Source organism: Camelus ferus, chromosome X (genome assembly GCF_009834535.1).
Source record: "Camelus ferus isolate YT-003-E chromosome X, BCGSAC_Cfer_1.0, whole genome shotgun sequence".
Lineage (NCBI taxonomy): Eukaryota > Metazoa > Chordata > Mammalia > Artiodactyla > Camelidae > Camelus > Camelus ferus.
In genome coordinates this window covers 83,954,311-84,026,399 of record NC_045732.1, presented here as the reverse complement: position 1 = coordinate 84,026,399, position 72,089 = coordinate 83,954,311, and positions in this window count along the sequence as shown.

Genomic DNA, 72,089 nt, shown 5'->3' with positions numbered 1-72,089 from the left:
GAGGAGTCAAAAGATTCAAGATATTTGTAAGAAATTGAGCACAGTACTGGTTGAACTGATTGTAAAATTGAGGAAGAGAGACCACAAGAGTGATTCCTTCTACTCTTTTTTTAATTAAAGTACAGTCAGTTTAAAATGTTGTGTCAATTTCTGGTGTACAGCATAATGTTCCTGTCATACATATACATATATCCATATTCATATCTTTTCATTATAGGTTAATACAGTATATTGAATATAGTTCCCTGTGCTATACAGAAGAAATTTATCCATTTTGTATATAGTAGTTAGTATCTGCAAATCTTGAACTCCCAGTTTATTCCTTCCCACCTCATTTCCCCCCAGTAACCATAAATTTGTTTACTATGTCTCTGAGTCTGTTTCTGTTTTGTAGATAAATTCATTTGTGTCTTGTTTTTCCTTTTTAAAAAATATTCCACATACGAGTAATATCATATGGTATTTTTCTTTCTCTTTCTGGCTTACTTCACTTAGAATGACAATCTTTAGGTTGTTGCTGCGTATGGGATTATTTTAGTCTTTTTTATGGCTGAGTAGTATTCCATTGTACCATATCACAGCTTCTTTATCCAGTCATCTGTCAATGGACATTTAGGTTGTTTCCATGTCTTGGCTATTGTAAATAGTGTTGCTATGAACATTGGGGTGCATATGTCTTTTTGAATTAGAGTTCCCTCTGGATATATACCCAGGAGTGGGATTGCTGGATCATATGAATTTCAGTGGCAGCTCTCTTCTTTAAGTTGGGTTTAATATTAAGAAAGGAACTTGCAGATCTGGGTTTATTAAAGGCCATGGTGATGATGGGGCCATAATATAATAGAGGCTAAGTGGCAGTGCTTACCACCAGAAGTCAAAAGACCAGATTTACCACAATGACCAGCAAGATTGGAGAGAATCTGAAAGGATTTGACTCACAGGGAGCTGTAGAGATTGTTAATAGAGCATGGTGCAACTAAGAGAAAAATAGAGGGTAGACAACTAGGGTGTTACTTAGTATCTGCAACCCAAACTAGTAAGAATGAAGGAGCAGAAGGCTGAGACAAGTCACCCCAATAAAAAGTCACAATCTCTTTGTCATTTCCCAGATTTGAACTAATTTTCAGATCTGGAATAAACTGAATAAAGGGGTTTCTGAGTCTCTAGGGGGGAAGGACTCCATAACAGCATAGCAAATATATTCCATGCAAATTCCAGTAGTCCTTGCTCCAAGGTACCTATGGCCATTTACCCAAGTGGCTGATAAAATGGTAATAACCAGATGTTTCAGGAACTTAGATACAGGATGTTAGTTCCTATTAATAACCAACAGACCCAAAGAACCACTGCAGCTCCCCTGTTAGGTAGAGCCCCATGGAGACCAAGTAGTAGCGTCTTGGCTAAAATTTGGTTCATAGTGGGCCTAGTGGTCATTTACCCAGATGTTAAGAGTATAATTAGAATGGCTATGCTTGGCATTTAGAGTAGTCCCCACAATGGGTCCCTGGCTTGGGATAAGAGATATACTAAGGAAGGCCAAGTCGGAATCACTGAAAATGCTCCCTACCCACATAAGACAATACATTAAATTTAAAAAGATACATACACATAGAGCATTGGAAATGGAGATTATGGCATTATTAAGGCCTAAAAGATGTTGGGGTTGTGGTCTATATCATATCTATAATTAATTAATTCACCAAGCTGGTCCCTGTGGAAACTTAATGGATCCTGGAGACTAACTGTAGATCACCAAAGACTTAAGCAAGTATAAGCCCTGATATAGCTGCTGTGTCATTTATAATATCGCTCTTAGAGCATAATAATGAGGCCTGAGGTACATGGCAGTGGCCAATGGCCTGGTCATGTTTGGAGGCCTGAAAGAAGACAGATGTACATAAAGCAAGGGTTTTAGTGGTGGAGGCATGTGGATAGGGATAAGGGAGTGAAGACAAAATGTGAAGATGTTTGTGTCACAAGTTGATCCCCATCAGAAGACATCTGCCCTGGAAGAAGCATTGTACGACCAAGTGGATAAAATAACTGAGCCATTTGACTTTAGTTAGCTTTCATGATTGGGTGTTCTCAAACTGGCACAATGGTCACAATGACAGAATGTCCATGGTGGTAGAAGTGAAGGCTACCTGTACGTCCAACAGGATAGGCTCCAACTTAAGGAGGGTTACTACTAGTTCTTGCTGCTTCTCAGTATCAAAATTGTCAGCAACAGAGACCAATACTGACCCCTCAGTGTAGCGGTATTCCTTGAATATACCTACTGGCCAAGTTGGCTATATTGGTCCTGCTCATCCAAGGAGGGCCTGCAGTTTATCCTCACAGTGATACTTATCCAGGCAAGAGTTTGTCTTTCCTGATTGCAAAGCCTCAGCCAGCAGCCCTATCTGTGGGCTGTGGAAATTCCTGATCCATAGGCCTGATATCTCACACAGCATAGCATCTACCCAGACTACCCCTCATAGCATCTGACCAGACCACCCCTCACAGCAAAGAAGGCACAGGAGTGGGCCAATGACCATGGGGTCTACTGGTCAAATGAAATACCATGCCAGGCAGAGGCAGCTGGTCTCAAAGAACGCTGGAACAGCCTCCCAAAGGTATGAATGAAGTGTCAGCTTGGAAGAAACACTGAAGATAGAGAACAAACCTTGAAGGCACAGTGCATTTGTTAAATCACAGACCTCTATTCAGTGCTCTACCCCAGCGTTAAGGATACATGAGTCTGGGAACCATGAGGTAGGAGGAGGAGTGGCCCCTAAGGCCTTGAGCCCCAAAGATCCACTGGGGACTCAGGCTTTCTGTCCCCTCAAGTCTGGGCTCTACAAGGTTCCCAAGGAAAGGCACATTCGTTCCCAGGGACACAGCAAGGGTCCCAGTGAACCACAAGTCAGACCTGATTCCAGGGCACGTGAGCTTCCTTGTGCCCAGGGACCAGAGTGTGAGACGAGGAGTCCTGCCTGGCAAGGGCCATGGCCCCTGGTGTTCTGGAGGAGGCAGGGCAGCTTGTACACACCACCAAGGGGTAGAGGAGGGAATTGTGGGTGAATCCCAGGTGATCCACGTGGGGCCTCCCAGTCCTCCCTTGCCCCGTTCCCACTGTGAAAGGAGAAGCACGCGGTCCCAGGCAGGGACGGTCTCACACCACTTAAGAATGAAGGTTTTGGTCCCAGCACCAGCTGAGGACCAAGACCTGCCTAGGCGACAGCTGAGGGCGAGGTGGCTGTAGGAGGCAGAGTGGAGGAGGGAGAGGACCCGCACCAGCTGTGTCCCCAAGACCAACTGCAAAGACTGGGGTTCCGGTCCATCCCACGAAGCACCTTCTTCTGAGCTTTCCCTCAGAAAGAAATGTCCAGGGGAACTACCTTCTCCACAAACTCGTGTGGAAAAGGAGATCCGCATGGCCCAAGGGCTAGAGGGTGGCGCCTATAAGAGCGCATTTCACAGACCTCCTACTACGGGGACCATAACTGGTGAAGGACCTCAGCTGCTGCACTCAGAAATCCACCCTTGTGTCAGTGCCAAGGCCACACCTCCCACTGGCCACACCCCATGAATGACTGAGTGGAAGATGTGGGACTCTTGTCCATCTATGCTTCAATTGAGGACAAGCTTGGCATAGAAGTTTGACAGCTTTATTAGATTCCTCATCTCCTCCATATTTATTTTCACATAGGCATTTCTCCTAATAAAACTCTTGCATATTTATTCAATAATAATGTCTGTATTTTTGAGAGTTACAGTAACACAATAGGTGACTAAAAGAAATTAATGTACATTATGAACTTGGGAGTGAATGGCTGAAAATGAAGTAATTGGAATTTAAGACATGAAAGGAATGAAATACCAGGTTTTGGACTGGGTCACCCAAATACGATATTAACAACTTTGTAAATAATAGAACTAGAGAGAGTAATAGAGTAAGTAATAAATGTTTCAATGAATATAAAAGAGCTGTCCTGGAGAATATCTGCAAATAACTAAATCACAGAGGCTAAAGTGTAGTATAACAAAGAAAGTGAACTCCAATGAAAATGCTTTACACAAAGAGAGAGAATATTTGGCCTGAAATTAGCAATGGGAAGTGAAAATATTGCTGACTCTTAAAGCTGCAGGACCTTGTAAAGTGAACAACCTCTGAAGAACTACATGAAATTTTCAATCACCAAGGGAGAGCCAGATATCTGTTATTATATATAAAGATAAAAGAAGCAATCTGTGTGTATAAGTGTACAAATGTGTGTATATGTACGTATATATACACATATTCATACTTTTCCATTTTAAGGAAGGGGGAACTAAGACAGCTAGAAAACACTGGAACTTCTGACTTGAAGTCCTGGGGTCATTTTCACCAGTGTACAGTCACTGAATTCACTTTGTTAAACCAGCAAGTTAAGGTTTAAAAGAAAAAAATAGAAAATAGAATGTCTGCCTGCTAATATTTCACAAATTATATGATTTTGAATGATATTGGAGCTAATTCTTTGAAAATAAGGATTGATTCATAAATATTTACATGAAATAATACATTTAAAGCCCCAAGTTTCTGCTTCTGGCAGAGGTATTTTTATCACACTAGTCCTCAAAGAGTCAATAATTATAAACAATGTAAAAATATTGCTTAAAATATTAGGATATGTTTTTATCTTATACTTTTACAGGTCAGAAGTATGAAATGGGCTTCACTGGATAAAATAAAAGTGTTATCAAGGTTGGGTTCCTTTTTGGAGACTCTAGGGAAAAATCCATTTCCTTGCATTTTTCAGCTTCTAGACGCCGCCCACATTCCTTGGCTCATGACTTCCTTCTATTTTCAAAGCCAGCAATGTTTGGTTGAGTGTTTCTAAAGATGTTATCTTTCTGATTATGACTCCTCTGCCTTCTTCTTCCACTTATAAGGACCCTTGTGGTTACACTAGGCCCACCAGGATAATCTTCCCATCTCAAGGTCAGCTGATCAACAACCTTAATTCCATATGCATCCTTAATTCTTTCCTATGTTCCAGGTTCCAGTGATTAGAATGTGGACATTTTGGGGGGGGGGGGCTATTCTTCCAACCAACCATGAAAACAACAAGAGCAGAAAGAAAATGGAGAGAGTTCAACCTTTGAATGGCAGAAACTAAAGGGAGTGAAATTTACATTCACATTGTTTTTTGTCTGAAAGCAAACCCCAGTCCAGGCTGCACAGGAAGGCCATATGTCGAACAGGAAGCTACAGTTATATTAGCCTGAGCAGACACAGGACCAAGGTTGGGGCTGCTGAAGTAGCTGTAAATTTGGGAAAATTTCAGGGGAGGGAGCCATAAAGTAGAGAGTTCCAAAATCTGCTCGTAAATTTCCCTCAAATCCCTCTAATATCTGAACTGCATTTGAGTGAGAGAGCTCACAAAGTACTAGCTGGAAGTTGGAAATAACTAATCAGAGATTTTTAGGTACTTTCCACTAGAGGGGGAGGCAGGGGAGAATTTGGAATTTACTATCTCCTAGATGAAATGCCAGTATTCTTCAAAAAAAAAAAAAAGAGGACAGAGTCAACATTTTCTACAATATACTATGTATCAACAATATCCAGTTACTAACTAAAAATTATACCACATGTGAGGAAATAGGAAAATAGTAAAGAAAAAGGTAATTATAAGCCAATACCAAGATGCCTGAGATGACAGAATTAGGATACAAGAGCTTTACATTAAACTAATATGGGTATGTCCAAAGTGTTAAATACTGCCATAATGAGTGAAGATAAAGGAAATATGAATGACAAAATTAAAACTGTAAAAAAATAAGGTAAATACCTGAAAAAAAGACATCAGAAATTAGAAACTTACTGGATGAGCTTAATAGAAAACTGGACACAGCAAAATACAGGGTCAATTACTTGAAGGTAAAATAATAGAATCTACACAATTTGCAGACTAGAGAGAAATTCATGATTGAAAAGAAGTAATCAAAGTCACAGTGACCTGTGGAAAAATGTCAAATCACAAACACATGTAATTGGAGTCTCAGAAGAAAAGGAGAGAGTGAGGTTAAAAAAAATATATATATATATATATATTAAAAATATTAAAAATATATATATATATTTATATTTGAATAAATAATGGTTGAAATTTTCTCTAATTTGTTTAAAAATATCAACTTACAAACTTAAGAAACTAAGCAAACACTAAGTGGGATAAATTTAAATAAGTTATAAAAGCAAAGAAATTAAACTGACAGCTGACTTCTCAAAAACATAGCAAGCAAGGCAACAATGTAGAAAGATTTTCAAAACTCTCAGTAAGAGGAAGTGTAACCAAGGATTTTGTATTCATTCAAGCCATCCTTCAATTATCAGGATTTTAGAAAACCATATTTACACATGCAAGAATATGAAGCTATTCTTTAACCAGAAGTCCTTCTTGAGAGTGATCATCGAGAAAACTTCAGGGAAAAGGACTGATAATATGTAACTAAAACTAAAGAGGGTAGAATACAAATTTACAAATATTATATGCTTTGACAAAGTAGCAGTCATGGACTGGCCATATACAGGCTCCACCCTACAAACTGGGAGAAGAATTAGATCCTATAGCCTTTGTGGAACATCTGAAGATTCCCAGTACTACTAGTGATCTGGGGGTTAGGGTACCTGACCTGAAGATTGGCCCATCAGAGAGTTGGGGAGCAGGACACACCCTCAGGAATCCATCTGGTCCAGACCTTTGCCTCTGGTTCACTCTTGGTATTGTACATTCTATGGGTTTAGACAAATGTATAAGGACATGTATCCATCATTATGGTATCATACAAAATAGTTTAATTGCCCCCTAAATCCTCTGTGCTCCACTTGTCCTACCTTCTCCCTAAGCCCCAGGAAAACACTGATCTTTTTGTTGTCCCTATCATTTTGCTTTTTCCAGAAGGTCATAGATGGAATCATGCAATTTGTAGCACTTTCACATTGTCATCTTTTATTTAGTAATATATATTTAAGTCTCCTCCATGTCTTTTAATGACTTGATACTCATTTTTTAACACTGAATGGATTTACCACATTTTATCTATCCATTCACCTATTAAAGGATATCTTGTTTGTCTCCAAGTTTGGCAATCATGTATGAAGCTGCTATAAACATTGTGTGCAGGTTTTTGCATGGGCATAAGTGTACAACTTTTGGGGTTAATATTAAGCAGTGTGATTGCTGGATCATATGGTAAGAGTATGTTTATTTTGTAAGAAACTACCAACCTGTCTTCCAAAGAAACTACCATTTTGCATTCCTACCAGCAGCAAATGATAATTCTTTGGCTCCATACCCTCCTCAACATTTGGTTTTGTCAGTGTTTTGGATTTGGACCATTCAAATAGTTGTACAGTAGCATCTCATTGTTGTTTTAATTTGCATTTCCCTGAGATATATGATGTGGAGCATCTTTTTATATGCCTATTCATATCTGTATTTCTTCCTTGGTGAGGTGTCTGCTCAGATTCTTCATCACTATTTAACATTGTACTAAAAGTATTAGTCAATGAAACTAGACAAGGGAGAAAAAATCAATTTGAGGCACAATAACTGGGAAAGAAGTGAAGCTATCTCTATTTTAAAATACTATAATAGCATATCTAAAAATCTCTAAAGATTCAATGATAAAACTAATTGAAACAACAAAAGCATTCAGTAAGATAGCAGGATATAAAACTAATGTACAGAAATTATTAGCTTTCATATGTAAAAACAATTGCTGGTTAGGGGAAATAATAGTAGAGAAAATATCATTTACAGTAGCATCAGAGAAAATTACTTTCTTAGAAATAAAATGAATATGAGATGTGCAAAATTTATATGAAGAACATGGTAAAACACTCTTGAAAGACACACAAATAGACCTGGACACATTGAAAGATATGCCCTGTTCTTGGATAAAAGGAATGAACACCATAAAGATGGGCAACAGGACTGTCCCCAGACCATGAGTGAATGAAGCAGAAGCCAGGTCACAGAACCATTTCCAGATCTGTAGTCAGACTCAGGTTGATGGGCTTGCCTCCAGGGGCACAGATGAATGTGTCCTGCAGGGTGCCTGGGCAGGCATGTTGGACTATAGCTGAGATTGACTAGAGTTGGGTCACAGGCTGCTTCAGGGTTCACAGCCAAGACTAAGATAGGCAGGCCTGTTACCCAAGGAAAGGACAGGAATGGCTCCTTCTGTGTCCTTTGGTGAATGGTGCCAGTGGCAGGACCCATGCCAAACAGGGCGTAGCCAAATCCATAGGGGGACAGGGTTGTTTCTGGATCTGCTGCCAGAACCATAGTTGGTGAGCCTAATACATGGGCATGGGTCCACCATCTCAAAAGGAATTCCTCAGTCTTTGGCTTCAGTGGGTTCTCACAAGTTCCTATCTGGATCCCCAAACTCCCACAGGGGCACTTTTGTCTGTGCATCACTGCCAAATTTTGTAGCTGTAGGATTATAAGTGTGAGGGATCTCCTATTTCACTGTCCTACTAATGTCAGACTCTTACAACTTCTGCTCAACATTCTGCTGGATGTCATAGCCAGTGCAGCAAGTCAAAAATAAATAGGTAAATGGATGGCTTTCAAATTAGAAAGGAAGAAATAATACCACTTTTATTCAGTGACATCATGACCATGTATATATAAAATTTCAGAAAATATATGAAAGAAGAACTACTAGAACTAATAAGTAAACTTAGCAAGGTTGAAAGATATAAGCTCAAGACACAAAAAATCAATTATATTTCGATGTATCAGCAATAGAAATTAGAAAATGAAAAATTTAAATAACCATTGATAACAGCAACAAATATGAAATACATAGGGATACATTTAACAAAATACATGAAGAATTCTACACTGAAAGTCATAAAATATTGCTGAGAAAAATTAAAGACTTACACAGAAAGCTATGTCAAATTGATGGACTGGACTCATAATTGTTGAAATGTCAATTCTCCATATTTATCTACAGATTAAATAGAATTCCAATAAAAAGAGTAATGGGATCATTTGTAGAGTTTCAGACTCTAAAATTTATATTAAAGTACAAAGGAACTAGAATAGCCAAAACAATTCTGAAAAGATGATCAAATTTGGTGGGATTTGTACTGCACTATTTCAAGATTTACTATAAAATTACAACAATAAAGACAATATGGTATAAGGTAAAGTCTACACATAGATGAATAGAGCAGAATAGAAGTCAAGAAATAGATCCATTCATATACTGCCAACTGATTACTTTTTAACAAAGATAACAAGGTCATTCACTGGGGAAAGGAGTCTTTTTCAATAACTGATGCTAGAACAAATGAATATCCAAAATGAAAAAATAAACATCAATATTTTTTAAAATCATTAACAGAAGTTAACTTTAAACAGATCATACACTGAAAAACATCAAAGATATACTATACATTTTGTAGAGAAAAACATGAGGAAATTCTTCTGAACATAGTTTAGGCCAAAGTTCCTGAGACCAAGAAACACTAACTAGAAAACAATAGTAGGTTGGGATTCATTAAGATTTAAATTTTTTCTCTTGAAAAAATACAGTTAAGTAAATGAAGAGGCAAACCACGGACTGGGGAAAAAATATTAGCAGTACTTGTATCTGAAAAAGGACATACCTAGAATATAAAGTAACTCTTACATATCAATAATAAGAAAAATCGCCCAAAGATATTGGCAAATATCTTTTATATCCTTATAAAAGGCAGTATATAATTGGTCAAAATGTCCGTAGCTTCTAATCACAATGATTTGACCATACACACCTACTAGAATCACTAAAATTAAAAAGAGTGAAAATATTGGCAAAGAGCAAGTAGAATCCTCAAAAAACTGGAGCCTTCTTACACTCTTGGTGGTGATGTAAAATTGTTTAACTACATTGAAAACAGTTTGGCACTTTCTTAAAAAGTTAAAAATATACCTATCGATTGATCCATTATTCTACCACTATGAATGTACTCAAGAAAAAAAGGAAATTTACATCCATAAAAAGCCTAGAAAATATTTGTTTATAGCAGCTTTATTCATATCAGCCAAACCTAAAAGCAATTCAAATGTCTACTAAGAGATGAATATAGAAACACAGTTTGGTTTATCTATAGAGTTGAGCACTACTAGCAAAGTTTTGATATGCACAACTATATTGACGAATCTCAAAAACATGCTCTGTGAAAGAAGCCAGACACAAGAGTGCATGCTTATGTATCATATTTATATGAAATTCTAGAAGAGACAAAACTAATCTATAGCACCATAAAGCAGTTACCTAGGGCTGGAGATGATGGAAATTGAATTCAGTGGGGCATGAGGGAACTTTCTGGGTGAAGGAAATTTTCTGTACTTTGAGAATGGTGTGATTTTATAGGTGTATACAGATAACAAAACATTGGAATATAAGGTTTTAAGTAGGCTCATTTTATTATAAGTAAATGATTTTATAAAAATTAAGACTGACATATAAGAGACATGAAAATCTGTCTCTTCATTTCATTGTTCTCCTATTACCTGAAAAAAATTTACAGCATCTGAAGGGAAGCTGTTCATCCTCTCCTCACCTATCTTTTCTAACAGCTGGTTCATTTAAAGAAGAATAAAACATTGGAACAGCCATGCCCTTAGAGAATTTTGTTTAATGTGTGGATGCTCTGTTATAATATCAAATTCGATTGCATTGAAAAATAAAACACTGCAGTCGTGTGTAACTCAAAGGCTATTTCCTAACACCAAAGGCTATTTCCTGACAGCAGAGGCAGTCTTCAATGGTCTGCTTGGTGAATTAGTTCCATGGCCCCTAATCATAATGGGAATTTTGCTTCTGTTCCACAGCTGATGAAGCTGAAAATAGGCCTTGTGCTTTGGGGGTTAGTTTCTCATTTAGACTTCATACAAGAAAGCTTATTTCACCATTTTTAAATTAAAAAAATAATTAAAAAAAACAAAGATATTCCAAGTTCTTGCTTAGCAGAATGCGCAGAACATGCCACTTTTATTTGAAACTGTCTCAGCAGACTTTTTTGATTATTTAAAGAATGCATGCTTGGAGAGACTCCTAGAAATCTTTTAGTAAGGGATGCACAATACTTATAAAGCATGTGTATTAGCACCAAGGGTAGGACCATCATACTTCTCTCTTCAGACTGACTAACAATCCCTTTTTTTTCCTTTCTGGGTATAAATATTCCAGCAAGTGAATTACAGTGAGCATGTTTGCTTTTGTTACCAGGATTCTAGCTATAAAATTATTTTCATTCTGTATAGTCTTTATTTCTCTCAATGCTGGAAGAATGACAGTGGATGTCAATCAACTTCATTCATTGCTTTCTACACGTGTCCTCCTGGTTCAGAAATTCGGAAATCTTACTGAAGGAAATAAAATAGGTGTTATATTCTAAGTAACTATAGCAGGAAAAAAAATGATGAGAATGTCTCCTGTGAATAACCTTCACAAACTAACCTTGTTTGTGTATTTGGTACCTTTCCATTTGAAGCCTCAGATTTTCCTCTAAGACTACTAGAAACCTATTATCAAAAAGCAAAGACATACTTAATGGAATATAGTACCCTTTCTACTTATTGTAAGGTTTTTTGAATCTGTTACCTAGTCGGTTCTTCTTGTGAATATGTGCATGTGTGTGTGTGCACTCAGACATGTGCATGCATATGCTGTCACAGATGTGTATTAGAGAAATAATATTCAATCTTAGTTTATTTGTTCTTTTAGAACTCTCATTACTTAGTGTACTTTGGGTTTCTGTAGTAAAAAGGTTATTGGAAATAAGGAATTTTAATCAATTTCCATTGAAATTTTGCATTTTAGTGGAACCAGCTTATCTTTGATCAGCTTATGCTGCCCAAACCATAGCAAATATGCACTTGAAAGAGTAAAAATCATGCTATGATTGAATAGGTGGTCTACAAATTTAATAACCATTTATTGGGCATCTGTTACTGTCGAGTAAAGATAAATATGACATGGTACTTGCTTTCCAAGGGCTAATTGATGAGAGATTTGTTTGGGAACATATAGAATTCAGGATTTTCTGAAAATATAATAATAGTAATAATAACAATAATAATAATTAATATAGTTTTTAGTATGTCAGATTAAATAGGGGTCTTAGAGAATATACAGGTTACTCTTCTGCAATGGCCGCAAAGTGAGTTCACACAGGCACTTCCTGAATACTTGTAGTGACTGGGAACTTGCTAACTCTTAAAATAGCTCATTCCATCATTGGCCAATTCTCTGTTAGAAAGGATTTTTCTTATATTAAATCAAAACCTATTGCTCTATGACTTCTACACACTAGTCTTAGTTATTCCCTCAGGGGCCATAGAAAATAAATCTAAGTATACTTTTCCTTTGAAAATATTATTCACTTTAAGCTTTCACTTACTGAAATGATAAGATGCTTAAACAACCTTTATTCATACAGTGACTATCACTAAGAGAAATCTTGATTTTTATGCTTAGAAAAGTATGTCATTTTCTTTCTAGATACTATGGAAGAGCTCATGTTTTGAACATTTAAAATGTCAAATATTGAGCAAATGTAGTACTTAAAGTTTATGGATTTGATTTTTATAAAAGGAAGAAAAAGAAGTCGAGGAAAATAGCATTTATTGACTATCTGTTGGATACTTGGGACTATGCTAACTACCTACACATATATGACTTAGTATTGACAAACCGCGCTGTGAGGTGATATTTTATTTCCATTTTTCTGATGAAGAAATTAAAGGTTAAATGACTGACAGTAGTTTTTGATCTATATGAGTTTCTCTTCAGGACTCTGAGATTTGCTTGGTGCTGGACTCACTTCCATTATTTGCTTTTCTTGTTTAGTCACAAATCCTGTAGTCACGAAGCCTGGCCTACAAGATTAGCTCTACCAGTTAACACGTGTCCTCCTGGCCCTTTTTCAGAGTCACTAAGGCTCCTGAACCCCAGTAGCAACGGGTGTCTGAAATTGCTTGTGTTTTCATTACCCTGGCCAACATTATAGTCACTCATATTTTCACCAAGCTGCAGCTTTCTCTGTGACCTTCATTATGCTGGAATACTTTGGAAAGCTGGGCTCCTACCTAGAATCCTATTCTGAAACTTACACTCCTTTGCTGGAGCTCTAGATGGCTCTCATCAATCTCTTTTGCCTGGGGAGCAGGCTCAATCTCCAATATTGTTTGTTGCTTTCTAGGGATCCTTCTCCAAATAGGTTGATCATCCACAGTCACAAAGGCTCTAACCTATTTGACTACATACATTTAACCATTAATTAAATGTGTGACTGAATATCTACTATGCAAGGCCTAGGTATGAAGATGTGTGTGTGTGTGTGTGTGTGTGTGTGTGTGTGTATACACACACTCAGAATCTACTGAGGTAAGATAAGTAACACCCAGTCGACTGTCTGTCTGTGGCAAAATAACCAAAGCAATGTAATTTAGTAGGTAGCTGAGAGTGGTGTCAGGGATGCTTTCCCAGATAAGGTGATACTTATAACTGAGTCTGAAGATTAAATTCAGCTTCTTTAGATAAAGAGAGGGTGTGAATGGCATTTGAGATGAGAGAAACTGTACACACACAGCCTCAAGCAGAAAATTTGGAGAATGCTTGAAGCATATAGTGTTGGGAGAGAAAATGTTAGGAATGATTGGAGAAGTAGGCAGGTGTCAAGTTATAAAGGACCTTGTTCCCATGCTCAGGAGTTTGAACTTGGCACACTGATGTGACCTGAAAATGCTTTCTTTCACACCTTATCATTGGCATAGGAAACCCTTGGACTTCAAATCTAGAATTCAGTGTCTACCATTGGGGTATTCTTTTCAGCCCCAGTTGTCACTTTTATTCTCCACCCTACTGTATTTTGAAGTCTTAGCTCTCTTCTTTTCTCCATTCATCACTATTGTTGAGTTACTGTACAACATTCAGGGCTACCTTGCCCAGAAAATAACTTGGAAGATTTGTCTATGTTCTTATAATTGTTCAATGTGCTCCACAATATCCACAGATAAGGAAAAGTTTAATTTTTAAGACATTCATATGTTCCAAAAGATAATTTTTACAAATAGCTTGACTTGCAGATTTTATAATAGTTTTCATTTTGAAGAAAAAAAAATTCCTTTAGCTCAGAGCAACTGCGCAGGATAATAAGCCCAATTTCTGTGTGTGTGTGTGTGTGTGGTTTAATTTTCCTGGACAGGAAGAAAAAAATCTAGGCTTTCTGGGTTTTAGCACAAAAAAGTTGACAACCCTTCGGTTGGAGTTGTCCAAGGAGTAGCATGATGAGAATTCCACATATTTCAGTGAGAGCTCCACATTACAGTGTATCTATGAGACTTCACTGCATTGTTACCTTAGACTGACTCCTACTAATCACTGCATTTAGGATACAGGTAAGCCTGCTATAAACTATTTGAGCCACCAACTCAGAGGAATGGTGGTGAAATAGATGTGAGTCATTTAAATGATTTGAAATACTACATAACATTTTAGTTATTCAGTTGTCATGTAATGGTTCCTTGGTGTTCTAAGCAGGAATTGCTGAAAACCTTGCATTTGAGGAACAACCTGTGAATCTATTAAGATATGCAGAGCCACGCCACTTTTAAACCCACTTTCTGCAGCAATCTTATTTACTGTGTATTGTGACATTCACAATTCACAAGAAAAGGGAAATCCAGTGCCCCTCCAAAGCAGCTCTCACCCCACCCCACTTGGTGAGATGCCTCAGCTGACATCAGTGCCCCTCAAAAATGGCTCCCACTTCGGGGTTTAGCCTTGAACACCAACATTCCTGTAGTAGTTGTGACCAGGCCTCACAGGGAGTCATGCCAGCTCCACATATCTGCATGTCTGCAGCAGTCACAGCTGGACTTCTCAGCACCTAAATACAATACCAAATAGTAACAGACATAAAGGTAGAGACTGACAGTAATACAATAATAATAGGGGACTTTAACACCTCACATACATCAATGGACAAATTATCCAGGTAGGAAACCAATAAGGAAACACTGTCCTTAAATGCCATGTTAAACTAGGTGGACTTAATAGATGTACACAAAACATTCGACCCCAAAACAACAGAACACAAGTTTTTGTCAAGTGCACATGAAACATTCTCCAGGATACCACACATGTTAAGCCAAGTCTCAATAAATTTAATAAGATTGAAATATCAAGCAACATTTCCAACCACAATGGTATGAAACTAAAAATCAATTACAAGGAAAAAAAACTGGAAAAAAACATGAATACATAGAGGCTAAACAACAGGCGTCTAAGTAACCAATGGTCAGCAAAGAAATCAAAGCAGAAATCAAAAAATACCTTGAGACAAATGAAAATGGAAATGCAACATTCCAAAAATCTGTGGGACACAGAGCAAAAGCATTTCTAAGAGAGACATTTATAGAAATGAAAGCCTACCTCAGGAAACTAGAAAAAAAGTCAAATAAACAATCTGACCTTATACCTAGGGGAATAAAGGAAAGAAGAACAAACAAAACACAAAGGTAGTAGAGAGAAAGAAATCATAAAGATCAGATCAGAAATAAATGAAATAGAGACAAAAATAGAAAAGATCAATGAAACTAAGTGCTGGTTCTTTTAAAAGATAAACAAAATTAATAAATACTTAGCCAGACACATCTGGAAAAAAAGAGAGAGAGCCTAAATAAATAAATAAGAAATGAAAGAGGAGAAGTTACAACTGACACCAGAGAAATACAATTAATTATAAAAAATACTAAGAACCAGGAATCCCGCTCCTGGGTATATATCCAGAAGGAACCCTACTTCAAAAAGACACCTGCACCCCAATGTTCATAGCAGCACTATTTACAATAGCCAAGACATGGAAACAGCCTAAATGTCCATCAATAGATGACTGGATAAAGAAGTGGTGGTATATTTATACAATGGAATACTATTCAGCCATAAAAAACAACAACATAACACCATTTGCAGCAACATGGATGCTCTTGGAGAATGTCATTCTAAGTGAAGTAAGCCAGAAAGAGAAAGAAAAATACCATATGAGGTCGCTCATATGTGGAATCTAAAACAAACAAAAATGAACATAAATACAAAACATAAACAGACTCATAGACATAGAATACAAACTTGTGGTTGCCAAGGGGGTGGGGGGTGGGAAGGGACAGAGAGGGATTTCAAAATTTGTAGATACTGACAGGCATATGTAGAATAGATAAACAAGCTTATGCTGTACAGCACAGGGAAATATATACAAGATCTTGTGGTAGCTAACAGCAGAAAAAAATGTGACAATGAATATATGTATGTTCATGAATAACTGAAAAATTGTGCTCTTCAACTGGAATTTGACACAACATTGTAAAATGACTATAACTCAATAAAAAATGTTAAAAAAAAGAATAAGTAGAAAATCTCAACAGACCAGTCACCAGTAATGAAACTGAGTAAGTAATCACTAAACTGGCAAAGCACAAAAAGACACAAAAGTCTAAGTGTCTTAACCCTTGCATTGTTCAAGGGTCATCTGTGTACAAAAAAGCTATAGCAATCAAAACAGTATGGTACTGGTAGAAAAAAGACACATAGATCAATGCAGCAGAATAGAGAGCCCAGAAATAAACCCACACATTTATGGTCAATTAATCTATAACAAAGAAGCCAAGAATATACATTGGGAAAATGACAGTCTCATTAATACATGGTGTTGGGAAAACTGGACAGCTATATGCAAAAGAATGAAACTGAACACCTTTCGTACACCATATGCAAAAATAACCTCAAGTGGATGAAAGACCTAAATATAATACCTGAATCCATAAAATGAGTAGAAGAAAACATAGGCACTATGTTCTTTGGCATCAGTCTTAGCAATATATTTTTGGATCTGTCTCCTCAAGTAAGGGCAACAAAAGCAAAAATAAACAAATGAGTCTATAACAAGCTAAAACACTTTTGCACAACAAAGGAAACCATCAACAGAACAAAAAAGAAGCCTACTGAATGGGAGAAGATATTTGCAAATGATATATCTGATTAGGGGTTAGTATCCAAAATACATAAAGAACTCACACAACTCAATATAAAAAAATAACAAACAATCATACTAAAAATTGGCAGAGGTCTTGATTATTACATTTTTCTGATGAGGACATACAGATGATCAACAGACACATGAAAAGATACTCAACATCGCTAATCATCAAGGAAATACAAATCAAAACCACAGTGAGATACATTATACATGTCAGAATGGCTATCAATAAAAAGATTACAAATATCAAAAGTTGACGAGGATGTGGAGTTAAGGGAGCCCTAATACACTGCTGGTGGGAGTGTAAATTGGTGAAGCCACTATAGAAAACAATATGGAAGGTCCTCAAAAACTTAAAAATAGAACTACTGGGTCATCCAGCAATTCTGCTTCTGTGTATATGCCCAAAGAAAACAATAACACTAATTTGAAAATACATATGCACCTCTGTGCTCATGGAAGCATTATTTACAATTGCCAAGTAATGGAAGAAACCTAAGTGTCCTTCTATAGTTGAATAGATAAAGAAAATGTGATATATATGTATATACAATGGAATATTACTTAGCCATAAAAAAGAATGAAACCTTGCCATTTACGACAGAATAGATGGACCTAGAGGGTATTATGCTAAGTAAAATATGTCAGATAGAGAAAGACTTTACACTTACTTTTTATATTTTATAATGTTTTATGCAATTAACAGTTATTACTTATATAATAATGAAAATACAGCTGATTTTTAAAAGGAAGCAAGAATCAGTGCAAATGAAAATTAGAGAAGGAAAATGAAAAATGAAGCCAGGGTGGAGGTTAATACACAATACAAATTCTACAAGTAACTATGAACTTGCATTTATGTATTTGACAGATATTTTTGTTTATCTACCACTTGTTAGAAATTGTGCTATGAACAAGGGGGTACAGAGTTAAAGAAGATAAATATTTTTCCTGTCTTCAAAGAACTTACTCTCTAATGGAAAGGCAGATATTCATCAAATAATCATACAAATAAATGAAAATGTCCATCTGTGATGAGTAATATGGAGGAATATGTAATTATGCAAACATATAATAAACATATATTTATTTTTGCTTTGGAAGTTATGCTGTTCATTGAATGACTAAATGAATACTGCACCTTGCTATCTGTGAGCCCAAATTTGCCTGTCAGCTTCCTAGTACCCAAAGCAAACCAGAAACAGATTGCTTGTATGATTTGTTACTAAGAGAAGCATAACTTCCAAACTAAACTAGGACTGAGACAAATTGCCATAAGCGGCCTTGAAAAGATGACACTCTTCAACAGCATTAATAGCATCTCTACAGTAAATATGTGTCTATTACCATTTACTAGGAATTGGGTTCTTGTCTTGTCTTCCACTGCCAGAGTTTTTGTTCCAAAATACTCAATCAAGAGTATGTAAGAAATTTGAGGCTCATTGCTCCTTCAGTTTCATTTCCACTAGTTGCATACTATCTGGATATTAGCCTATCACTTGATGCTTCCTACCTAGGTAGGTGCTTTATTTAGACCTCCTTTTGGGATTTAAGTTTTAGCATTGCAGCAGAATGTTTTCACCCTTAGAATTGCTGGCCTCTGGTTAAATACCCCTGCTGAAGCATATGCCTATCTCTCAAGCCATCTCTTATGGAAACAACAATGAAGAGGACAATAGTCATTCTCATTAATGAACACTTACTAAGCAACAGGCACTATGCTAAGCACTTTATGTACAATGTTTAATTTAATCCTACCATAACCCTATGAGATAGAAAACTATTTCCATCCTTATTTTAGGATGAGGAAACTGAGACATAGAAATGTAAAAGTAACTTGCTTATGGTCACATATCTATCACATGGTAAATCTGAGCTGTGAACCAAAGGTCATGCACTGAACCACCAAGCTCTCTCTAGTGACTGTCATTACTAGTAATCTGTGAATGTCTATTTCTGCAAGACCCCCTGGACTGGCCCAGCCCCTTGGTCATGCCATTGTTGATACACTAATTCCTTCATTCATTCAACTAACATTTATGAATGTGTCTTATGAGCAAGCAGTATGCTAACCTTTAGGGATATGATGGTGAGTAGCACAGATCCATACTTGCTGATCTAGACTCACTTAAGCATGGAATTGCAAACTGTGATAAACACTACGTAGGAAAGTCTACACAGGAGAACCCGAGATAATCTGTGAAGTTGGGGAATTGAGACCTGAAGAATGGATAGTAATTAAATTGGCCAAACTGTAGCATATCTGGAGGTGGGAGAAGTTGGAGAGTATTTTAAGCAGAAGGAATAATTTGGGAGAAAGCTTTGAGACAGTAAGGAATGTACCCAGCTAAGTAAATGAAATAAAACCAGCACAGTTGGAGTAAGGGGACAATGAAGGGAGGGGTATAACATGAGGTAGGAAAGTTTGGTAGGGGCCAAAACTCAGCTCATATAAGACTTATGAATGATAGGCTATGGTAGAAATTGTTTTTTTATCAGAAGAGTAATTGAAAGCTAAGGATAGGTTTTAAGCAGGTGGATGCCATGCAAAGACATTTTGTTCTGTTTCTAAACTAGTAAACAGTTGTCAAAAATATTACAAAAAGACAGAAGAATGGGTGGGGAACTAGTTAGGACACTACTACAGGAAGCTGAGTGACTGCCGAGACCCTTGTCCGTATTGTTTTTCTGAAATCGAAATGTAATTGGCATATAATATTGTGAAAACTTAAGGTATACAATATGTTGATTCCATACATTTATATATTGTCATATGATTACCACTGTAGCATTTGCTAACACCTATCACATCACATAATTATCATTTCCTTTTTGTGGTGAGAGCATTTAAGGTCTAGTATCAGCAACTTTGATTTAGTATCATGTTGTTGACTATAATCACTATGCTGTATATTAGATTTCCAGAATGTATTCATCTTCTAGTTGCAAGCTTATACCCTACGGCCAACATCTCTATTGTGATGCCTGGATTTTCAGGGTAATATGACAGTTGGGCAGGATCCTACTTCCAAGCATCCTATTTGAATAATCTGCTAACTTAGACACACCGTGCTAGAAAGAAATTGATAGAATTGGTCAAATCACTGGTTATTCTGGAAGCAATTTGGCTAGCAATAAATTGTATAGTCACAAACTGGGGCATGTAAAATGTAACTTACAAGTACATATGACACAACTCAGTTTGGCTTTCCAGCTCCAAATCTGCATAGAACAAATGGACAGACCTATTCCTTTCTAGTGTATTCAAAGTAATTCAGTAATTTGTAAGCCAAAATCAAGTAATGTAACCCTGCCATTGTCTATTTCATAGCTTAATCATACTGGGTAAATCCTTAGCCATTTACTTCCCTCCCTTTGTCTGCTCTTCTCCCTTCTGTGATCTAAATTGCTAAGTAGTGGTGGTAGGGGTGTTTATGCATTACTCTGGCGTTAGGGAAGTGGTGTCTGGTCATTGGCAGCTACAGACTCAGTTTTCTCATGGCTCTCAATCTCTGGGCATCAGCAGCTCCTCGAGCACAATGCCTGATGCACAGGAGGGGTTTATTAAGATTATATTGCCATAGAAAACAATCTATGGTTACCAGAGGGGAAAGTGGGTGGAGGGATAAATTGGGAGTTTGGGATTTGTTGTTTGGGAGTAGCTTGTGTAACTACTATATATAAAATAGATAAACAAGGTCCTACTGTATACCACAGGGAACTATATTCAATACCTTATAATGACCTAATAAGAAAAGAAATATATATATAAATTAATCACTATGCTGTACAGCAGAAATTAACACAACATTGTAAATTGACTATACTTCAAAAAAACCAAAAAAATAAACAAACAAAAAAAAAGAGTATATTGTTTGGTTAAATTAGAAGCAACATTTTTGAGACCTCACTTTTAAATCTAAAATTTATTCTCATGAATTTCTTACAGACTGGACAATTTCATAATCATTCTGTAGCATCTTTCTAGAATAATACCTTATAAACAATAACTATTCCACAAATATGTGATGAATAGATTCTAATTAGTTTATTCTCTGAAACTTTCATAAAGTATTATGCAGCTATTGCTTTATGTGGTAGGAAGTTAGGGGGTAGAAATTAAGGGTAGAGAGGTTTCAATCAACACATTATCTCCATGTATATTCACCAGATTTGTTTTATGTCTACAATTTGCATATCTAAGCTTCACTAGGCTGTGATATAAAATGAGGGCATACTGGTTTTCTTTTCTTATTAAATTTTAATGCTCATTTTACAAGAGCTCAATCCTCTTCTGACACCAATGTAGGAATCCCCCAAATAAAGTACACTCAATTGTTTTTGGTGAACTACAAAGAATTATCATTTGTATGTTCACAATTCATGTGCGGTGTTCTTTCTTTCCTGTTCTCACGCCTCCTAGTAGGTGGCCACTGTTCTAGGACATCACCTAAAGGAACTCACTACTGCTAGTATCAAAGTGTCTTTCTGGAGACATCATCGGTACCAAGAGTGCTTTATCCCAGAGTTCACAACAACGCTGAGTGGTGTTTGATTGTCTGCAGAGTTGGGAAGATTTGCCCTTGCCATGGATTGCTGTCTCATTTTGTCACCTGGGCCCAGAAGTGACATTGATCAAGTCCATAGTCTCAGAATACATTTTGTAAAGTATTCAGCAGAGTCCGGTGAATAGTTGTCCCTTCAACTCCTTCAAATTTATTTATCACAACAATTTATGCAACAAAACAAGAATACTTAATATTTTCATTTCCTATCTCCAACACCACGTATATTTTTGAGTAAAAACCATAAAGGACATACTTGCCATAGGCATTTGCAGAATGAATGCATACTGTCTCTAGATATATTAATGAGAAATGTGCGGGGGTTTATTTCCAGAATTCAATTTGCATTCAACCTAAGTTGAATACAGTGAATTTTGGTTAAAATTCCTTTTTCTTTTCCTTGAATGATCTACACAGCCATTTGAACTTCTCACTAAACTATTCAGAAATAGAGCATTTATATTTTTAAAAATATAATAAATTAACAAATACATCATAGCTATGTAACAATAAGAAGAACACATCACTGTATAAGTGAAAGGAGAAAATGATCCATAATTTATTTAGTGACATTTAGATTCGTTAGTGGAAACCAAATGTAAAAGAGAACAATAATGCAATTCCATTTACTACCTGCCAAGTGGAAAATAAATAGACTATTAAAGAACCTGGGGTGGTGGAACTGGGCATAATTAATGACCTTAGTAAATCTTTTTTTCTCAATTATTTTTAAGTTATAATTACTTTTTATTTTTAAAAGGCTATAGAAAAAAATAAAAAACAAAAAAACCCCAAACAAAAAATACTATAGAAAAATATTGTCACAATGTAACATATAATCTATTTCTTCATCAGAGGAATATATGTTGATTGAAATATTGAGATAGTCAAAAAAGAAACACTTTCTCTCATTAATAATTAGAACTTCTGTACAATAACATTAGACTCCTTAACTTCTAGTTTCTATATTGTGCACTTAGCTTGCCTAACCATATCCTTTCCCACTGGCATTATGTAAAATTATGCAATAATTTCTAGAGCATGGATTCTTAAACTTGGTGGCACATTGTAATCACCTGTGGATGCTTTAGAGAAATAATTGTTGCTCTGGTCTCACACTTAGAGATTCTGATTGAATTGGTACATGATGTGGTCCAGACTTTGGGAGACTTAACAACTCCTCCAGGTGATTCCAACACACAGTCAAGTTTGTGAACCTGTGTTCTACAGTTAGAGGATTTCTTAGATCATTTCGCCACCCTCATGTTCAAATTGTTAACTATGTGGAGGCAATATTTTATAAGGTTTAAGAGTACATGTTCTGAATTTTGACTGCCAAGGTTAGAGCTTTTAGTCTACCTGTCATATATATGTCACTGTCTATGAATTACTGAAACTTACTAAGCTTCAGTTTCCTCATCTACAAAACGAGGAGGGCAATGTTACCTATCTCAAATTTCTGATGAAGACCAAATTAAATACATTTTGTAAAGTATTCAGCAGAGTCTAATGCATGGAGTATACTCAGTATCTATTAACAATTTATAATTTTGATTATTATTAATAAATTAAATACTACATGTAGATCATTTATCAAAGCATCTGCCACATTGTTATGTTATTATTATCATTATTTAAGCTTTGTGGGTCATGATTGTCTTCTACGGTCATATTACCAAATTTAAGTCCTCTGTAGCAGCCAAGTTTTAAAGAACTTGAGATAAATCTATTGCTGCACTTAAAATATAGACTAGAATAAAACATCCTATCTTTTAAAAGATGAATTTGGATAACACTCCAAGTTACCCCTCTTCATTTCCAAAATACATCTCTGATAATCAAACTAAGAATTAAAGCAATTCTGAGATATTATATGCTATGTAGTTAGAAGGGTTAACTTTCTCCACTTTTAGATAAACAGACTGCCTCTTGTATTTAATGTTTTATAAGACATAAAAGGTTTTTTTTCATAGATACTTGAAAAGTGATGGACAAACAAGTGGTAGCTAAGAGAATGGAAAAGAAATAACACAGATAATGAAATGAAGGGGGGTTGTATCAAATTCTCATTTGGAAAGTACCAGTCTCTAACTGATGTGATGTTGGATCCAATGTATCTATTTTTGTATTTTTTTATTTAAAAATAATTTTAGAATCATAGAAAAAATGCAAAAATAGTACAAAGCCCCCCCCATATTCTGGTGCTTAACTCACTCTCCCCTAATGTTAACATCTTATGTAATCATAGTACATTTATCAAAACCAAGAAATTAACATTAGAACTTTGCTATTAACTAACCTACAGAATTAATTTGGATTTCATCAGCTTTTTACCTGATGTCCTTTTTCTGTTCCAGGATGCACTGAAATATACCACATTTTATTTAGTTCTCACGTCTCCTTACTCTCCTCCAATCTATGACAATCCCTAAGTCCTTCTTTGTTTTTTTTTTTACCTTAACAGTTTTGACAAGTAATTATCAGTTATTTTGTAGAATATCCTTCAATTTGGAGGTATCTGATATTTTCTTTTGATTGTGCTCATTAACTTTAATATCCATTGGTAGAACTTGCTTGCAACAATTATTAGTGTTATAATGGCAATTTTCTATTTCCTTCTTTCCTTCCACATTTATTAACTGGAATTCTTCAGTAAGAAAGATCTATTCCTTCTCTTGCATTTATTGATTTATTCAACTATTTATCTCAGTATGGACTCCACATAGATACATATTCTGCTTTAAAGATTTCAAATTATTCCTGCTTTATCCATTTGGAACCCTCTAAGGTTGGTGTCTACTCTTTTGATGATCCTCCTCCTTCTTTGAGCACTTCCTTAATTTTTGGCACTGCAAAATGTTCCACAATCATTTTCTATTTTCTCTGTCTTAGCTATAGAGTCAACCACTTTTCCAAGCAACTCTGGTTCCTTCCACTGGAGAATGGTATTTAGAAACCAATATCTGTGTACTATGTGTGCTCCTGAGTACTAGGGTATCATTACATCTAGGCCTTTTGGTGAGCAGAGCTTGGAAACATATATGTATAATAACTCATACCTACAAAGACACCTATGTTTATGTCTCTATCTCTGTCTATATCTATCTCTACATCTATAATCTACATATCTGTTAACTAAAACATGAGTTCATCCTGATACCTTGAATTCCAACCCAACACTACGCTCTTCATTATAGTATTCACCTTTTCCTTGTTTGTAGCTTCTTTTTCTGAGTGGGAACCTGTTTCTCATTTTTCTACAATATATTTACTTATTGCTTCAACTCTGGTGATGGCATACAGTACTTTCAGAATTGCTAATCCACATCCCTGTGGGCTATTGTTAACCAGTATATTCTAGTTATTAACTGGAGTTAGAGTTATTTTTGCCTTTACTTATATAGTATTTAATCAGAATATTCTTCTAAAGTAGTGTTAGCCTTAAAAATATTTATCAAATATTTGCTGATGCTTGAACATCTTTAGTAGATATTGGAGCATTTCTCTTTCCATGATCAATATGTGATTTATCAAATAACTCTATGCCTTCATTTCATTCACTAGCATATTATGAGGTAATGTGTTATCTTTAGGCAGGCCATCATATATTTGGATAGTTTTGACCATTAAACATTTCTTAAATTGAAGCCAAAACGTCTTTCTCCAGCTTCTACAGATCAGACTACATGTTTATAAATTCCATGTTTAAATGTTTCAGAATTTGACTTATAAAAGAGTCAACTAGTTATTATTTAATTCTTCATGGGTATATACTGGGACCATTACATATGTTTATTGGTACATATCAAGAATCTGGCAGAACAATTACAACAACAAAACAAGAAGAATATTATTCCATTTGCACCTGGAAGCCATAGTTAATCTCATATTACAAACATTTTTCTCAATACTAGTGAACCATGGCTTCTCAAATAATTACATACAAAAATATATAATGATATGAATACATTTATTTAGAAAAAAGGCTGTGAATATATGCTCTGTGACATCACTTTTGCAGAATAATTCTAGATGAAACGTACCTATCTTATAACACAACTTAACTTCTCTGATATTACTGGGATTTTTTTTTCCACCAAAGCAGACACTAATAAAGTGAAAGATATGTACCTTGTGTGGATAACTGAAGGCTATGACCAATAATCTGTTCAGTGTTTAAAAAGAGAGAAAACCAATCTTTTAAAATTATTTTATGAATCAGAGGGAAAAGAACATTTATCATTATTAGCACCATTGTCTTCATTGTAGATTTTCTCATCTGCATGAGAGCTAGTTTATATTTATAGATTTTGCTTTCTGCATGGTGGCATGGGGCCAAAACCGTAGGCAAATGAGGAAGAAGGCTTGCACAAAGCCAGAAATGCCTCTGATTCTGAACAAGCAGTGGTATGGTGATACACAGACTTAGGAAGGCTGCCAAAAACCTTAGGCCTTGATATTCACTGATCCCCAGTATATAGTGGGTGTGGCTTGAATTAGGGTGAGTGTTGTCTTCCTTGGTCTCTTTTATTTATTTTTTATTTCTGATTAAATTTTCTCACTCTGTTGCTTAAATCATAGTGCATGCTAAAAAGGCATTTCTTGAATGAATGAATGAATGAGTGAATGGCTTATCAGGTAGTAGCTGTTAAGAGCCATGGGAAACAGAACCACAATGTACAGCTCAACAGTAAGTGACAGGCACACTCATACTTTCACAGCTGCTATCAGGGTCAAATTTAGTAGTGACTGCGGCAGAGGTTTCTGGAGAATCTTTTATCCACACTCTGGGCAAAGGCCTCACAAGCTCAAAGAGGGTAATGAAGCTGAAACTCTTGATGGGTTTTCTTAGGATTTTGTCTTCAGTAATTGATCATTCCTTCAACCTATTGATTTTTTTTCTTCAAAGAAAAATTACTTTCTTTCTTTTTTCTAGTTACTATGAATGAACAGCAGCATTAATCATTGTGAGCAAATTCTTACTCCAATTTAATTTAACTGTCATCCATAAAATATCCCAATCTTAGGAGTGAAGTAGAATTATTGTTTGGAATCATTTCTTTATTTTTTGTCTCTTGATTTGATCAAAATCAGTATAAACTAAATGATTTCAGAGTTTCAGATGGAAAAGCTACATTCTCATATGGATAAAAACTTGCTACTTAACACTAAGTAATTTTTTGACAGCAGATGGTACTTTTTTAATTTTAATTTTGTTTATTGAAGTATACTTGATTTACAATGTTTCGGGTATACAGCAAATTGATTCAGTTATACATAAATGTATATTTATATTTTTTATATTCTTTTCCATTATAGGTTATCACAAGATACTGAATATAGTTCCCTGTGTTATAAAGAGGTCCTTGTTATTTATCCATATTATATACAGTAATTTTTATCTATTAATCCCAAACTCCTAATTATCCTTCCCCCCTTTCCTCTTTGGTAACTGTAAGTTTTTTTTTTATGTCTGTGAGATAATTTCTGTTTTGTAAATAAGTCCCTTTTTATCATTTTAAAAAGATTTTACATATAAGTGATATCATATGATATTTGTCTTCCTCTGCCTGACTTACTTCACTTAGTATGATAATCTCTAGGTCCATCTATGTTGCTACAAATGGTATTATTTCATTCTTTTTATGGCTGAGTAATATTCCATTATATATATATATATATATATATATATATATATATACATGCACATATATACATACACACATATATATATATATGCATACCATATCTTCTTTATCCATTCATCTGTCAATGGACATTTAGGTTGCTTCCATGTCTTGGCTATTGTAAATAGTGCTGCTGTGAACATTCGGGTGCATGTATCTTTTTAAATTGGCATTTTCTCTGGATATATGCCCAGGAGTAGGATTGTTGGATCATACGGTAAGTCTCCATATGAAATCTTCGTACTATTTTTCATAGTGGCTGCACCAAAGTACATTCCCACTAACAGCATAGGAGGGTTTCATTTTATCCACATCCTTTCCAGCATTTATTATTTGTAGTTTTTTGATGATAGCCATTTTTACAGGTGTGAGGTGATATCTCACTGTGGTTTTGATTTGCATTTGTGTAATAATTTGCAATGTTGAGCTTCTTTTCATGTATCTGTTGGCCGTCTGTATGTCTTCTTCAGAGAAATGTCTATTTAGGACTTCTACCCCTTTTTTGAATTAGGTTTACCACTTTGATATTGAGCAGTATGAGATGTCTGTATATTTTGGAAATTAATCCCTTATCAGTTACATGTTTTGCAGATATTTTCTCCCATTCCATAGATTGTCTTTTGGTTTTATTTATGGTTTCCTTTGGTATGCAAAACTTTTAACTTTAATTAGGTCCCATTTGTTTATTTTTGCTTTTGTTTCCATTACTTTAGGAGATGGATCCAAAAAAAAAATATTGCTGTGATTTATGTCAGAGTGTCCTTCTTATGTTTTCCCCTAGGAGTTTTATAGTAGCCAGCCTTATATTTAAGTCTTTTTAGGTCTTTAATCCATATTGAGTTTATTTTTTTATATGGTTTAGAGAATGCTCAAATTTCATTCTTACGCATGTAGCTGTCCAGTTTTCCCAGTGCCACTTATTGAAGAGATTGTCTTTTCTCCATTGTATATTCTTGCCTCCTTTGTCATAGATTAATTGACCATAAGTGTGTGGGTTTATTTCTGGACTTTCTATCCTGTTCCATTGATCTATGTGTCTGTTTTTGTGCCAGTACCATACTGTCTTGATTATTATAGTAGTATAGTCTGAAGTCAGGGAGCATGATTCTGCCAGCTCCATTTTTCTTTCTCAAGATTGTTCTGGCTATACAGGGTCTTTTGTGTCTTCATATAAATTTAATTTTTTTTGTTTCAATTCTGTGAAAAATGCCATTTGTAATTTGATAGGAATTGCATTGACTCTGTAGATTGCCTTGGGTAGTACGGCCATTTTAACAGTATTGGTTCTTCCAAGCCATGAACATGGTATATCTTTCCAACTGTTTGAGTCATCTTCAATATCTTTCATCAGTATCTTATAATTTTCAGAGTCATTTGCCTCCTTAGACAGGTTTATTCCTAGGCATTTTATGCTTTTTGATGTGTTAGTAAGTAGGATTGTATCCTTAATCTTTCTTTCTGATATTTCATTGCTAGTGTGTAGAAATGCAACAGATTTCTGTATATTAATTTTGTATCCTGCAACTTTACTGAATTAATTGGTGAGCTCTAGTAGTTTTTTGGTGACAGCTTTAGGATTTTCTATATATAGTAACATGTCATCTGCTAACAGTGACAGTTTTACTTCTTCCTTTCCAATTTGGATTCCTTTTACTTCCTTTTCTTCTTTAATTGCTATAGCTAGGACTTTCCAAATTATGTTGAATAAAAGTGGCAAGAGTGGGCATTCTTGTCTTGTTCCTGATCTTAGAGGAAATGCTTTCAGCTTTTTACCTTTGAATATGATGTTAGCTGTGGGTTTGTCAAAAATGGCCTTTGTTATTTTGAGGTATGTTCCCTCTATGCCCACTTTCTGGAGAGTTTTGATCATAAATTGATGTTGAATTTTATCAAAAGCTTTTTCTGCATCTATTGAGATGATCATAAGGTTTTTATTCTTCAGTTTGTTAACATGGTGTATCACACTGATTAATTTGTGGATATTGAAAAATCCTTGCATCCCTCTGATAAATCCCACTTGATCATGGTATATGATCCTTTTAATGCATTGTTGGATTTTGTTTGCTAGTATTTTGTTGAGGATTTTTGCATCTCTGTTCATCAGTGATATTGGCCTGTAATTTTCTTCCTTTTTTGTGTGTGATATCTTTGTCTGGTTTTGGTATCAGGGTGATGGTGGCTTCATAGATTGAGTTTGGAAGTATTCCTTCCTCTGCAATTTTTGGAATAGTTTCAGGAGGATTGGTTTTAACTCCTCTAAATGTTTGGTAAAATTCACCTGTGAAGTTGTCTGGACCTGGAGTGTGTTTGTTCAGAGTTTTAAAATTACTGATTCAATTTCAGTACTGGTAATTGATCTGTTCATATTTTCTACTTCTTCCTGGTTCAATATTGGGAGATCGTACCTTTCTAAGAATTTGTACATTTCTTCCAGTTTGTCCATTTTATTGGCATATTATTGCTTATAGTTGTCTCTTATGATACTTTATATTTCTGTAGTGTTAGTTGTAACTTCACCTTTTTTATTTCTGATTTTATTGATTTGGGCCTTCTCTCTCTTTTTTTCTTGATAAGTCTGGCTAAATGTTTATTAATTTTATTTATCTTTTCAAAAAAACAGCATTTAGTTTCATCAATCTTTTCTTTTTTTTTTTTGTCTCTTTTTCATTTATTTCTGCTATGATCTTTATGATTTCTTCCCTTCAACTGACTTTGAGTTTTGCTTGTTCTTCTTTCTGTAATTGCTTTAGGTGTAAGTTTAGGTTGTTTATTTGATATTTTTCTTATTTTCTAAGGTTTACTTATACTACTATAAACGTCCCTCTTAGAACTCCTTTTGCTGCATCTCATCAGTTTTGGATTGTCGTGTTTTTGTTTTTATTTCTCTGTAGGTATGTTTTTGATTTCCTCTTGATTTCTTCAGTGATCCATTAGTTGTTTAGTAGCATATTGTTTAGCCTCCATGTGTTTGTGTTTTTTGAAATTTTTTTTCTTGTAGTTGATTTCTAGTCTCATAGCATTGTGGTCAGAATAGATGCTTGATATGATTTCAGTTTTCTTAAATTTACTGAGGCTTGTTTTGTGGCCTAGCATGTGATCTCTTCTGGAGAATGTTCCATGTATACTTAAAAAGAATGTGTATTCTGCTGATTTTGGGTGGAATGTTCTATCAAAGCCAATAAAAACTATATGATTTCAGAGTTTCAGGTGGAAAAATTACATTCTCATAGGGATATAAACTTGCTATTTAACACTAAGTAATTATTTGACAGCAAATGCTATTTTGAATAAAAAAAAAAGGAAAACATAAAAAATTCTGCTGGTACATATCTCTTTATTAACAGCATCTATGTGCCTTGAAGTCTTACATAAACTATCTTATGCTTATATCAGTGTATTTTAAGTTGATAACAATTTCAATTGTGTATAAAAAGTCTACACTTTTTCTCAGCCTCCACATACATTTTCTTTGTGTCAGAATTTACATATTTTTATATTATGTATCTATTAAAATATTAGAGCAGTTTTTATTTTAATAATTTTGCCTTTTCATCTTTATACTAAAGTTAAAAGTGATTTACACACCACCACCCCCATCACAGTATTATTCTGAATTTGACAATATACTTAACTTTACCAGTGCTGGGTTCCCAGACAGATGGGACTGTCACTGGGATCTCAGTCAAGTGCAGGTGGAGCTGAGTTACATGGCTATTCTTGAGTCTGCGATTGACTGGCTTGTCACCAGGGGCGCAAGCATGTGTGGTTACTGCCAGACCCCTAGGTGGATGAGACAGCTCTGGGATCATGCTGGAGTAGAGCTGGAGGCAGTTTGTGGGGTGACTTCCAGGTCTGCAGAGGAGCCCACAGATAGTGGGCCTGATACCAGATACACAGATGGGTTTGGCTCCCACTAAGTCTCTGAGAGAGCTCCTACGTGTTTCCTGAGTGGGTCCCTAGATGGACAGGACAGCTTCCAAGACCATGGTAGGATGAAGATGGATCCAGGGCACAGGGCAACTTTCAGAGCCTGTACTCAGGAATGAGGTCATCAGGCCTGCCATAGAGAGCTTGGACATATATATCTCCTGCTAGTTTCCTGGGTGGGTGGATATCTAATTTTCCTAATACTACTTGTTAAAAAGATTGTCTTTCCCTCATTTGAATGGTCCTGGCACTCTTGTTAAAATATTTTTATTTTTAATGACTACTGAATCTTTTATTTTATTTTTAGCAGATAAAAAGTATTGGTCCTTATAAGACCTCAAATATGAATGTTTAATCTACCATTCCATACATCTGTGTTACTCCTTTGGCTGACATCAAATATAATTAATTTCAATAAACATCCATAATTTTAGAGACAGTCATATAAAATGATATCACAGTGTACATTACTCTACTGGTTTACATATAGGTCACTTTTACCACTGTTAAAATAATTCAAACTTTTAGAACCTGAATAAGTCAGGAAGAAACAAAGCAGGATCATTCATATATGTATTTTTGGTGATCTTAGCCAATAAACTCAAAAGAATATTGTTAATGAACATTTTAAATTGATTTTTCATTAAGAACCAAAGATCATCTTGCCACATTGACAAATGTTTGATATCATTTAGCTATTTGGGTCTGCAGTCCAATGTTGGTAGCATACATATTGTACTATCAAACTCATTATCAGTAGCACTGACAACAATGATGAAACAAGGGAAAATAAATCACATTAACCTTTCCCTTGAGCAATTACGAACAGTCTGTTAAAGAGGAAAGGACAGATACTTTTTGAACATTTACTTAAGAACGAAGGCATAAGTTTCAGGGAAAAGCATGTCTCTCTTTGCAGCCTCACCATAGGGAAATCTAATTCATGTTTGCTTAAATTTACTGTTAAAAAAGACCTTGAAAATGAGAAAATCTTTGTTCTAATATTTTCATTTAATCCATACATGAATGAACTGTGATAAGAACTGCACCTAAGTGATTTGTAGAATTCTTTCCCAATTGTCTCTCCTTTTAAAGAGAATTTGTTCTGTATAGTTGGAATATTCATGTGAATAATAAATGAGAACACGAAAAGTCACAATACTTTTGGGAAACATAGAAAATCCCATAGAATTTTCTTCTCAATTTTCTAATATAGGCTGTATTTATTACAGTGTAAATGTTTATTTAGAAATAAATAATTTAGAACCTTGGAAACTTTACCATCTCCAAAAACAATATATTTAGTGGCTTTAATAGGCTTGGGTTTCTGAATAGAACTCTAAGTTGATGAGAAAGAAAATAAGTTTGAGGGTATCTTCTCCAATATTGCAGTGAAAGTTCAGGAGAAACATATGCAAGTAAGGCAAATTTTCTAAATCACACTGAAACTATTTGGAGAGGTATAAAGTTTTTAAATTTTTGAGACTTGAAAGAAATGCAATTCTTTTCTTTTCTTTTTTGTAAACAAAATCTAGGCTTACAACATGGGGCTAAAGATAGGAAGAGCTCTAATCATTGTCAAAACCATCACAATAGCTTTTATGAGAATGAATGACTTTTAAATGCTTGAAAACAATTTTCTAGTTCTCTTAAATTTTTATTGGTAAATGTGTGACATGTGGAATAAACTTCAACTTGTCCTGAGTTCAAATTGTTAACTATTCCTTAATTAAGTCCAAGTTAAAGTGGATTCTACTCTCTATCTGAATATGAGAGTGAAAAACATTATCCATATTCAAAATTCCAACATAATTTTTGTGATTTGGGGGCCATATTTTCTAAATATTTTCATCTTGGGGGGTAGATATTTCAAGATGCCCTATGCCAATTTTGCACGTTTAGCTTAGGTTAACTTTATTGCCTTTGTAATTTTACACACTCAGTTTGAAGAAGAAGAAAGAAGGAGGAAGAGGAAAGGAAAAGAGGAAGAGGAAGAGGAAGAGGAAAGGGAAGGGGAAAGAGGGGGAGGGGGGAGGAGGAGAAAGAGAAGGAGAAGAAGAAGATGACAATGACAAAGAATAAGAACAACAGCAACAATAACAACAACAGCAGCAGTGAGAACAAAAACCAGCTCTTTCCATCATAGTGTTCCTTTCTTAACTTGGCTTTGAGTTTAAACAGAAAATACACTGCTTGTACAAGTATTTTTAAAACACTGCTTGAAGCCAACCAAAATATTTATAGTTGCAACTAAAAAGACATCTGGAAATGGAAGTAAGGTCAGATAGAAGAGAAACACAAGCATCTTAAAAGGGCAATAAAAATAACGTGTTTTTTTTTTTCTCTTTTTTGGTTCTTCGATGAAGAAAGTATTGGAATTCTTTCAGAACATAGTATTTTGGAACTGTAGGCCCAATCTTCAAACTTTTCAAGGTAATAATTTCACCGAGTTGGTTGTTTTGACTTTTTTAATTTCAATTTTCCTGGGTAGTCATAAAGTACTTTATCTCCAGCACAGAATGGGCTGGTCTGTTATTCCAAAACCCAAGAAAGTATGTGAAATATAACCTATGACTTGATGTACATTTGACTTTCCTATTAAATTTATTTCTTTCTGGTCCCTCTATACAATATTTCTTTTGATAATGCACACTAAACAAGCACTATTTAGCTCTTGGTTAAATATGGGGGGGGGGCATCTACTGTTACAAAGCTCATTAGGTGACATAACAGATAATTCCCAAATAATAAAGCAGTATCCACTATCAAGTCAATTCAACAAAATTTGGGTACTAACAGGTTGCCAAGTATAGCGTGCAAGGAGCTGAAGATACAATAAGAGCAAAACATAAACTAAGGCTGGTATAGGTTAATCTACTTTACTAAAGTCATAATTAATGAGTCACAGTCAAGACTCAAGATAATGTCTTCTGATAATAAAGCAATGCTTTTGTCCATTATATCCATATGTAGATATTACACATCTATGTTTTCTTACTTTAAGAGAGGTCATCCTTGGGACTGTTCAGTAGCATTGGTGACATATGCATGGAATAAGCATAATATAGATAGATAAATATCAAATATATATGCATTTTGTTGATAAACTATTAAAGTAATTCAGGCTGTTTCTCAAATATCTTTAAAATAGTTCATTTTCTCCATGTGGCACAATGTAGTGGTTGAGAGCATGGACCTTCTAGCCAAAAGGCCTAATTTTGAATTCTGGCTCTGCTGCTTAGTAGCTGTCAAAACTTGGGCCATTTATTTAACAACTTTTTGCCTTGGATTCCTCAATTTTACAATGAATATAAATAGAGTAATTATTTGGTTGCCATGAAAACAAAATGAATTAAAATTTGCAAAATTTTTAGAATACAGTGTCAGGCACCAAGAAAATATATGTTTGTTAAATGAGTACAATAAATAAATGTTTTAAAGTCTTTTGAGGGTCTCCTTTTATAGAAAAATCAGAAGTGTCTAACTATGCCCCACTTCCCTCCCCACCTCTGTATTTAAAGAAAGAGGTTTCATTAGTTAAACATTCTAGAGCAGTCTGGGTTCTTCAGGCTGTAGTGAAAAAAGTTACAGCTGAATATCCACATGATGAAATAGATAAGGAACAGAAACAATCTAACTGTGTTTAATACAGGATAACTGCATGAAGAAATATGTATTTATGTACAGAGCACACTAATTTTTGTTGCATTGCCAAGATAGATATTCAATACATCAATGTGGAGAAAGAAGACTATATTTTCTTGGCTTTGATTTCAATTTTGTAGGCTCGATGAAGAGAGGTGCCATCAGGAATACTCATTATATACGAGAAGAAAAATGTGATGAGAACGAAATGTTATGAATGGTTTCATAGGTGAAAGCAATACTAAATCATGTCTTTCCAAGGGACTATGTAGGATAGGAATTGAATAAGTGTGACAACTTAAGAAGGTGAAAATGTTGGTCTAGTATCTGATTTTCTCTTATGTACTTCATCATAATTTGCAGAAATGACTGCACTCTGTTTTAGCTCTTCATAAGGAAGCCAAGTCAAGAAAGTTCAAAGTCAGCTTGTACCATTGCTAGACTGTTACCTCCTATCACACTAAATGAACTTTTTTTCATTTAGTGTATAGCTCTTCACACACAGAAACTTGCACATCAGATTGAAATAGCAAGGTTGATTTTTTCCCTCTTTTTTAATATTGGCTCAAATGTTTTCCTAGTGGTGGTGAAATGTAATAAAGTGAAATGAAAGTTGATAATTGATACCTGATTGTGTGATCTTTGACCAATTACTTAACATGTCTGAAGCTTTAATTTTCTCACTTATAAAATGGGTGTAATTACAACTATCTCTTGGAATGGTAGTGTAAGATGAAATGCTATTTTTGAAATACTAATCACCTGTCTCTCCTAATTTATAAGCTCCCATGCTTTTCTTCCCTCACCTCAACTCAAGAACTGTGATGAACCCTGCCTTAGTAGAAGGATGTAACAGGCAGAAATCATTTCTCAAAAGAAGAATGCTTGGATATGTTTGCCAAATAAGGGCTTTAGGGAAAGACAGAGAAATACTAAAAGGACAAACAGATTTTAATTTATTTCTACTTTATTTGCTATCTATTGCTGCATAACAAATTACCCCCCAAACCTAGCAGCTTAAAACAACAAACATTTCACAATACCTGTGAGTCAATGATCTGCTGATCCTCTGGCTCTGGGTTTCTCATGAGGCTATAATCAAGATGTCAGCTGTTGTCTCATCTCAGAGCTCAATGAAGGAAAAAGGTGCTAAGACATCAAGGGAAACTTTACTTTGATTACTATGCGGGAGACACAAGAAAACAGCAAGATCCTATAGAGGGAATTGTTCTTTGTTGTGTCTTAATAGATGGAGCATAAACACACCAGCAATAATCATACAGTCCCAGCATGGAATGACAAATAACAGAAAGGTTCCCAAATCCTTCAGTATGCTGTAGAAGTAGCAGTGACAGTCACTTGAGGGGTCTGTGAGGAGAAATGAGGAAGGCCTCAGTGGTTTCTTGCAAGTATCACATTGCCTGAGTGGAGAGATGTCACTGGGAAACAGGTATACCAGTACTCCCAAACATCTGCCCCATAGGGAGCCAATTCTTTGATGTTTTGTATACCCCGGGCAAGTCAGGCACAAGGCAGGGAAACAGACAGGAGAAAATCCTTCCATGAGAGCGAGTCAGTTCTTGTCACCCTGGTAGGTGTGGGCCTCAAAAATAAATTAGGTCAAGTCACGGAAGGACAAAGAAATTTGTTTCTTTCACACTTGGGTTTGCAGATTATCTTTACATCTCAAGTATAATAAGGGGCCTAGTTCATATCTTGAAACATTGTAAATGCTTATTAAATGATAGCTATTGTTCTTTTGGTTATTTTCCAAGCTAACTGATATTCAGAACACCTCACAGAAATCAATTATCTCTATGTAGAGAACATAAGCTCTATTACAACCAAGGGTCTACATTATGTTGGGGGGATTAGGTAGTGACTGATCAATGTGTTTTCAGAATTATCTATCTAGTAAGTACTACGCTATACTGAGACTGCAGCCTGGCCCCCTGATGGTCATCTTCTAATACCTGTTTTCAGAATGGCATTACATCAGTGGGTGTCTCATTCCCCTCACCCATAAAATTGGGACCTTAGCCCTCCCACCAAAATGTTTGGAAGTAGATGGTAGTGCTGGGATACTGCATTGAACAAAACTCTTAATAAAGGATTTTGATTTTTTTAGTTACTTTTTCCATTAAATCTCAGAACAAACTAAAATCCAATGATTTGTAATTGTTAAATAATATACAGGAGATGCCTAACCATCTGCATCAGAAAATAATTGCTAATATATACTGAGTGGCCAATATGTGTCCAGTTCTGTTCTAATAGATTTGTATATATTATCTCATTTAATCCTCATCACATTCGTATGAAGGAAGTACCATTATAAGCTCCATTTTAAAGATGCTGGAACTGAGACCAATGTTAACACAGCTGGTAAGTAAATAAGCCAGAATTTGGACCCATGCATACTGGCTCTAGAGTCTTTCTCAAGAACAAACTTATCACATGATCAAAGTTGGGAAAGCACTGCAATTCAGCTTGAAAGATGACACAAAGTGCATTCAATTCACAGTTCTGCTACAGACTAAGAGAATACCTTTGAACAAAATACTTAATATTTGCCAACCTCATGTTCTTATCTGTATACTAGGACCTACCTGCCAACTATGTAGTAAGAATTCAAATAAGTAATACAGATCCTGGGATATATTATTCATTTTCTTAGAAGATCTCATTTGCTATTTTTAAGTCTTGTGTTCAGGTTTCTTAGATGATCAATTGAGATAATTTCAGTGAAAATGCTTTGAAAATTATAAATCGCAAGGTAAATGAAAGAAGTTTTGTCTATTAATTAACACTATTAGTATAAATAGCTAACAATTTTACTGTACCAGGGACTGATTCAAAAACTTTTATACATTAGCTAAAAACAAACAAACAAACAAACAAACAAACAAATACCTCTAAAGACATTTTTAAAAACTCCAAAACTGGGAAGTAAGTACTATTCCACAGATGAGAAAACTGAGTCCCAGAAGTGCCAAATAGCATGTTCATGGTTACAGCCAGGAAGTGATGGAGTTTGGAGTTTTCCTCAAACATAGTTAACTCTAAAATGGTATGCTTTATATCATAAAATATTATTAAAAACATACTACTTCAAGCACTTTAGCAGCAATCATTGCACTGTGAACAAAATAACTTTGTTGTAACCAGACATCCAGTTACTTTACCTGGTGAAATGATTTATTTAAGACTCATGATTTCTATTGTAAAGGTTGGTACATTTTCAGCAGGACTTGATGTATCTTAGGAAGGGGAAGAGAGTTACTGAAAACCCTTAAAAGCCATAAACTTTTGTATTTTAAATGATGTCATATACAAGTTACAAAATGCTCAGATTATTTTATTCATCTATATTTGCATCAGTCCATGCATTCTTTTTTTCCTTCCTTCTTCCCTTCCTTCAATAAATATCTGTAAATCAGACTAGTCTTTGCCTTGGAACAAAATATATCTGAGTTTGCATTGCAGCCTCAAAACTTTCCATGTGTATGGCTTGTAAAGTTACATAATCTCAAAGTGGAAATAATAATAGTACCTATCTTAGATAGTTGTGAGTATTAAATGTCAAACTGCATCTAGAACACTTAGTACAGTGTCTGGCAATATGGCAAGCCCTCAGTAGTGTTTAGTTAACATCATCTTTTTCATCCTATCACAAACATTGACCAATTTATGAAAAACTTTTTTATTTTAAAAGTTCACTGTGTCTTAATTGGTTCTCTGGAAACAAAAGATTTATTTCTCTGCACATAATTGGTTATCTAGAAACAGAAGTGCTATTTCCCTCAAAGCAATCTTATAAACAGTTCTCAGATTCCTAGGTTGCCCTGTCCAATTCCATTAATGACATCGTGTAATTTTATAAATGTTATTTATCAAATGTTATTTCAGCCAAAATAAAGGCCAGAAGTCTTCAGGCTAAAAGGCTAGGAAGCAAAGTGATGAAGATAGGGAAGGCTTGTAGCTATGCTGAAATGAAGGGGAATGAGATCATTAAAAAGTCAAGATTCTATGTTTAAATAAATGGATTGATTTAATACTAATAAGTTACTGAAGAGGCAGAGACAGAACTGGAAAAGGGAGGTCAAATATAGGTTAGGTAGAAAGTAGAAGAAGATAAGTGCAGATACAGGACACTGGGCTCCAGGAATAGGTCTAGAAAGACAAACAGAGGAGAGGTTTGGTTGGGAGAGACACCAAAGAGAAGGCAAAAAGACTGGCTCTTCCTTGAGATGAAACAGGAGAGAGGCCTACATCTAGCTGTACTTCTCCACGTAATTTGTGCTTCTAAAGCTTGACAGCTAAGCAGCAAGTAGATCAAGGAGGGATGTGTATGTCCTGCTAAGACATTTGGACACTATGCTGAAGGTCACGAAGAGTCATTTAAGCAATATCATTCAGCAACTCAATGCTTTCTACTAAAATATCTGCCCTCGATTTTTGCAGACTGTTTTCCATGTGGACTTATTATGATATCTTGCTTCCAGGCACCTGGACAAAATACCATAAATCTGAGTTTTTGCTTGGAATCATTTAGTATTTTTCACTTCTAATGAAGCAGTCACAAAAACATAAACATCTAGTATGTTAACATAAAAATCTTTGGGGTGATGTTACAAAGCCCAGTGTTGATCAAGAACACAACTCCGTTATCTTTAACAAGCTGGGAGGCAACCTTCATTTATTCCTGTTGCCATTTTCAGAGGCCACCAGATATGGAGGTCCCTGGCAGCATTACTGGTAGGCTAAATGCTTTAATATATAATGTAAAAAGCTTTTTATAGAGGAATATGAGTTTAGCTAGAGTGTCCACTCTGCACTAAGGTATGCAGACTTTTTCCCCTGTATTAAATCAAATTTGTGGACTTGTTGCTCCAGAGAGTCCTTAAAGTCTGACATCTCCCAGGATTTATTGCACACTCTGTGCACCTCTGTACCTCCTGAACCCCACAGAGCACTTATCCGCCATGGTACTCTGTCTCCAAAAGTGGATGCTCAATAACTTCATCTGCCTGTAAGAAGTTGGCACTGTGGAAATGAGACTACTTTCCTTGGTCAATTAGAGGGCAATGGAAAGATGTTTAGATAGTCTACAATGCATCAATCAATTGTTTAAACATTTTCTTTTCCTGCCTCTCAGGAGAATACAAAAGTTAGAAGCAAGGCAAAGTTAGTTCTCCAATGCACAGCACTATCTACATACTGATAAGTATCCTTTCCTCTCCGAAAAACAAAGGAGGTCAAATTTTCTGAATACTTCAATTTTTCAAAGTTGATTTTTTTCATAATGTTAAACTATATTTAAGCTGGTATGCATCCTAAACATTCCTATCTTCTCAAAAATAAAGTCTATTTAACACAATTAAATTTGTTCTAATGCCTCAGAGTCATCATCAATGTGTGAAATACTGCCAGTACTCGTTTCCTATTGCTCTTGCAACAAATGACCACAAAGTTGGAGGTGTAACCAATACAAATCTATTAACTTCCGGTTATGTAGCACAGAAATCCCACACAAGTTTTTACTGGGTTAAAATCATGGCATCGGCAGGGCCGCCTTCCTTTCCAGAGGATCTAGAGGAAATTCTGTGTTCTTGCCCTCTCCAGCTTCAAGAGGTTGCTCACGTTCCTTAGCTCCTGCCTCTCTTCCTACTTCCTCAAATCTAGCAGTGAAGAACCCTCAAACATCCCTTTATTTTGACCTCTGTTTCCACCATCTGTCTCTGATTGTCACTCTCACCCGCCTCTTATAAGGATTGGATTCCTCCTGGATAATGTAAGATCAACTCTTCATCTCAAGATTCTTCATTGTGTCTATTCTCAATAGCTTCTTTGAACTTTTCTCTCAATAACCAGTTGTTGTGTGTACAGGTTACCCTAACAAGTTTTCTCCTAAATTTCTATGAAGAGTGAACAGATGGTTAAACTTGATATCCGTAAGAAGAGAGAAAAAAGAAAAGAGAGAGGAGAGAGATTGAAGCCAAACTATGAGTGAAGTCTGAGGTGGTCTTCTGTGAATTATGGTATCCTCAAGGAAAAATCAGAAAGCAGGGTGAGTTCAGCCTAGCTTTTAAAATAACAATGTAAGTATATTTCACTTCATAAATCCTGATGTGGTAAGAAAAAAAAAAACAGCAGATAAACTAAAGTTATAAATTAAGGGCTATTGGGTTTAAAGAATTTGTAGACTCAAGAGAATATCAGTGCTGCTTTAAGAATAGTTGCTATATTACCTAGACATGAGAGCAAGGAGGGTGTAATAAGTATAGAATGTAAAGCTAATGCAATCAATAAGATATTAATAAGAAATAGTTATATACAATGACAAAGTCTCAACTGTGATTTGTTGAAAAATTCATTTTAGCTATTCTCTACTGAGTGCCTACTGCGTACCAGATACCATGCTAAGCACTTAGATGCATTATCTACATTAACTTTCAAGGTAACTCATCGAGGCAAGTACTATTAATATTCCTATTTTGCCAATAAGAGACTGAGGATCAGTGAAGTTAATTTTCTAACCTCACCGAGTTATTAAGTAGTTCAACTAGTCAGATTGCAAGCATGTCTGTGTTCCAGCTCATAGGAAGACGAATGAACACAGAGACGTTCACACGACTGTTTTAATGGCCAGTCCTAGAGGTGGCATTCTATTCACTTCTACTCACATGCAACTCTAATCCTATGAAAGAAGAGCAGAATGGCTGACCTGGTACAAGATGGGTGAAGAGGGTTGAGTGTGGATGGGAAAAAAATGCTAGGGAGTAGTGAGAGAAACCTTGTATTTGTTCAGAAAACTGCTTAGGGCCTGGCTCAGAGTCTTGGTTCCTGTCTTCCTTCTCTGAAGTGATAATAGATTTTTTTTTTTCCAAATGCAAGTATTCCGAATTTTCTTCTCAGAGCTTTAAAACTCCTTTCAGTATATCTGCAATACATTTTTAAAATCATGAGGGAAAACATGTTTTTTTTCCTCATGAAATGAGTCATTTTCTCACTCTGGTTCTTGCAAGTTTGCTCACTTCCCCTGTACACTTCCTGAGTGAACATTTTTACATAATGTTCAAGCCTCTCATTGCATCTGTTGGTCATCCTAAGATGAAGTCAGGCAACTGAAGGAGTTCTTTAAATAATGTTTCCAATTTCTGGTGATGAATTTTATATTTCTCAACAATCATCCTTGAAGCAGTAACTGTAAGTAGAATATAGTATTTATATAAATTTAAGCTTTAAATGTGGGGCATTGCTAAAATTTCTGGAAATGTTCTGCTGGTTTCAGGTATATAGCTAAGTGATTCAGTTATACATATATATATATTCTTTTTCATTATAGGTTATTACAAGATATTGAATATAGTTCCCCATGCCATACAGTACTGCCTGTTTTTTTTAATCTATTTTATATATAGTAATGTGTATATGCTAATCCCAAACTCCTAGTTTATCCCTCCCACACCTTTCCTGTTTGGTAACCATGAGTTTTTCTATGTGAGTCTGTTTCTGTTTTGTAAATAAGTTCATCAGTATTATTTTTTAGATCTCACATGTAAGTGATATCAGATAGTACTTTTGAAGAAACTACTTTTAAATGGTTTATGCTCTTAAAAATGGCTGACTTACAATAATAACAGCTTGAATTATTCAGGTACATCAATTTCAACTCAACCCCAAGTTGTAATGTTAGTTCAGCTTGACACTATCATGTGAAATCAATAATAATGTGTTGCTGATCTAGGAATATGGTATAGTGTCTGAGAGAGCACTGACAGTTTTCCAAAACCTCTCAGATCACACATTTATTTTATTTTATTTATTTGTTTTTATTTTTTTAAACATTTTTTATTGAATAATAGTCATTTTACAATGTTGTCAAATTCTAGTGTACAGCACAATTTTTCAGTTATATATGAACGTATATATATTCATTGTCACATTTTTTTCCCACTATGAGCTACCACAAGATCTTGTTTATATTTCCCTGTGCTATATAGTATAATCTTGTTTATCTATTCTGCATTTGAAAATCCCAGTCTGTCCCCTCCCACCCCCTGCCCCCTTGGCAACCACAAGTTTGTATTCTATGTCTATGAGTCTGTTTATGTTTTGTATTTGGTTTTGGTTTTAGATTCCTCATATGAGCGATCTCATATGGTATTTTTCTTTCTCTTTCTGGCTTACTTCACTTAGAATGACATTCTCCAGAAACATCCGTGTTGCTGCAAATGGCGTTATGTTGTCGGTTTTTATGTCTGAATAGTATTCCATTGTATAAATATACCACCGCTTCTTTACTCAGTCATCTATTGATGGACATTTAAGCTGTTTCCATGTCTTGGCTATTGTAAATAGTGCTGCTATGAACATTGGGGTGTAGGTGTCATTTTGAAGTAGGGTTCCTTCTGGATTTATGCCCAGGAGTGGGATTCCTGGGTCATATGTTAAGTCTATTCCTAGTCTTTTGAGGAATGTCTATAGTGTTTTCCACAATGGCTTTCCTTGCTTCCCTCTCCCACTCTTAATGATTTAGATGTCTTCTTTTACAATTTTGTGTTTATTCTTTCTGTAATTCATGAGTTATCACCTTTCCAGTTGTGAGTTTCTCATTTTTGTAACATCCTGCTTCTCTTCTAATTAGAGTAGACCTGTCAATATTTCTTTCAGCATGGGTTTGGTGTTGCTACACTCTTTTAGTTTTTGCTTGTCTGTGAAGTTCCTTATCTCTCCTTCTATTCTAAAGGATAGCCTTGTTGCATAGAGTATCCTAGGCTGCATCTTTTTTTCATTCAGGACTTTGAATATATCTTGCCACACCCTTCTGGCCTGTAGTGTTTGTGTAGAGAAATCAGCTGAGATCCTTATGGGGGTTCCCTTGTAACTCACTCTTTGCTTTTCTTTTGCTGCCTTTAGGATCATTTCTTTATCCTTGACTCTGGCCATCTTGATTATAATATGTCTTGGTGTGGGTCTGTTTGGGTCCTTCCTGTTTGGGACCCTCTGAGCCTCCTGTACTTGGATATCTGATTCCTTTAGGTTTGGGAAGTTTTCAGTCATGATTTCTTCAAATACCTTTTCAATTCCCTTTGTTCTTTCTTCCCCTTCTGGAACCCCTATTATGCATAGATTGGCATGCTTTATATTATCCCATAGGTCCCTTATACTGTTTTCATTGTTTTTTATTTGTTTTTCTCTCAGCTGTTCTGATTGGGTGCTTTCTGTTGTCCTGTCTTCTAGGTCACTTATTCGTTCCTCTGCATTATCTAGTCTGCTTTGTACAGCCTTTAGGTCAGCTCTCATCTCAGCAAATGAGTTTACTAATTCTACTTGGCTCTTCTTTATAGCTTCTATTTCATTTTTTGACATATTTTATATCTCTTAACACTATTTATTTCAGTTCCTTCAGTACTTTGATCACTCCTTTTTTGAAATCTTGATCTAGTAGGCCATTGATGTCTATTTCCTTGATCGTGCTTTCAGGGGATTTCTCTTGATCTTTTAATTGGGAGTGGTTCCTCTGCTTCTTCATATTGCTCATATCTCTCTGGCACTGTGGCTTAAGGAGTGTCAGGTATCTAGTTCTCTTGGAGACGGTGTGCTCTTAATGATTTTATTGAGAGGTCTTTGTGTCTTCGCCCTGTTTCACCAACTCAGCTTGCTGTTTCCAGAGGCCCTCTGTTGGCGCCCTCTTTTGTGCTGCTCCCAGTGGCTGTTGGCTAGCAGATCACGCCTCCTCCCAACACTGGGTCAGGTGCTGAACTCTTATCTGGTGGGCGGGCGGGTAACTCCTCCTCCCGATGGCGCAGTCAGATGCTGTGCTTGGGGGAGGCAGGTGGGCAGATCACGCCCACTCCCAGCACCGTGGTCAGGTGCTGCATTCCTGCCAGGAAAGCGGGTTGCCGCCTGTCCTTTCCCGGCGCCGGTCGCTCTGCTGCTCTGTGCAGCTGCCCTCTCTGCCTCAGGTCGGTGTTCCCAAGGTGGGCTCAGGGAAGACCGCGGAAAGGCCCTGCCTTTGATCCGTGCCAAATCTCAGCTCCTTGTTTGTCTTGGCGGTGCGAGTTCTCTGAGGTGCCAGGGCAGAAAGATCCTATCTGCCTCCAGCTATAAACAAGTCTCAGTCCTGCCTAGGAGGTTGTGGAGCCCCCGGGTGTGGATTCAGGTCTCGGCCCCACCCCGGCCCAGTGGCTGCGCACAGGAGACAACGGCAGCTGTGGCTGCTCCCCGCCTGTGTTCTTGTGAGAAGTGCCAGTAATGGTGGCAGAGGTCTGAGGAGACAAAGGCTATTGCGCCCCTCCCCCAGGGCACACCAGCCATGTTGCTTTGCTTTTTTCGCAATTTATGGGGGACCGAAGTTGTTCTGCTCCGTATCCCCTCCCAGCCACAGCGCACAGCACTCTGCAGTCCCCCGGGGCTGCCTCAGTGCAGCCGTCTCAGTCCTCTGCCCAGCTCGGGCCACCTGTCCCGGCTCCAGCTGTCGGATTGTGTCTCGGGCTAGGTGTCATGGGGACCCTTTGTGCCCGTTTAACTTAGTTCTGTTGGTCAAGGGGTGCTCGGGGCAGATCTGAGCCTCGGAGATTTCCCCCTCCATCCCACTGGCCTCTCCATTGGAGAGGGGGAGACCCAGCAAAGGAGCGCCAGTCCTCCTTTGCCGTTCCCTCCCTGTGGGATCAGTCCCGCATTGTTTTGCTTTTTCTTCTTTCTTTTTTCCTTTATTCCTACCAGATTTTCAGCATCTTTGACTTTCGAAGAGGGCGATGTTCTGTCGGAGTTTGGCAGGTGCTCTGGTTGGCTGGGTCGGTCCATAGATGTGAGTTTTGGTGTATTTGTGGGAAAGGGTGAGCTACAAGTGTCCTTCTACTCTGCCATCTTGCTTCTCCTCCCTCCATTTATTTTATTTTTAAACTATGCCTCTTCTCTCTAAGTTTGAAAAGTTTGGCCATTCATTTTCAAACTTTTTCCATAGACTATTACTTCCTGCATTTCTTCCAGGGCTTTGGTTCACAAAATCAATTCGTATATATGGCACTAGTGTGTTTTTAGCATTTATATGTTTATGCTTTTTACCTTATCAACTAGATTGTAAGCTCTTAGAAATCAAAGGTTGTTTTTGATTTTGTCTTTTTTTCCCCCATAGTATCTAATATATTTGTGGACATAGAGAGATCATTAAATAAACACATTTAATGTATGTGGGGATGATTGAGTAAATTAATAACCATAACCCAAGAGTATGCCTTGATATAGCAGACTGAGCCTGTGAAGACAGGCTTCCCTCTGCCTTCAAAAATATAATCAAAATGAAGTTTAAATATGTAACTCCATCAAAGAGAGGGAAACCTACAAGTAAGGGAGAGAAAGAGAGACTGAGAGAAAAAGAAAAAGACAAAACAAAACTACAACAGAGTAGAAGAAAGGTAATGATGCTGTTGTGGCTCCTGTGATCTACAGACCTGCTGAAGGCTTTAGACTTTAGAAGATGGAGTAGGAGACACAAATAACCCTATAGTCGCAAGAGATATGTCAACATGCCTCTGTGAAAAGAAATGGTTCTTGTCAGTTATACCATGGTAAGGGGATTGTCCCTTTCTGTGCTCATTTCTACACAAGGTGTCACAGAACTCCACTTTCTATTTTTGGGGTATACATGCATGGAGAACTATTGGATGGAATTTTCCATATGTGATGACTTGATGGAGTATCCACACTCAAGGGTAACTTGCTGCTGAGTCCTTTGTACAATATGAAACCACGTATTCTGTGAGGGTATGGGATTATTTAATGATCATCTCTATTATTGCAATGTGAGATTCTTGAGGTCATCTATATAAAATGTTGCATGTAATTACAGGTAGTACAGACACTCTCTGAAGGCCATCCATTCATTGAACAGATATTAACTGAGTTGGCGCTATGTGGCAGGCATTTCTTTGAGCAATAGGTTATAGGAGTAAACAAGTCAGGCCTAGTTTTTGCCATTAAATCATTTCCCTATTCTTATTTTATTAGATATAATTTACATACCATCATATGTCCACCTGTGATATGAAGAGCTGCTTGAGAGTTTTAATCAGGACCTAACAGAGTTTGCCATGTGGTTTGGGAGAGGTGGGAAGTTGAACTTTGCTTTTTTAAAGCTGATTTAGTAGACGAATAAAATACTGACAATTTAAGTATATTACCTATTTTTCATTTCTTGTAAGTGTCACATCACCTCCTTATCCCACCCAAATGAGAAATGAGTGTTGTAATTTACTGCTTAAATAATTTAATAGATGAGTGATTATTAACAATCCTTCTGAGAAGGTAGAAACCTATTTTCATATCAACCTAGAAAAAAGAGACTTTACAACCCCACAACTTCATAGTGGTTTTCATAGAATACAAACTATGAAAGTTTTATGATTTGTACTTAACTACAGAACCAGAGATTATAAAAAATTTGTAAGGAAGGAAAATATGTAAAACCGCAGGAGAAAAAATAATTTTTATGAATTAGTAAATAGTCATGCAATTTAACTGATACATTGGTAGCAAACGAGCAAGTGAGAGAGAAAGATGAGAGAGAAACTTGTTCTTAAATAAATAGAGAATGTGCCTTCTTGTCAAGTACATCTGGACACTGACACACACTGAGCATGTATCAGGCCACCTAGGATGGTCAATTATTTCCAGAGACTTTACATCAGATAGAGCACACTTTTTCTTTTTATCGCAGTGTGATAATATTAGATGTGAATAATAAAAAGATAGCAGGAGGAAAATAGTAATTATAAAATACTAAGAAATAATGATGATGAAATCACAACATATTAACATGAGTGGGATGCAGCAAAAGTTGCATTTAGTGGGAATTTTTGTGTTAGAAAAAAGAAAAATTGAAAACTACTGAGAAAAGGGCTTCTCTCAAAAGGTTAGAAAAATAACCACAGACTAAATACAAATAAAGTAAAAGGGAGGAATAAATATATATGATGAGAATAAATGAATAAAATTATAAATATTATAGAACATTAACAAAACTCAAAGCCTATAAAATATTTTAAAAATGAAAACTGACTAGGTTTTTCTAGGAAAAAATAAAGTAAAAATAAACATCAGGGAATAAGTGGAAACAAATACAGATATGCTAGAAATATTAAGTGTCATGAGAATACTGTAAAAACCAACAATAAATTTGAAAAATTACATACAAAAGATGTATTTCTAGAAAATATACATAACTACATGTAAGAAAAAGTAGTATAAAGTATGAATAAATCAATAAATTATATATTTATTTAGTCTGTAGTTAAAAATACTCCACCAACCAGGACCATGACTTCTTACAAAATTAGTACAAGACCCAAGAGTTTTAAACTTCTGTTTTCACAAACGTTCAAGGAAAAGACAATTCTTATCTAACAAAACTCTTTCAGAGAAGCTAAAGAGAAAAAAAGTTGCTCTATTCATTATGAGAATGGAATAACCTTGATATCACCACTTGACAGGAACAGTACAATAAATAAAAATTATAGGCCTATCTCATTAATTAAAATACATATAATTAACCTCTATAAAGTACTGATAAATCAAATCTATCAATGCATAAAATATATGATGCATCATAATAAAGTCATGTTTAACCAAGCATCATGAAGATGGCTTCATGTTAGAAAATCAATGACTATAATTCAAAAATCAATGCCCATTCATGATAAAGCCATTAGAGAACTACGAATATAAGAGAGTTTCTTTAATTCATAATGTATGTCTTTTGGAAACTGATAACAAACATCATATTTGGTGTTACCACTTTAAAAACTATCATTTACAAGTCAGGATCAAGTCAAAAATGCCTTTTATTATTACTTCAAATTATTATAGTACTGGACATCGTAGTCCACAAAATAAGACATGAAAAAATGTGATATAAGGATTTTAAAGGACATAAGAAAATGGTAGGAATTTATAGATGACTCAGTTATCTACATAAAAAATTAAGAATATATTTATATGAATAATTAGAATTAATAACATTTGTTGTATGCAAGAAGACATTCATGCAATTAATAGTATTTCCATATATTTCCCTACCAATTAGAAATTATCATTAAAAATTATCCATTCATAGTAGGAACAATAACAAAAAACACACTACTTAGGATTAAATATAGAAAAATATATACAATATCTTGATAGAGAAAATTTCACAGCTTCTTTGAAGGACATAAAATTTGACTGTCCAAACTCTATAGAATGTTAAACACTAAGAGTGAACCCTAAAGGAAATTACAGACTGTAAGTGATTATGATGTGCCAATGTAAGTTCATCTTTCATTTAAAAAAAAAAAAAGTAGCATTCTAGTGAATGATGCTGATAAAGACTGAGGGTAGAGGGAAATCTCTCTATTTCCTTATCAGTTGTGCTGTAAACCCAAAACTGCTCTAAAAATAAAGTCTTAGGAAATAAGGCAACCTAAAAAATTAAAATTGACCTTCAAAATAAGGATCTTAGGAAGTTTCTGTGTAAAAAGTCTCGATATCATACTGATGTTAAAATTCCCTCAAAAATGATCTTCAGTATAAGCTGAGTTTAAATACAATGAACGTGTAAGAATAACTGATGTAATTGTAAAGAAAATATATGAGATAGGAAAGCTTGTCCTACCAATATAAAGATATTAAAGACAAAAAATCATTAAAAGTGTGTAATTTGTCATCTGCATTATCAAATGAACCAGAAGGAAAAATATAAACTCTAGAAACTATTGTGTGTATATATAAAAGGAGTGTTATTAAATAGTGGTAATCAAACTGCTTGGGGTCAATTCTTGGCTCCTCCACTTGCTGGTTTTGTGACATCAGAGAAAACATTTGACTTATTTTTAACATCAGTTTCCTTAATGGTAGAATGGAAATAACAATACGTTCTTCATGCACATGTTGTGAGGATTATATGATACAATGCAAGTACGATGACTAACAAATAACGTATGTACAACAGTTGTTAGCTGTTATATGAGCATTTGGTATATGGCAGAAATGGCATTGGAAATTAGTCATGAAAAGATGAATTACAAAACAAATTAGGCTGAAACAACTTATAATCAATGTAGAAACATAACATGAGACTTTAAAAATAACACCATAACCTCTTCATTCTTGATAAATTTGAAGAGAAAAAAAAACACATTTTAAAAAATGTACAAGAAAATGTAGAATATCTTAATTATACCTGAGCAAAGAAAGACTTGTAAACAAGACAGAAAAGGTACAAATCAAAATGAAAAGACTAATAATTTGAGACTGAAATTGAATTTTTCTACAAGACAAATTATATCATAAACAAAGCTCAATTATAAGCACTGACTTGGAGAAGATATTTGCAATATATGTGGCAGAAAATAATTAACATCCATAATATATAATTAATAAAAAAACACAAATGAACAAGCATAACAAAACAGAAATAGTTATAGATATAGAGACCACACAGTTGGTTGCCAGAGTTGGGGGCGTGGGAATGGGGGAAAGAAATAGGTGAGGGAGATTAAGAGGTACAAAGTTCCAGTTGCAAAATAAATGAGTCGCAGGTATGAAATGTACAGTATGGGGAATATAGTCAATAACTATGCAATATATTTGTATGGTGACATATCATAATTAGACTTATGGTGATAATTTAAAAATGTATACAAATGTCAAATCACTTTGTTTTGTAACAGGAACTAACATAATGTTATAAGTCAATTATATTTCAAAAACAAAACAAAAAACCCCAAACTCATAGAAAAGAGATCAGATTTGGGAACAGAGTTGGGGTGAGGGGAGAGGAATTGGAGGAAGGTGGTCAAAAGGTACAAAATTCCAGTTGTAAGATAAATAAGAACTAGGGGTGCAATGTACAATATGATAAATATAACATTGATGTATATTATATATAAAAGTTGTTAAAAGAATAAATCCTAAGAGTTCTCATCACAAGGAACAATATATTTTGATTTCTTTTATTCTGTATTTATATAAGATGATGGATGTTCAGTAAACTTATTGTGGTCATCATCTCATGATGGATAAACCAAATCATTATATATACCTTAAACTTTTATATGATGCTATGTGTCAATTATATCGTAATAAAACTGGAAGAAAAAAAGAATTAATATAAAGTAAAAAAAAAAAGTGAAATAAGCAAATACAAGTATAGCGAAAGACTAAAACCAGGTAATTCACAGGAGAAGAAACATGAAAGGCCAATAACCTAGGAAACAGGCACAAATTTGTTGATAAACAGAGAATTGCAAAATTGTGAAATAATATAGCTCATACCCACCAACGTGGCAAAAGTGTAAAAGTATGATGGTATCAACTTTTGGGCTAGAAATGGATGAAACAGACTCTTTTACACTGTTGGTGGGCATACAAATTGGTAGAAGCAATCTGCAGAGCCATTTGCCAATACCTAATAAAATCGAAGATATATATTCCCACAGAGTCAGCAGTCCCATTCCATTCCCTAGTACATTTCCTAAAACAACCAATCAAACCACAAACACTACTGTCTCACAACTCTTATGGGCTAAATTGTGTTTCCCCCAAAGTGTGTATGTTGAAGCCCTAACCTCCATAACTTCAGAGTCAGGGCCTTTAAAGAAGTGATTATGCAAAAATGAGGCCATTAAGGTGGGCCCTAATCCAATCTGACCAGTTGTCCTTATAAGAAGAGGAACTTTGGACACACAGTGATAATATCAGGGCTGCGTGGGCACAGACAAAAGTCTATGTGAGGACATAGCTGAAAGGCAGTCATCTACAAGCCAAGCAGAGAGGCCCCAGGAGAAACCAAACCTGCTGACACCTTGATCTTGGACTTCCATCCTCCAGAACTGGGAGAAATAAGTTCTGTGGTTTAAGTCACATGGTCTGGAGTATTTTGTTATTGCTGCCCTAGCAAACTAATACAACATATATGACATGTGCACATAGATACACACATACACACATGGATTATGTATGTGTGTGTATATATATATATATATATAAAGATTTTTGTACATTACATGCATATGTAAGGATTTTTGTAATAATAAGAAAAAGGAAATAATCTATTAATCTATTAATAGATGGATGGAGGAAAGACTATCTGAGGGGCAGTGATGCATTCTGGCTAAGAACTCATTCTGTAGAGTCCAGTACAAATCATAACTCTGCCACTTAGCAGTTGTATAAACTTGGTTAAAATCACTTGATTTCTCTGTGCCTTAGAGTCCACATTTGTATAATGGTATAATAGTATCTTCCTCATGGGGAGGATTTGAGGATTAATGAGTTTATGCATGTAAAGCACTTAGCACAGTGCCTGACAGCTCATAAGCCCAATGCAAATGTTAATATTATTAGTAATCTATTATATTCATATGAATAAAACACAATAGTTACTATATAAAGGTTACAACGAGTATAATTAGGCTTAAGGTTTCTGCAATGTTTTGTTTTATTAAAAAAAAGTTCTGACTCAAGTGTTGCAAAATCTTTACATTTGGGTGATACTTAAATGGGTGTTTTTAGTATTACCTACTCTGGATGTTTCTGTGTGTTTAAAATATAACTATAAAAACAAAAGACAAAGTCAATTCAAAGATTTAGAATGTCTAAGAGATAATAGATTTGGGGTGATACTGAAATGGTAAAAAAAAAAACCCCAGAATTATCAAATATCCATTTTTTTTCATGTGGAGCTTAGTTCAGTTCTGTAAAGCTCTATCAAGAGTCACAGAAGCCATCAGAGGCACTTGAATGGAGCTTAGAAACAGGGCCAAAGCATTATCTATTGGGCCATAAATTGACACTGGATTCAAAGTTTATAAACCCAGCAATTTCATTTCTATGCAGGAAAAGGAAAAAGGAAACAAAATCATTTTAGCTCAGTTGAGGGTCTTGATGTGAAATGTACTCCACTTCTCAATGAGGAATAACAAACAATTGTAACATCTTTGTTTTGATCAAGAGTGGATGAGGGTTGGGGAAACATCAAAATGCAAATGTCTATGTGCGATAAAATTGAGGGGGAAATTATATTCTTCTGGAAAATTTGTGACTTGAAGAGAAAGTATATGTGTGGTCCAGCCAGGTAATTGGCTATATTTGTTTCATCTTCCAATTAATTGGATACTTTTCCCACCCTAGCACCTTTTGGCATTATCCATTTTAAAAATAGTGTGCATTATTTTGAGTATTGCTGTCATAATAGTCTTCTTATTCCTGAGATTCATGGCTTCAATTTTGCAATCACTCTGAAGAAAGACTGGACAGTTTATCACCATTATTAAATATTTTATGTTATATTTCATGCACTTCTATAGACCCCTGAAGCGAATAGTTTAACTAGTGCGTGCTGATAGAATATATTATAAAGAAAGCTCATGAATTTATGAAGCAACACACACATCCCATTTCAGCAATTGAGGAAAATCAAGAGAAAGGACGGTGAAAAAAATGAATCATATTATGTTCACACTGAAGGAATCATTTGGACCAAGCTCTTTGATGTTGGCAAGGCCTCAGGGCCAAGTGGATTTCATTCTTCAAAGAAATAGTTATGTCAACCGTAAAATCCCTTGCAGCACTCTCAAGATTAGAACAGGGGTGAAACATAGATAACTTCTACTTTAGCACTGATACTTCGAGATACAATCATATAATCTTTATTCCAGAATATGTTTGGAGACACATAATGGCATCACAAATTGAGGTTTGATAATTTATACATTTTTCCAAAACTAGAGGACAGCAAAATCTGGTTGCTCATTCCCTTTACTCCGACCTCAGTTCCTGGCAGGTATGGAGACCCTCTTTCCCAGAAAGTGAACTGATGACTGGGGGAAATTGAGTCCTTTGCTTTAAAGCAACTGGTTCTGCTTTCCTGAGTTCCTCAACTTAGAATCAAAGGAGAACAGAAATATCTTCAGCAAACCTCTCCCATAAAAAACACAGAAGAATTGTTGCCACTGAAATGATATTTGGGCTTTCTAGAGGGAATTCACACTGAATTTCTGAGTAAAATTTGAGTCAGTAACTCCAGGCATTTTTACACAATGCTTCTATCTGGAATATCATTTTCCTATAAAGGTTGCATGTTTAAATTCTACACAATTTTGAAAAACCACCTCCTCAGAAAAGTTATCCCTGATCCCTCCCTATTTTCCCATCTCTGGCTTCCCTGTTTTTCCTCTGCTGTTGCAGAATAAGAGGAGGAGGAAGTAAGTGGAGAGGAGGGAGCAGAGGGTGGAGGGTGGAGGGAGGAGGAGGAAGAGGAAGAGGAGGAAGAAGAGAACAACAACAGCAAATAGCTATTATTTATTGAGCATTTATTGTGCCAGAGATTGTGCTTCAGATCCACGATCTAATTTAATTTTCACAATAACTCTGTGAGAAGGGAAAGATTAGTATTCCTATTTTGCAGAGGAGCAGACAGGCTTATCACAGGTGTTAACTATCTATCCAAGGTCATTCATCTAATAATGAAGTGCTCTAAATTCAATCTCCAGGTCTGCTTGAATTCACTGCACTATGCTGCTTACCGAGGGCAGGGCCTTTGTCTGATTCACCTGTTTCACCTGAAATTCCTTGCAAAGAGTATGTGTTCAGCACTTGTTTTTGGATGACTACATGCATGCATGTCAGAGAGTGAACAAAAATAACATAGTACTTTCAGGATTAAAAAATATCATAGATAAGAAACAAATTTCTTCTGTACAGAATAGGGAACTAATTATAATCAATATCTTGTAATAACCTATGATGAAAAGGAATATGAAAATGAATAGATGTATGTGCATGTATGACTGAAACATTATGCTTTACCCAGAAATTGACACATTGTAACTGACTATGCTTCAATTAAAAAGAATCAAGCTGAAAAAGGCTATATCACATACGAATATCCTTCGATTAACAGAAATAATAGTATTCACAACTTTAATCTTTGCAACCCTTTCCAATTTCCAAAATTCTTTCACATGGTATAAAAGACATGAAAAATGCAAAAGGTAGGCCATTATTGTAATTTTAATTTTTAGCTAACAATAGCTAGAGAGTATACATACTATACTTAAAAATAATTTCTTAAAATAATTTGCTTTGACATAGAAAAAATAAGTTTTATATGTTAGGTGTACAGATACTCAAATTGATATTAAGAGCTATCTTAAACGCTCGAAACCTTTACGTTCTGGAAAGTAACATAAGCAAAAAGATTAGGTACTAGAGTTAATAATATGCACAATTATGTCATCATCATTAAATATGAAGAAAGCATGCCAAGACAGAAATGAAAGATGTCAGATAGAAAACCACCATTTAATTTTTCATTCCATTCTTGTATTTTTTTGTCCAATTTTTGCCTTTGAAGATAAAAACAGCTAGTCGATATATACTAGAAAAACAGAAGAAAAAGTACTATTGCTAGAGCAGCTGCTGTTGCTGCTGGTTTCATAACCCAGCATCTCCTTGGCAGATACACAGCTGACCAGATTTGCTGATAAAATGTGAGGCCTCCTAAGTTGTTAATTTATTGAATGCTATTCTTTAGTATCTATGGAAGGCTTACTCATACTATGTTGGGTTTTTTAAATAGTTGAAAATGGATGAATCACATTTAATGTTAAATAATGCCAATGTTTTAATTGCTAACCTGATATTATCAGTTCTGATATGATGTGAAGAATTTCACTTTTTAATTTGAATAAATAAAAAAGAGAATGTGACACAATTGAAATGAGAAAAAACACTTGGCACACAGTATCATCATATAAGACAACAATATCAGCATACAATTTAGATAAGAGCCACTGAAATGGTATAAAATTCAAGGAACATTTTTAAGAGCTACTACAAAGACTTTTGCTGGGGGTTTTAGAACAGGGAAACAGATGGGGGAAATAATTGTCTAACGTTTATGTTAATGTACCATAAAACCCCAATTATCTAAGCTGCTTGGGGAATCAGGTGTTTGGCTTAATTTTTTTAGTTAGCTGAAAGTTACTCTAAAACCCAACCATATCTCAGCCATTGTTGTTGAAAATTGTTCCAAAGTAGTAGAATAGTGCCTAGGGATTATGATTGCATTTTTCTTTGTGGATCGTGAAATGCTTCAAGGTCATTATTCTTTGTGCATCTTGCAACGTTCTTCAGTGTCATAAATTCTGCTTGTGCAGAATTGTGACGATAGACGTGGACTCATGGGTGAACCTAAAATACTCTGGAAATAATTTTTTAAAATAAACATATAATCTGAATTTCTTCTATGTTGATTTCCTTACTTTTCAAGTACTGTACTACTCTGTGGGCAGTGACTGTCTTCTGGCATGATTTGGGGGTTTTTAGGGAGTCTCCTGATTTCCAAAATGTTCCTAGCCTCACCTATCACCATTAGAGATATAGTAATCTGAAAGTATAAATAATCATTTTAAAGTACAATTATCTCTGTAAGGGCTGACAACTGATTTGTTTATACCATAGTTTAAATAAATCTGATCAAATAAATCACATAGCTACCTGAATTCTGTAAACACATGGAATGAAACTTTTACTTGGGAAAGGGATTTTAGAGCACAGAGGATTTCCAGGAAATCATGCAGTGCCTACCTATTAATTAATAAAAGGAAAAAATTATCCTTATTAGGAAGTATCTTTAAACCTCTCATTATTAAAGTAGTCAATGCTAAATTATCACACTATTTTATGAGTGCACTTTTTACTCAGCATCATCCTTTAAAACACTGCATATTCTGTGATATCAGGGACTGTCTTTTTCATAGTACTCATTGTACTTGTATGATTATTTAATTATTATGTAAAGTTAGGCTTTACCATTATATTCATTGTGCTTAGGATAGCCCCTGGTGCAGAGTAGACATTCAAAAGATATTTGTTGCAAGAATAAATGTAATAATGATGTGAAAATGTTTGTGAACAGTAAACAGAGAAAAAGGATTTTTATCAATAACAACTGGTATTATTATTATTATGTCAAAAGTAGTCTGAATATTTATAAATAAGGAAATTGAGGTTCAGAGATGTTACATATATTCATAATACCCTGGACTTCTCCTTCATAAAAATCTTTATAATTATGTTTGATTATTGCTACTCTATATTCTGGATTACAGGTTCTAAGAAGGCAAAAGCCACTGTTGTTTTATTTATGCCACATCACAAAACCTAGCTGAGTGCCTGCCATATAGTAATTGACAAATACTGATTGAATAAATCAATGACTACAATTTCATGGACAGCATTTATTATCTTGTTCAAGTTTTAAGACAAAAAGGCAGAAATGTTTCAGGACGTGCAATGTGTCCCTGATTAAAATGTCCATTCACAAATGAAACTTTTATCCTGTCCAATATCATTTTGCAACCACACAACTGGTTATCTGAGATGGTACTCTATCTACAAGATACAGTATAAGAGAAAGAAGAAAATTTACATGAAATTAATAAGCATAAATTTTGAGCTACATTGAAAGATATTTCCTATACTTTGGAATATTTCAACATTAATTTTACTCTATGTACAACAAGACAGATTCTTCATAGGAAATATATATATGATATATATCATACATATTTACAAACCCTGTAACCTTACCACATTATACTATATGTTGCTGAATAGTATGGGTGCATATATCGTGCCACAAACTCTTATTACCAATTGTCATCTAGGTACTAAACTTGGCTTTAAGACAAAAATGGGTAGGGTAATCCACAGCCCTTGTTCTAAAGTAGATACTGTTCACTGAGAAAGACAGATGCATATAAAAATACAATAATGCAGTGTATCAATGTATGGTATAATGGATGTATGTATAAATGATTCATTCTTCTTGAGTGGGGTGAAGTGAAGTAAGAGAAAGTGAGACGAGAAGGTAATTTATACTGGACTTTGAAGGGTGAGAAAACATTTATCATTGAAGTTAATTGTGACAAATATTCTAGGGGGAGAGAACTGCATGGATACTGGAGCCATGAAAGAGTTTGTCTATTTGGAGGAGCTACGGGAGATTACGGAATACATACTGTGGCCAAATTTTGAAAGGATTTTTATATCAAACTAAGAAGTCTGAACTTCAGCCAGAGGCTAGTGGAGAGCTATTAAGTATGTAAAAGCTGAAGACTGACATAATCAGCAAGTCGTTTTGGCGTGATCCCTCTGACTGTGTGTATGATGGTTTGAGGGAGGAAGGGAAAAACTGGATGGAGGAGATCAGGATCCAGGTTATTTCAGTAACCCAGGTGAGAGATGATGAGAATTTAAATTAAGAAAGTAGCAGTGATGATAAAGAAGAAAAGAGAAATCAAACATGTGAGAGTGTTTCAGTTGTTTTTGGGGGTGCATATGTCCTGGTTCAGGGATGAGTTGGGGCCTTTGGCAGGTTACTTAGCACTTGATTCTTTACTTTCTTGATTTTGACTTTCTGAGCTTGATTTTGCATGTATGATGATGATGTTGATCATATTTTCTTCCTAGAATTTCTTTTGATGATTAACTGATACTGCCTATGTGAAGTTTTGCGAATATGGTGGCCAACACAACTGAAGAAGCAGTAAATGCTAACATTTTGTTGTCTGTTGTTATGAAGAAAAGGAATATAAGGAACAAAAGAGACAGAAGCAAAGAGAGAGAAAAGAAGAAAGGAGAAGGAGAGGGAGAGGAGAGAGAGAAGGAAGAAGGAGAGAGGGAGAAAATTTTTAAAACGAATAGAAAAAAAGAAATACAGGGAGGGCAAGAGGTATGGACAATATCTGACTATAAGGTGACCCAAAGCATTTGAAAGGCTTTCCCTATCATGACAGCATTGTAAAGTAGGCCAGACAGATGTAATTTTATTTCTAGGACTGTAAGAAAACCTTGTGGGGGTGCTTGTCCTGATGTCACATAGGTCCAAGGAAAATGGAACAGTGTGTTCCTCTGGATATGTGGAGTGGTGGAAGGGTGCACCCCTTAGGTGACAGGGCTATGCGGGGCCCTGAGGGAGAAGGCTGTTGCTTTGGCAGTTCCTCTGCGGCTGGGCTGTGGGGGCACGTGAGTGTTCATTCAGACTGTGCATCAGGCTGCATGCAACAAGGGATCCTGCAGGTGAGGAAGGGTGCACATCCATCTTCCCAGGGCTCAGAAAGTGCTTTTTGTAGCTGAATATGACTTACTTATTTAATCTTCTTTCTGTGGCATGGAAATGAGGCAAGCATTATTGATTAAAAACAGAAGATTTAAAAATCCAAGAGAGAGAGGGAGGGAGAGAGATAGACAGAGACAGAGACAGAAACAGAGAAAGAATGAATCGTAATATTCTTGAACTTCAGTCCAGATTTCCTGAGGATTCGATAAGCTAACTTTCCCCATTTCCTTTAACTTCCCATTGAGATCTTCTCGTGAATAGCTTTCATAGTCTCCACTAATACTATCTAATCCAGTCTTTTCAAAAATTTTCTGAGAACTATTCAGCTGGATTTCATTACACAAGCAAAGCACACTGATTAAATTCCCTAGTGGGTGTGTTTCTACCCTCTGCCATGTGAGACGGGGCCTGTGTCTGTAATCATGATGTGCTTTTCTCGTTTGGCTTCTTTGACCATTTAGTCACCGAGATGCCTAGACCAGAATGCAAAGATACTGGAATTCCTAATAAGTAGTTGGAAAATTTTCTCTTTTTATGTTGTTGCCTCATTCTAAGCTGTACTGTTTTGCCAAGCACTTATTCAGACACTCTCACAGATGGTACACAAATGTTATTTCTACCGTTTAAATATGACTGCAACAAATCTGAACTTTTCTCATGTGTATGACATTTTTGTTAGATGCCGGGCTTAGAGGAAAGTGAAAGCATTCCATGGTTGGTGGGTAGACATAACCACTAGAGATCCAAAGAGAATCTATAGTTTTTAAAACAACAAAATAACATTTGGTATTTCCAGTGGGAGACAGGGAAGGAGGTAAGAAATAGAAGTGGAAAAATTAATTGAGCACAGAAACCGTTAAATGTGTAAGTAAATTTCAAGCAACACTGACTGCCTAAAATAATACTAATAGTGTTTAATCTGAGAAATTAAAATACAGAATTAAAATATAAGAAAACAATAAAATTAAAAGATAATCACAAGAAAATAAAATAAAAAAGACAGGAATGGAAGCTTGTGATTGTAGTGTTCAAAAACCTTTTATTTTTTTTCATAGTATAGTACTAATGTTTATCAACTTTAAAATGTAAGTGTCAATATAAGATATTAAGGGCAATTGTTAAAGTGTATAAGTAGACTGTGTAACTTTCAAAAGTTGCAACAGTAGGGAAAAATGAAATTTAAGAGACTCTCAATCCATCAAACTATGAAAAGAAGGAGAGAAATAAAAAGCATATAAAACCTCCAATAGAAAGCAAAAGCTAAGATCATGGAAGTAATTCCAATAAGCCAGCAATCAAAATAAATGCTAACAGACCACATTCCTGAGTAAAAGACAAAAAACGTCAAGTAGCATTTTCAAATTCAGCTCTATAATGTTTATAAAATATACACCTAAAGTATAATAAGGTTAACAGTAAAAAGAGAATATGTGCATGTATACTTAAATGCATTCACACACACACACACACCCCTCTGTGTGTGTGTGCAGCAAACACTAAATATGCCAACAAAAAGAAAACTGGTATAGCTCTATTAAAAGTAGACAAAGTATGTTTTGACATTTAAAGAATCATTAAGGATAAAGCCATCTACCTACAGACTTTATATTATATGAAAAAAATGAACCACTGTTTGGTTTCTCTTAGTTGCAGCAGAATGGACTCCCAGTGGATATATTAGAATTTTTTTTCTGTTTATGGTAGCTCAGAATTAGAGGCAACCCATGTGTTCATTACAAATATAAAAGATAAGAGATGAATATCACGACATACTCTAAAGAGGTCAAACTAATAAATTAGGTGTGCATGTGCTGCATCACGGGTAGATTTTACAAATACGGTGTTAAGTGAAAAAATAAGAAATACAATGATATCCATAGGACTATCATTTATGTAACTGAGAAATGCATGCTTACACAGAAGAATAGTAAGCATTTATTGCGGACTTACTACGTGCCTGATGCTTTCCCAAGGGCTTCAGACATGCATTAAATCCACTAGGAAAATGAATAGCAAAGAGGTTAAGCAGTTTTTCACAAGATTACATAGCTATTTAGAGAAAGAGCCAGCATTTAAACTGAAGCAATCTGGCTCCATATTCTTAACTCTTAACAACTATGCTATACATTATATAATTTTGCAAGGGCATGTACATGTCCAAGGGCATATATAAGGAATATTGTGAAGACAAGGCAGGAACCAGGACAAAATTATAGAGTAAGACTTGACAGGACAACTTGCATAGATCAATAATGAAAGAGTCCTATGTCCTGAGGATTATGATTAACACACTGCTCTGCTTCTGAGGTCAAAAAGGAAACAAAAAGAAAAAGAGAGAGAGAAAGAGAGAGAGGAAGGGGTAAAGTAGCAGCCCTGGCCTAGAGTCGTGTACTTCAGAGGCTAGGAGTGAATGTTGTTGCCTGCCTTGTTGCTCACAGATCAGAGTTTAAAAATATTTCTGTAATTATTAGAGCTAACATTCATGCCCCTCCTTTCTTACATGTGAGTGATGTGAAGCTACATTATTGCTACATTGCTTGGAACACGCTGGCAGTTTTGTTGGCCACACTGCCAGTGTTCAATTGACAAGCTCAGTGCCTCAGCCATAATTTTGCTCTTCTCCTGATGTTATTTTTACGTCTTTTTTAAGTTTTCTCTTCAAAAAGTGTAGCAGAAAACAAGCACAAAGTCAGGACAGATGTGAAGTGTTTTGAGATAAGTTTTAGATAAACATAAAGTAAGGTTATAATTTTTGATAATGTCACTAATCAGTTCCCTATGCATCTTATTTCCTCAGCTACTTGTTTCAAAATAAGTACAAGAATGAGTACATGACAAGTCACTAGTCCTACACCCATATATGCCATTTGTCACTAATTAAGGATCAATAATGCCAGAGGGTCGCAGGTCAATACATAAGAGTGCACTGAAAGGGAAGGAAGGTGCAGGTTGATGATCACGTTAAGGACTTTGAATAACCAGAGAGTAGCACCAAGTCTTCTGGGAGTTAGGAGAAAGCGAGTACCATTCCTTTATTCATTCAAACATATTGTGTTAGTCAAGGTCTTCTGAAAAGCAGGTACTAAGAGGCTATTACACATAAAAGAAAAGAAAAATTACGGATATCACCTGTGAGGGAAAATGGGGAGAAAATGCCAGAAGAACCATTGGACAACAACACAGGTCTGACTCTTATGAAGTAGAGAAGGAAGGAAAGAAGACTGTGTGAATATGTCTTAGACTTGCAGAGCAGTCCTAAGAGAGTTCAGCAAGGCCAGTGAAGAGTTCTTGAGGCAAAGGCAATCATCAGAGGAGTCTTAAGTCTCCCAAAGATGGTCTGCTTCAGTATTCCTGCTGTACTTCATCGCTGGCTGAGAGCAGCCCAGAGAAAAGAAGGGCTTCCACCTAAATGTGCTGGTAGATTCAGGGTAGAATAGCAGGAACTGTTGGTCAACTAGTCAGGAATCTGAGAGCAGTTGGGTATCTGAAAGGTGGATTTTTTAAATCTCCAGGACTATTATATACTTAACACTGTATCAACACGATACTAAACACTAAAGGAGGTATGGACAAGTGGGTAGGTGTTATGCATAGAATGTGTGTGTCCTCCCAAAATGTATATGGTGAAGCCTTAACCCTCAATGTGATACTATTAGGAGGTGGGAGTAATTAGGTTTACATGAGGGCATAAGGGTAGGACCCCATGATGGGATTCTTACCCTTATAAGAAAAGGAAGAGAAACCAGAGCTTCCACTCTCTCCACAATGTGAGGATACAGTGAGAAGGTGGCCATCTGTGAGCCAGGAAGTAGACTCTTACAAGAAACCAAATACGCTAGCACTTGGATCTTACAAGTCTCAGAATCAAGAACCATGAGAAATAAATCTCTGTTGTTTAAGCCACCCAGTTTAAGGTATTTTGTTATAGCAGCCTGAGCAGACTAAAAGTGAGGAAGATGCCCTAAAGGTACTAACAAAATAATGATGGAAGCAGACCTACCCAAACAATAAGAGAAACAACAAAAAAGCTCAAAATAGTATTATAAGACATGTATTGTGGAAATGAAAAAGAATTACTAATTCCAAGTAGGTGGATCAAACACAGTTTCACAGTGGAAGTGGCATTTAACTTTGGTCTTGATGAAAAAGGTTTTTTATAGATAAAGTGTGGAAAGATACTCCAGGATGCAGGCACAGCATAAGCAGATGAAAGGAAGACTTGACACAATTTATAATTGGCAAATGTTAAGGCAGTCATTATGGGAGCATAGGTTATCTGGGGATGTTTCTTGGGAGAAAAGGATGGAAATGTGGATTGGGTCTGATTAATAAAGACTGACTGGTTATCTTGCTTAAAAGTATGTATGTATGCGTGTGCATGCATCTATGTGTCTATTTTGTTTTTTCCTGGAATGCAGTAAAGAGTCATTGAAGGTTTTACTCAAGAGGGCTAGTGTGGCATGATATCACATTCTACTAATTGTGTATCATCAGGGAAGCCTCTGTGTAGACAACTGGACCGTAGTTCTTAAGCCAAATATATACTTCTCTTGTAAATTCTTTAATTGGCATTATGTTTTATCCTCATGGTCTTGTAAGTTTAGTAAATGTTTTTCAGCCCCATATAACTTGAACAATTCTGGCTAAACTAATACCATTGATTTCCTAGACTGTGATCATTCCTCCAATTTAGTGCTCCCTTTTAAGACCCTGCCTGAAACTAATACCTGGCATCTCTTTGACATCTCTTCTTCACTGAAATGGAAACTGAGTAATGAACATGTGGAAATGTTTGTGAGCTTTTGTTCTGTGTGTGAGGTCAAGTCGATGTGCAAAAAATTAATATCCATCTCTTGGAAAAGAGTCAAAAAGATTAGCTCAATGACTCTTCTCAGAGTTTATGCTGGTGTCCCAATCACTGTATCCCTAACGTGGGAGTTTGGGGAGGACTTGGAAGCTTGTTTTTGTTCTGAAGACATTTCAGAATAAGAGAGACAGCAAATCTAAACGTGACAGGCCATTCATTCATTTGACATTATTTTTGATGTCTGCCGTATGTCAGCCACTGTCACTACTAAAACTACTACTACTACTATCACTAATAATAAAAAACTGTATAAATATAATAATGATCAGTTTATACCTCAGTCCACTTAAATTGTCTCTTAATGCTAAAATATATCAATTTCAGGTAGTTATCTGTCGGCCTTAAATACTAAGTTAACTTCTTCCAAAATCAAGATTATCAGCATTCTCTAGAAATCTTCAATTTCACAAATATTAAAGATCCATAAACAGGTTCTAGCTCATTATTGAAAGTGACTTTCATAATCTGGCCTCACATATTTAACAGATAGATGCAAATGTCCTTCTAGATGGTCTGTCTCACCATTCCAAAAATTGGATTTTTCTTTCCTTTCTGGGTTTTTGTCTTACAGTTTATAGATATACCAAATTCATATTAAAATTTACTGCTTCTTTCAATAGATATATACTGGATCTACTATATGCTGGATATTATTTGAGGTGCCTGGAACATACCTCTATACAAGACAGACATGTTACCTTTCCTTGTGGAATTTATTATCTAGTAGAGGAGAGAGACAATATGCAAGTGGATAAATAAGATAATTATTTGGAATGATATAACTCACATATAATAAAACAGGGAATGTGATGGAGTGTGACCAGTACAAATGCTAGACTCACAGACCCAACTCTTCCATAAAGTACTTCTTTTCCTTCTTTACAGACAAATCACCCTCATGACAAGATTAATTTGTTGTGTTTAATTAAACAACTATTTATTGAACATCTATTCTATTGAAGATTTTTAGGCAATGAAGATAGAGGAAACCAGAAAAGGTCTTTGCCATCATGGAACTTATATTCGAGTGGATGTAGCATTTCTTGTCATAGGTTCCATTAATACTAGTAGTCAATGTGTCTGAAATTCTTCCCAAATAATGTGATGTCTATATCAGATCAATCAACTTAACAGAGAAATTTGGAGGTGACAGGCCTCAGAGAAACACATGTGCTAAGAAGAACCCTAAATTAACTTAAAAACCAAAAATCATTAGAATGCTGAAGTTGAACATTTTTGCTTTTTAAGTTATATTTTGTATGCTAGTTGTAGCTTTTTACTATTTACAACACAGAAGAAGGATCAGAAGAAACATTTTCTTCCCAATTACAGTTAGTGTAAAGCAGATTATTTGGAAAATGGTTTAATTAGAGGGCAAAAGTTGAACAAAAGGTTAATAAAGTCATGAGGCTGCTACTTTTCTGAATATTGATTTTTTGAATAGCAAAGCTCTACCCAGAAAAAAAGACATTATAAACATAAAAATAGAGCCGCTTTCTAACCAAATGGCTTTTGAATTTCATGAGGATGGTTTAAAGCAATATCAGAGAAGCACCTATACTAGGGAGTATGTTGTTGTTTGTAAAAAAAGAAGATAATCTTCTTTTTTCTAGAAGCAATAGAAGTTCAAAACATTGAACTATCTCTTTGTCACATTTCTGAGCTCCTACTATATGCAGAAAACTGAGGAACAGAAAGATATACAACACAACCTCAGTCAAAATTTCTGAATGGTCACCAGCAACACAGAAGTCTACGTAATGTTACAATGAACAAGTTAACCACAAAGTTATCCAGAAGAAATATATTAATATTGAATGAAGCAAGAGGGAGAAAATAATTATTTATAATCATATCATCAGTAAATATGCCATTATTAGCTTTAACAATTAACCTTAGCATACTGAGTAGTAAATTCATTGTCTATAGATTGTCACAGAGCTTAAATATACTGGCCTGTACACAAAAGTTTTATCTGAAATTGCTTCCTTTTTAAAGGTTGCTTTCAGTCATATCACTATGTTTTATTAACATGACATCAGATCACTTGTTTAATGGCATTTCCATTTTTAACTAGTTACTTAATTGGCATTAGGCACACATAGCCAAGTCAAAGCTTATAACCAATGCATGTTAGTTCCTTTATGGAATGGAAGCCCAAGCAGCTTACCACCCATGACATTATATTATACGAAGAATTTACACTTATTTGTGTATTTCCTGACCTTTATTAAGATGCAAGTGTTTGATAATGAATGTAACACTAATAAGACTATATTTAGAAGCACCTAAGATGTATTAAATATACCTATTTCTAACATCCAACCCATAGAAATACCTTGTTTTCCCCCAGTGCTTTGATGACAAATAATAAAAAGGTCAATTCAAAGTCCCACCACACCATATCTTTGTATATTTTGTATGGATAAGTGTAATTCCTTTTCCTTTACTTTTCCCCTAGTAAGAAAAAGTCAATCAAACTTAGAAACATTGGCAGCTTTTAAGGTTTCTTTGTTACCTTTGTTACCACACAGCTGTGCAACCTGAACAACTGGAACATTTCTTATTCAAGATCTTTTAGTAAGGACTATTGTACATGTGCTGTACCATGTACTTCTCACAATATCCTGATGCTTAAGGAATTCTTATTATGCCCTTTGCCCAAATGAGACAACTGAGACACATACAAGTTAAAAATCTTGCCCAAGGTTTCATAGATAGTTAGTGTTGAAGCTAGGATTCCCACTCAGTTCTAATTCCAAGAAGGACACTTAGGACTACTTTTGACCAAAGGTTCTATTGCCTTTGACTATAATTCCTGGGGACAGTTGTATAGTTGTATTCCTATGTCTCTCTCAAGAAACCAACAACTGGTGAAGGCTCCCAATAATAAGACAGCCCACCCTTCCATGGCTCTTTAAATTGTACCCACACACATGTGCTCACTGTAATCCCCCCAAGCTCTCTCTGTCTATACACACACATGCACATATATGTGTGTATACATATATGTATATATAAACATATACATGTGTATACATGTATGTATTTATATATACCTATACATGTATATATGTTTGAATGTATAGACACACATACTCACATATGCATGTGTGTATAAACACATATACATAAATATACACACAAAATAGATGAGTTACAGAAATCTTTGAGTGCACTCTATTATGAATGATTCCACTCATTTATATCTATGTGCCCTACTAGATTTCTTTCCTTCCTTCTTTCTCACTTTCCTTCCACAAATATTCATCAAGATTTCCATAAACACTTACTAGGACCCAAGAACATCGGGCATTACTCTGCCTGCGTGCCTTACATCCAAGCCTGACCATGAAAGCCAGCTACTGCATTTCATGGTGATGCTTTACATTTAGATGGATAGTAAATGACTCTTCATGCTGCTCAAGAAATTCAGGAAGGCCAGATCGGTGCACCACACTGCATTTATGGGTTAAGCAGTCCCCATTACTATAGCCTTGATTTGAAGAAGTCAAATGTCTAGGGCCCTCAAGTGAAAATTGTATGTTCCTTGTTATTTGAAAATGGTGTGTCGCTGCTGGAGTTAATTACCTAAAGGGCTCTGCACTGAATCCATGTAACTGTGTCATGCTTCTCTTCTAAACCAGAACAATGTAATTGTAACACATAAAAATAAGTCTTTGTATTGACTCTAATGAGCTAGCTTCTCAGTTTTGCAAGTGACACAAAAAACTAATAGCAGGGTTGATATAATGTCTCTATGGTAATTATCACACCACTTCTCCTTTTTTCCTATATTCTTCTCATGTTACATTTTAATGCGTTTCTGCTCAAGTCAATTCAATTTATCAGTAGGCAAGAGGCATGAAACAGGGCTGATTTGCTCTGAATCTACTTACAAGTAAACTGTAAAGCTCAATTTTCAAGTTCGGTTTTCAATCAGATACACGTGAGAAGAACAATAACTGATTGGGAGGATACCAGTATTTAGAGAAGTTTAATCTGATGTAGATACAAAAGAAAACATTAACGGTGATGCACATTTTGCATTTGGAAAATCTACATGTTTCTTGCTTCTCCATTGCAAAGGGATTTTTGGTTTATAATGGATATTATGATAACCTACAAGTAATCACAGAATTATAAAATGCGAAGAGACCAAAGAGATCCTCTAGTGCCATGGCTTTTAAACTAGGGTATTGATACATGTGTGTAGAGGTCCATGAAGACTTTTTAAGGGGTACTTGGATGTGGCTAGTTGTAAGAACATGTGTTTTCAGTTCCTTAACTTCTACATGTCATCTTTTGAAAATTGATCTGCCCTTAAGCAATTGAGCGCAGGCTTCCAGCAAATTCTCCATTCCCCTGTCTCTTGTCACAGTCCTGTTTGCACTTTACAAAAGAGAGGCAGTGCTTTCAAGTTGTCCTTAGCATCAGGCCCAAGGTATTTCCCTAGGGGAGAGAAACTTCCAAGGCAGCAGACACAGGCTCAACTTGAAACACTGTTGCAACTGTTGAGAATGTGAATCAGACTACCACTTGGCGACACATTCTTTGCCATTTGTATGGTTTCCAATTCTTTCCTTTCAAGCACATTGAAGGAGGACCTAAGCCAGTTAATAGCTGATAAATCTTTGACACATAAGTCAGAGTTCAAATAACTATGAAACTCCTTTCCCATTTTGTAATTTACACAAATATGTTTCAAGGCCTAATGTATCTGGCAGACATGCACTTGCACACAGAAAACCACGTTTCTCAATGGATGAACTTAATTCTAGCACAAGGTAATACTTATCGAGAAGTAAGTAAATGCATTGCAAAAATTACTGTTGTCCAATGCATTTAGGAAATAGATTTCTAATATTAATTTTATGTTTTTAATTTTTATTCAAATATGTAATATATTTTTAACCTATTGTATACTACTAAATAAGGGTAATGATAATCCTGAATTTTTTAATCCATAGGAATATATTCACAGGAAATGTTTCAATGAACATTTTTATGTATATACATATTTTTATGCCAAAGAAATATGATCTGATGTTCTATAAACGGCTTAAACATAAAATAAATGACACTAGTATAACATATTGTGAAAATAGCTGAGTTAAAAGACCAAAAGGAACAATGTTAAATTTCTGACAGTTATAATACAGATTGTTCAAGTCCATTTTAATGGATAATGGTGTGTATTCAATAGTTTGATATGTAGATACTACTGGATGAATTTAAAAGGATGATGAAGTATTTTTATTTTTTAAATTTAATATTTGTAATATGCTTGAAAAGTACTCTTTATGACCATTTAAACACACAGTGAATTTTTTTAGTTTTTCACTTATAAGTTTTTGAGGGAGTAAGTCTATTAAAAGTTTCTTTATGGTCTGTGAAAGCAAAGCTAGTTGGATGAACACTGTTCCAATACAACAATTGTCAAATAATTTTCACAGTGGAAAACCTCCTTCAGATTGAATCTTACAAGGAATCTCAAGATACAGAACAGATGTTCTTGGAGCAGCTGTGGACTCCCTGTTCATCCCACCCCGCCCTAACCCCAGTGGCAGCCCTTGAAGTATCTTCTTTGCATGTCCTAGAAAACAGCTTTCAAATAACTGTGCTAGCATAACCTCTTATTTTACAGTTGAGAAGTAGTGGCCCAGACTCAGTGAATAACTGAGCTGTGATCAAACCCAAGTTAGCTAACTTTAAGGCAAAAACATAACATAAACAATTATGAGATACTATTCTGCCCCCATGGTTCAATCTAGCCATTAGTAAATCATTGAGAAATGAGTGCTTAATATATAATTTCTTTGTTATGAGTTTTTAAACACATTAATTTAAATACCTCATTGTGAAAGCTTGCATCAGAGTTCTCTTTTTATTAAGGGAAATGTTTAGGTAATCCAAAGTGTAGAGGAAAACTTCAATATTACATAATGCAAAGGAAAGGCAAATGTGATTAAGTCAAGGTGTTAATTTTATTAAATGATTAAAGAAATGAAGTCTCATTACTATTTAATCTGAGATCTAGTATAAACTAGAGCACAAATGAGTAAATTAAATGTACACAGTATTTGGGTCCATTTTCAGGGTTCTGTAGCATAAGCCCAAATATTTTTTAGCATACAAGAATTAATTACTGGATCCAGAAGTAATAGGGAAGATAAATGAGGCTCTAATTTCTTGAGACTGATGTTTGTGAAACTTGATTATCTACAAATATATCTACCTAAATATATATTGTTTAATACAATTCATTTTAAATAATTGAATTTAAAGATAGGACATATGTTTCATCTATATGAAGATATGCAGTTTGACACAGCTTCATTTCTTCACTGTTCAACAAATAATTTTGATATCTTATTGAAAAGACTTTCTTTTTTTTCTGGTGGGAATTTTAAAAAAAGTAGAAACCCCCATCTGCCAGCCCTTTAATACAGTGTCATCCGTAGCTTAACTCTGCAAACAGATAATTATACCATAGAGTCTGTTTCTGATTTATTATACCAGTACTAACTTGAAATCTTCAGCTCTATCTATAGCATAAAACATTGAATAACAGGTTACTTTGATCAATAATGACCATCATATTAGCTAATCCCATTGCCTGCACAAATTGCTGATGGCTAATTGGATGCATATGTAGCAAATATTTCCCCAACTCGAGTCAATATTTCCTGCCTCCTCCTTAGTTTTACGTCTGCAATTTCTTGACCTTGATGTGAATATTTCCTTCTTCCTTAGTTTTATATCTGCACTTATCTCTTCAAGCTCTGCTCCCACTTTCCCCCTTGCTCACTCCTAGGCTCCTGGGCCTCATTGCATTTCGATTCTTCTAACCCACCAGGTGCACTCCTGCTCCGAAGCCTTTGCACCTGCTGTCCGTGTTGCCTAGAGCACATCTGCCCTAGATAAGAATACAACTCACTCTCTCATTTTTGTTAAGTCTGTTTTCCAAGTCTCTTTGCCAATGAGGTCCACTCTTATTGTTACACTGCCTTTTCTTTCTTTTGGAGTTATTACCATCAAACATGCTATACTATTTCTTTGTGTTATATTGTGTTCCCCTCTGTCTCCTTCCACAAAAGCAGTAATATTTTTTTGTGTCTGAAATTAAACTTGATTTCAAACATGATAAAGATGTGAAAACAATGTCATTTCATTTTTTTACACATTCAGATGTATAAAAAATATTAAAGGATATAGCCATATGTTGCCATGGAACCACCTCCTTATGAAGGATACTAGTTTTGGAAATAATAATCCAGGAAGAGGATCACAGTAACTGTATACAGAGGAGGATTTTATAATAATTACTTCATACGAACAAGGAGAACAAGAGAAAAAGAGAATTTGAATGAATGTAGACACTTCAGCACAGCTGGTTCCAACTCATTTTGCAAAATAAGACTCAAAAGGGAAGGAGGCTGCCTACATGATTCTTACTGTGACAAACTGAATTTTATCATCCGTGGTGCTTACTGGCCCTCAGAACCGGAAATAAGTCTAGCGCTAATAGCAACGCTCTATCTCCATTACAAGGGAAACTTGAATGTTAGAGACAATAGAGAACTCCAGCTTAAAATGTACTGTGTATTATCAGCCTAGTAGCAGCATTTAAATTCAATTCACAAAACAACTTTAGATTAAAGCAGCATAAAAAAGGAACCTGTCAATGCCAATGTTGAGAAGCAACCCAAATTAAATTTTCCCGTGGGCTCCAGAATTTAAGGTGGCTGCATGCTGTTTAAGAAGATAACTACATTGTTTGTTACATAACTTCTTATATGGTGTTAATTACTTGTAAATATGCTAATCTTCTCCATTAGAATGCCCTCCCATCCCGTTTTCACTTTCCAATCCTGACCTAAATTTGGGAACACTCATGGTATAAAGTAAGAGAAAAATGGCAAACTACCTTTACCCTTAAAATTAGGCTGACAGAATCTTTTCCTACAGTACATAGTGAAAAGCACATTGAAGTATATGTAACTTGCCTTGAAAATGTTACTCTGCCTTAAATATGATCCTGAAAACATTCAAAAGAGCTCTTCCAAATGATAAGGTCATCAGCAGCACATAGAGAATGAAAACCCAGAGTCAAGTAGGAAAATTGTAAAATTCAGATAAAGTCGTTTCTTTCAAT